General features: G+C 40.8%; 1 protein-coding gene across 1 annotated transcript; it reads right to left on the bottom strand.

Annotated features, from left to right (window-relative positions):
• Positions 1–13,930: 13,930 nt before the first annotated feature.
• Positions 13,931–54,391, bottom strand: zgc:63863 (uncharacterized protein LOC393372 homolog). Its single transcript, XM_062990817.1, has 8 exons — positions 54,322–54,391; positions 52,540–52,722; positions 52,366–52,446; positions 51,361–51,547; positions 46,939–47,040; positions 40,028–40,169; positions 35,766–35,950; positions 13,931–15,845 (listed from the first exon to the last, which is right to left on the bottom strand). The coding sequence occupies exons 1-8, from the start codon at positions 54,389–54,391 to the stop codon at positions 15,584–15,586; spliced, it is 1,212 nt and encodes a 403-aa protein (XP_062846887.1). The 3' UTR covers positions 13,931–15,583.
• Between the last annotated feature and the right edge of the window lie 4,987 nt (positions 54,392–59,378).

Below are 59,378 nucleotides of genomic sequence, written 5' to 3' on the forward strand. Positions count from 1 at the left end.
ATTCTGAGAAAGGTGAGGTCAGCCCAGAATTACACGGGAGGAGCTTGTCAATGATCTCAAGGGAGCTGGGAGCACAGTCACCAAGAAAACCATTAGTAACACACTTCGCCGTAATGGATTGAGATCCTGCAGTGCCCGCAAAGTCCCTCTGCTCAAGAAGGCTCGTGTACAGGCCCGTCTGAAGTTTGCCAATGAACACCTGAATGATTCAGAGAAAGCTTGGGAGAATGTGATATGGTCAGATGAGATCAAAATTGAGCTCTTTGGCATCAACTCCACTCGCCGTGTTTGGAGGCAAAGAAATGCCCGGTGGGGATGGTGTTCTTGGGGTCATATCCAGCATTTTTCTGCTCCCAGCTCCCTTGAGATCATTGACAAGCTCCTCCCGTGTAATTCTGGGCTGACCTCACCTTTCTCAGAATCATTCTTAGCCCACCAGGTGAGATCTTGCATGGAGCTCCAGAGTGAGGGTGATTGACTGTGATCTTGTATTTCTTCCATTTTCGAATGATCGCACCAACAGTGGTCTCTTTCTCACCAAGCTTCTTGCTGATGGTCTTGTAGCCCATTCCAGCCTTGTGCAGGTCTACAATCTTGTCCCTGACGTCCTTTGATAGCTCTTTGGTCTTGCCCATGGTGGTCGAGAGATTTGAACGGAAGAAACTGATTCTGTGACAGGAGACTTTTATACAGGGACAGGACTAATTTGTGTGCCTCATGGGCACATAACCAGTCTGTGGGGGTCAGAATTCTTGCTGGTTGGTAGGGGATCAAATACTTATTTCCCTTAATTAAATACAAATTAATTTATAACTTTTATTTAATGTTTTTTTTCTGGATTTTTTGTTGATATTCTGTCTCTCTCTGTTAAAATAAACCTTCCATAAAAATTATAGACTGTTCAAGTCTTTGTAAGGGGGTAAACTTACAAAATCAGCAGAGGATTAAATACTTATTTCCCCCACTGTATATATATACAGTGTATCACAAAAGTGAGTACACCCCTCACAATTCTGCAGATATTTAAGTATATTTTTTCATGGGACAACACTGACAAAATGACACTTTGACACAATGAAAAGTAGTCTGTGTGCAGCTTATATAACAGTGTAAATTTATTCTTCCCTCAAAATAACTCAATATACAGCCATTAATGTCTAAACCACCGGCAACAAAAGTGAGTACACCCCTAAGAGACTACACACCTAAATGTCCAAATTGAGCACTGCTTGTCATTTTCCCTCCAAAATGTCATGTGACTTGTTAGTGTTACTAGGTCTCAGGTGTGCATAGGGAGCAGGTGTGTTCAATTTAGTAGTACAGCTCTCACACTCTCTCATACTGGTCACTGAAAGTTCCAACATGGCACCTCATGGCAAAGAACTCTCTGAGGATCTTAAAAGACGAATTGTTGCGCTACATGAAGATGGCCAAGGCTACAAGAAGATTGCCAACACCCTGAAACTGAGCTGCAGCACAGTGGCCAAGATCATCCAGCGTTTTAAAAGAGCAGGGTCCACTCAGAACAGACCTCGCGTTGGTCGTCCAAAGAAGCTGAGTGCACGTGCTCAGCGTCACATCCAACTGCTGTCTTTGAAAGATAGGCGCAGGAGTGCTGTCAGCATTGCTGCAGAGATTGAAAAGGTGGGGGGTCAGCCTGTCAGTGCTCAGACCATACGCCGCACACTACATCAAATTGGTCTGCATGGCTGTCACCCCAGAAGGAAGCCTCTTCTGAAGTCTCTACACAAGAAAGCCCGCAAACAGTTTGCTGAAGACATGTCAACAAAGGACATGGATTACTGGAACCATGTCCTATGGTCTGATGAGACCAAGATTAATTTGTTTGGTCCAGATGGTCTCAAGCATGTGTGGCGGAAATCAGGTGAGGAGTACAAAGATAAGTGTGTCATGCCTACAGTCAAGCATGGTGGTTGGAATGCCATGGTCTGGAGCTGCATGAGTGCAGCAGGTGTTGGGGAGTTACATTTCATTGAGGGACACATGAACTCCAATATGTACTGTGAAATACTGAAGCAGAGCATGATCCCCTCCCTCCGGAAACTGGGTCGCAGGGCAGTATTCCAGCATGATAATGACCCCAAACACACCTCTAAGACGACCACTGCTTTATTGAAGAGGCTGAGGGTAAAGGTGTTGGACTGGCCAAGCATGTCTCCAGACCTAAACCCAATAGAACATCTTTGGGGCATCCTTAAGCGGAAGGTGGAGGAGCGCAAAGTCTCGAACATCCGCCAGCTCCGTGATGTCGTCATGGAGGAGTGGAAAAGCATTCCAGTGGCAACCTGTGAAGCTCTGGTAAACTCCATGCCCAGGAGAGTTAAGGCAGTTCTGGGAAATAATGGTGGCCACACAAAATATTGACACTTCAGGAACTTTCACTAAGGGGTGTACTCACTTTTGTTGCCGGTGGTTTAGACATTAATGGCTGTATATTGAGTTATTTTGAGGGAAGAATAAATTTACACTGTTATATAAGCTGCACACAGACTACTTTTCATTGTGTCAAAGTGTCATTTTGTCAGTGTTGTCCCATGAAAAGATATACTTAAATATCTGCAGAAATGTGAGGGGTCTACTCACTTTTGTGATACACTGTATATATATATATATATATATATATATATAAATAAACATTTTGACCACCTCCTTGTTTCTACACTCACTGTCCATTTTATTAGCTCCACTTACCATATAGAAGCACTTTGTCACTTTGTAGTTCTACAATTACTGACTGTAGTCCATCTGTCCATCTCTGCATGCTTTGTTAGCCCCCTTTCGTGCTGTTCTTCAATGGTCAGGACTGTCACTGGACCACCACAAAGTAGGTATTATTTGGGTGGTGGATCATTTTTAGCACTGCAGTGACACTGACATGGTGGTGGTGTGTTAGTGTGTGTTGTGCTGGTATGAGTGGATAAGACACAGCAGCGCTGATGGAGTTATTAAACACCTCACTGTCACTGCTGGACTGAGAATAGTCCACCAACATAGAATATCCAGCCAACAGCACCCCGTAGGCAGCGTTCTGTGACCACTGATGAAGGTCTAGAAGATGACCAACTCAAAACAGCAGCAATAGATGAGCGATCGTCTCTGACTTTACATCTACAAGGTGGACCAGCTAGGTAGGAGTGTCTAATAGAGTGGACAGTGAGTGGACAGTGAGGTGTTTAAAAACTCCATCAGCGCTGCTGTATCTGATCCACTCATACCAGCACAACACACACTAACACATCACCACCATGTCAGTGTCACTGCAGTGCTGAGAATGATCAACCAACTAAATAATACTTGTAATACTTTATACTAAATAAAACCCACAGTTCCTGTTGTCACCCATTTGCTTATTTATCTTTAGCATTAAACTTACTAAAACAGAGGTGCTAACTATTAGCAACGTACTGACTGAGATTTTATACCACATTTTCCACATTTTTTTTTTTGATGAAATTCAAAATTAACGGTGTAATATAATGTAAAATCACTTCACAATCTCCAAAAATGTTTGCAAAATATATCCCTGACAAGAATTAAATACATCCTATTCATTAATCTGTATCAGCATTTTTAAAACTGACAAAACAAAGCTAGTTTTAGGAATTAGCAAGCTGCAAATTAGGTATATTGTTGCTGAAATGCTAATCACAGACAGAATTTGAATTGGCAAACCATTTTTGGACCAGTCCCAGCCTCACTACAAATGCTTTACACACCAATGTGAACAGCAAGTTTCTGGTTTTGCTTCTTTTGATTTTGATTTAGCATTTAGAAGTAGCAACATCATTTGTTTGAAGTAGTTTGCTCTAAAGTGATTAAAAACAATACACTGTCTGCCTCCGGCCACATCCGGCAGGCAGGGCAGCTACACTAAGAACGATTGGCTGTTGTTCATACAGGGTGGGAACCAGAGCCTCTGCTGGTTGACTGATGGAGTCGAGGAATAATACGTTGATTAGGGTGTGTCTCTCCATACACAAGGCTGATCCGCATATGAACTGCAGTCGGCTACTGTGCATGTGTCGGAGGGGGCGTGTCAGTCTCGGCTCTCCCCAATCAAGAATGGAGATCAGCATCAGTAGAGAGAAAGCGTAATGCAGTCGGGTAATTGGATACGACTAGATTGGGAGGAAAATTGGGAAAAGTCATTATTTGATTGTTTTACCACCGCTTTATCTGATTCAGGGTCATGATGGGTACAATTCACTGGGCGAAACTACCCTGGACAAGTCGCCAGTCCATCATAGGGCAAACACACTAACACATACACACACCCCTAGTGCAATTTAGTATCCCCAGTTAACCTGAGTGCATGTCTTTGGGCTGTGGGAGGAAACCGGTGCACCCTGAGGAAACCTGAGAAACTCCACCTGGGAATTGAACCCAGAACCAGAGGCAACAGTGCTACCCACCGAGCCACCTCAATACACTAATATGACACCCCAAATTGAGAATTATAACCAACTTTAAGCTTTCAGATAAACTCTTTTACTTTTTTTTGTAGCAGGTAAGTTCTTTGGGCATTTGCATTGCAGCTGCCCAGACACACTGAGGTACAACAGAGCTGCGTCTCAGGTCCATTACCTTTCTGAAATGTTCTGCTCTTTTAAAGAAGCTTCTCTGTAGGCATTAAATACAAATGTATGAACTGAAGGTTGTCATGCAAGACTAAAGGAATCGAATCACATGTTGCGCTCACTTCAGGGGTCATGCCTAAAGGCGTAAAACAGTCAAGGACATGTTTTAAAAACAGAAGATCTGCGATCCACTTAACCATGATGCTATGCATAAAACATGGTATGGTCAGAGATGACATGCAAATGGTTCGCTGCATGACTTGCTGCACCATGTGGTTTTTATAATCCGGGGTAAGCACGGCGTGTTGAGCTTCCTCTACCGATTCGGATATCCATCCTGTCATCCTTCCACTAGTCTTGCTGCTGCATTTTTCTCACTTTTCACCTTTTAGGGGTTACCTGACTCTCTACTGCCACTTACCAAGCCTATAAAGGTTAGCAACTCACTGCTATCTCTTAGCAACAGTATGTCTATCTCGCTCCCTGCCTCTCTTGCATTCCTGCCATCGCTGTGACTTCCTGAGCTCTCGGTGACCTTCCTGTGTGAAGATTGTGCAGAGAGAGCTACTGGGAAAAGAAGACACACAGCTAGCAATACAGCTCCTGTCACCAGTGTCACAACCTCATCTTCCTCGGTCACACACACACACACTTATAAATGGCTCCATTTTTAGTTCCCGTGGGCCACAGCTATTTTCCAGTGCTAAGCTGTGAGCTGAATGGTGGAAAGCTTAGCAACTGGATCAGACAGATGTTAGAGGTTCTTCTCAGTGGTTAAAGGGTTGCAAGGTAACATTAGAGGGTCAAAAACAAATATCCCAGATATATAAAAACATGAAACTTTTATAAGAACTTGAGAGAGGGGTCAGGATTAGCACTTTTTCATGTAAATAGGGTTAGCTCAGTGGTGCACTGTACTCCAAGAAGCATATGTGTCTTTGTTTAATAGGACATGCTTTGAAGTAATACACTATATGGTTAAAATTAAGTGGACAACTGGGCGCTCAGGTGGCACAGTGACAAAACACGCTAGCACACCAGTGAGTTCGAATCTCAGCTCTGCTACCGGCAGGCTGGGCGCCTACACAGACAATGATTGGCTCATCTGTTGGATTAGATTCCGGGAGGGATTCCTCACAACTAATGCAGTTGCGACCTCTGCTGGCTGACTGATGGCGCCTGATTTAGAGATGTGACTCTTCATGCGCTAGACTGAGCCCCATATGAACTAATCTCGTGCAGGTGAAAAGATGCAGTCAGCTACTGCACATGTGTCGGAGGGGGCGTGTCTTAGTCACGCCTCTCCTCAGCCAGGAGTGGAGGTCAGCAGCAGTAGAGACGAAGCATAATGCAATTGAGTAATGATGACAGTGTAAGTATGTGGACACCTGACCATGAGCTTGTTGAATACAGCTACTTAAAAGTGAATACACAGCAACGCATTGAGTGGGTTTGGCAGGGTAATTAATAGTATCAAATCTTATATATATATATATATACTGTATATATATACAGTGTATCACAAAAGTGAGTACACCCCTCACATTTCTGCAAATATTTTATTATATCTTTTCATGGGACAACACTATAGACATGAAACTTGGATATAACTTAGAGTAGTCAGTGTACAACTTGTATAGCAGTGTAGATTTACTGTCTTCTGAAAATAACTCAACACACAGCCATTAATGTCTAAATGGCTGGCAACATAAGTGAGTACACCCCACAGTGAACATGTCCAAATTGTGCCCAAAGTGTCAATATTTTGTGTGACCACCATTATTATCCAGCACTGCCTTAACTCTCCTGGGCATGGAATTCACCAGAGCTGCACAGGTTGCTACTGGAATCCTCTTCCACTCCTCCATGATGACATCACGGAGCTGGTGGATGTTAGACACCTTGAACTCCTCCACCTTCCACTTGAGGATGCGCCACAGGTGCTCAATTGGGTTTAGTCCATCACCTTTACCTTCAGCTTCCTCAGCAAGGCAGTTGTCATCTTGGAGGTTGTGTTTGGGGTCGTTTTTATATACAGTATATATATATATATATATATATATATATATACAAAAGGAATATATAAAGATGCACAGAGATTTTCAGTTCTAGTGGTTACAAGGTACAGTTGTGTTCAAAATAATAGCACTGTGTTTAAAAAAGTGAATAAAGCTCAGAATTCTTATAATAGCTTTTATTTTCATACACACAAATGCATTGACAACACTGCACATTCTTTTCCAAATCAAAACATGAATTAAAATTGATCAAATGTGTTATTACTTTACAGAAAGTAAAGAAAAGGGAATATTAGGCTGTTCAAAAAAATTGCAGTGTCTGCATTTTTCTTTACAAACTCAAACATTTACTGTTTAAACTGAAAAATGCTTCAATATTTAGCTTTCCTGTAAACCACTAAACTAATAATCAGTTGTATAACCACTGTTTCTGAGAATTGCTTCACATCTGTTTCATGGAGTCAACCAACTTCTGGCACCTGTGAACAGGTATTCCAGCCCAGGACGATTGGACCACATTCCACAATTCCTCTGCATTTCTTGGTTTTGCCTCAGAAACAGCATTTTTGATGTCACCCCACAAGTTTTCTATTGGTTTAAGGTCCGGAGATTGGGCTGGCCAGTCCATAACATTAATCTTGTTGGTCTGAAACCAAGATGTTGCATGCTTACTGGTGTGTTTGGGGTCATTGTCTTGTTGAAACATCCATTTCAAGGGCATTTCCTCTTTGGCATGAGGCAACATGACCTCTTCAAGTATTTGGATGTATTCAAACTGATCCATGATCCCTGGTATGCCATAAATAGGCCCGACACCATAGTATGAGAAACATCCCCATATCATGATGCTTGCGCCACCATGCTTCACTGTCTTCACAGTGTACTGTGGCTTGAATTCAGTGTTCGGGGGTCGTCTGACAAACTGTCTGCGGCCACTAGACCCAAAAAGAACAATCTTGCTTTCATCAGTCCACAAAATGTTGCGCCATTTTTCTTTAGGCCAGTGAATGTGTTCTTTGGCAAATTGTAACCTCTTCAGCACATGTCGTTTTTGCAACAATGGGACTTTGCGGGGGCTTCTTGCCGATAGCTTGGCTTCACACAGGCGTCTTCTAACTGTCACAGTACTCTTAGGTAACTTTAGACTTTCTTTGATCTCCCTGGAGCTGATCATTGGCTGAGTCTTTGCCATTTTGGCTATTCTTCAATCCATCCGAATGGTAGTTTTCCATTTTCTTCCACGTCTTTCTGGTTTTGGTTGCCATTTTAAAGCATTTGAAATCATTTTAGCTGAGCAGCGTATAATTTTCTGCACTTTTTTATGTTTTTCCCTCTCCAATCGACTTTTTAATCAAAGTACGCTGTTCTTCTGAACAATGTCTGGAACGACCCATTTCACTCTGTTTTTTAGAGAGAAATGCACCATAACCAGCATGTACAACATCTGCTACTTTTATACTTTAATAAGGGCCACCTGTTTGACACCCATTTTTTCACAGAATGAATGACCTCACTAATTGAACTTTACACTGCTATTATTTTGAACACGCCCCTTTTAGTTACTTATTCAATTACACAGAATCAGCAACATGCATGTCATGATGGTTGGGTCTGTTGGTTTTTTATTACTCTACTACACCTACTAGTAAGTTTTTTGCCATGTATAAATATAATTTCTACCAAAAACAGTGATTGATCTGGTTAGTGATGTTGGACTGCTATTATTTTGAACACAACTGTAAATCTAATTGTGTTTTCCTCATCACAGTAATATGAACCCATTTAAAAAAGAAGTCTGACTTGTTTTCTTCTCTATTTATTTATGCATTTTTCTCCCGAATTAGCGTAGTCAATATGCCTTCCGCTGCTGGGGATCCCTGATTGCATTCGAGGAAGGTATTTTTCCTGCTCACGCCTCCTCCAAGTGCGCAGTCCTAGCGGACCCCTTCTTTCCGCCCATGCATTTTGCACAGGCACCTCTATCTGGTAATCAGGGTCCTTGTATATATAAATATATACACTGATCAGCCATAACATTAAAACCACCTCCTTGTTTCTACACTCACTGTCCATTTTATCAGCTCCACTTACCATATAGGATCACTTTTAAGTTCTACAATTATTGACTGTAGTCCATCTGTTTCTCTACGTACTTTTTTAACCTGCTTTCACCCTGTTCTTCAGTGGTCAGGACCACCACAGGACTACCACAGAGTAAGTATTATTTAGGTGGTGGATGATTCTCAGCACTGCAGTGACAATGACATGGTGGTGGTGTGTTAGTGTGTGTTGTGCTGGTATAAGTGGATCAGACACAGCAGGGCTGCTGGAGTTTTTAAATACTGTGTCCACTCTATTAGACACTTCTACCTAGTTGGTCCGCCTTGTAGATGTCAAGTCAGAGAGTGAGGTATTTAAAAACTCCATCAGCGCTGCTGTGTCTGATCCACTCATACCAGCACAACACACACTAACACACCACCACCATGTCATTGTCACTGCAGTGCTGAGAATGATCCAGCACCTAAACAATACCTGCTCTGTGGTGGTCCTGACCATTGAAGAACAGGGTGAAATTACTGCTCACTGCTGTGTCTGGGTCTAAAAACAAGTTGGTGGTTTTAATATTATGGCTGATCGGTGGTATATAAGCTTTCTGAGATTAATTTCATGTAAGGTTTTAAACCTCTGCTAGACTGCATGCAGACATGGGCTCAATAACCACCCTACATCAATATAACAGACGTGCTGTGAAAATAATAGATGTTATAGTTTTTTCAAATATAAATAATGACCATTGTGAATGTTTTCTGGGCATCGTAAAGTCTGTTCCTCCAGTCTGTTACTATCGACTTAAAACAACCCAATAAAATATCCCCCAAAGTGACGTTTTAACTGTAAGAAACGTCCAGACCTAAAGCTAACATTAGAGGAGTGTTAAAACATTAGCACTGTTTTGGCATATATTTTTATTTTCTTCAAAAAATATTACAGTAATTTGCAAACATTACGAGGTACAATACACTCAGTCTGTGTGCATCCTAACATCCCGGAGTATACATCAGTATACATAAATGTAATCTTGTTTTACCTCAAACATTTGGACTGTTAAATATATTACCTGGAATAACTATGAATATCGAAATGTCAAAGATAAACAACAAACAAATTCCAAAAACGAATTTAGGGGTCTTTTCCTATTGCGCAATACATAAACAGAATCTGGCCCAAATGGAACCTGGGACTTTAGTTCTAGCTGATTTTCCATTAGCCAGGTTGTGTTAGGTTCTGGCTATAAAAATAGTTCCATTCATTTTCTTGTACTTATCTTTAATAACCCTTTTTGTCTATTTTATTTATGCATTTTCTCCCATTTTAGCATTGTTAATTTGTCTTCCGCTGCTGGGGGATCCCTGATTGCAGTCGAGGTGGGTATATTGCTGCTCACGCCTCCTCCGACCCGCGCCCAGCCCTTAGTGGAACCCATTTTTACCTATGCATTCTGCACAGGCACCTCTCTATCTGCTAATCAGGGTCCTTACACAGCGTTTAAAGACCCCACCCACATAGACCGGTCATCCCGCCCTAACAGGACCATGTCTGCTGCATGTACTGCCAATTATGCCCGCTAGATGGTGCCCAGCCGACCGGTGGCAACGCCGAGTTTCGAGCCGAGGAGCTTAGAATCTCGGCGCTGGTGTGCTAGTGGAATATCCCGCTAGGCGCTTTAATAACCCTTTTATCCGAGTCAGGATCACAGTGGGTCTGAAGCCTGTTAATGGGTCTGAAGGATTTTTAATGGAAACTTGATGGCACAACCGAAAAAGTGGGTGCCACACAGAAACATGAGTTCTGGTGTCCTGGGTTTTACTCCTTTCGGTTTGCAAATTTTTTTCCTGTGAGATTTGCATTGGTTTCCTCTGGATACTCCAGTTTGGTTTTACCTTCCAATAACATGCAAACTGTAGATTAATTGCTCAAAACAGATTGTGTTGAAATGAATTTCTTGCACCCAGTTTTTTTTTCCCAGGCGATTTTCAACAGGCAATATTTAGTCATTCCTTTTCAGTAATGATTTATTCTTACCTGGAAACTGGAAACACTGGTCATGCTGTGGAAGCACACTCTGCAGAGGCTGTCAGTGTATCTCAAGGCATCACATGCTTACTTATTTAAAGTTAAGTCAGTCCACCTACTTGCATGTATTTTAGATGCTGGAGGAAACCAGAAATCCTAGAGGAGTATCAAACCTTAGTTCATTGAGCTAAAAAATACAGTTGTAATTATTATGCAGTATCTAGTGAATTAAACACCCTTTAGTGGACTGGTTTTTGTGTTATAGTGGTCAGCTCTACATTATTTTACATTTACATTTTCGGCATTTAGTTAGACGCCTTTATCCAAAGTGACTTACAGTACTGTGATAGTATACAGTCTAAACAATTGAGGGTTAAGGGCCTTGCTCAACGACCCAACAGCAGCAACCTGGCAGTGGTGGAACTTGAACCAGTGACCTTATAATTACTAGTCCAGTACATTTACCGCTAGCCTTTAACATCCCATATTAATATTATTTGTAACACTAATTAGCATAAATGGCTACCAAAAATGGTGTTGTGGAATACACAATCACTCTATAGTCTGCACCTTACAAATTCATATATCTCAGCTGTTTGTGGCTGGAAGCTGATTGGCCAAGTTCTCTGTGAGGAATAGCATTACTTTCTCCCCCATCAGTTGAGCAGCGCCAGCCAATCCTTGGCATCATACCCAGGTGTCTGTGAGCCTGTAAGTTGATCTGCATAACAATATTGTATGAGCTGCAACTTGGCTGGATGCACATGTTTAGGAGGAAGCAAGTGATAGCCATTTAATATTATTATTAATAATAAAATTATTTGCATTTTCCATAATGTCCCAACTTTTCCTGATCTGGGGTTGTAAAAAACCCACTTGCCTTAAAAAAGGGGGTCGTAATAGTAACAGCTAAGATGCTGGTTAAAACAATGCCTGAGTTTCGGGGGTTAAGAACATGGGCTGGGCTCACAAACACAGAAGGCACATAGTGGTACATGAACCTAGCCATTGGGAGGCACCCACATCAAGCCCAGATAAATAGGGGGACTGTGTCAGAAAGGGCATCCAGCATGAAAACTGTGCCAAATCAAGTATGAGGATAAATGATCCACTGTGGCAACCTCCAACAGAAGCAGCCGAAGAGAATCATCACTGGTCTAAAATGCTGTGGAATATGGATTTTTTTGCAGTTCTGCATTGGAGAAACAGCTCAGAGAGACTCACACCCTTCTGACTGTAAGCAGAAAGATTAAGTAACTAAGTAACTAAACTGGTCCCTCAAAGACCTTGCCCCATGTGAGGATGATGCAGTTGGCTACTGCACATAAATCGGAGGGGGCATGTGTCAGTCACATTATAATTAGAAATAATTAGAAGATAAATAATCCATATTCACAGGTGAATACTTCAGACATTAGTCCACGATTCTTTCTGCAACACACACCTACACATATTACACACAAAAATAGACCAACATTTCCAATACAATTCACCTGCCAGTCATGCTAAAGACAACCGTCCGCTCCTGATTACATGCAGTACATCATGATCTACATTGAACATTTATCCACTAATTAGCAAAATATAAACAGTAAAAAAACACAATCTGTGCATCTTCACGATGAGTTCCTGTACACCTGCAATAATCTTAAAATTGATTGCGTGTTCATTGCTTGATTACCACCTGCGATGCATCCAAACGTTCAGTTTGTTTTCCATCTGAGGTTTGCACAGTTCTACAGGTGCACTTTCTTTGCTTAAGGCACATCCTGCTATTCATATTTCATCCATTTCTTACTCAGACATTTGGCAGAAAAAAAGATGCACACTTGTAAACCGGTATTAGCACCGGCCCAAAGCCTTGCCAACAGCCAAAGGGGCTGAATTAAATTCACATTAAATGAAGACGGCTCGGGCATTTGTAGCTGGGCGTATAATTAACCAAATTCAAAGAAAGAAGAAACTAAGCTGAACATGTTTCCAGAATGAAACTTTTCTCATTGATGTTTTTTTTTTGGCGGTGTCATTTACAGGACGAGCTTCTCATAGAGCGGTGTGGTAGATAAACAGCTGCTTTACAGCTCTCTCACCATGGCACTAATAGAGAAGAGAAGAGCATCCGGTGCTCCAGGCAGCATTCAGCAATGTAATTCAGTCTTGGCTCGTGGAGTCTTCGCCTCGGTCTGTTTATGACAAAGACAATAAAGTATGAGGACAGGGCCAGGGAAAGGCAAGATGCTTAATCTCTTTGGACGGATTTATATTCTACTGTAAGTAAGTGTGCGCTGGAAACGTCTCGTTAAAATCTCAGGGAAGCCGAGGGGACTAAAGGCAGGTAATCGGCTGAAAAGATCAGTCTGTGCAGCAGATTTGAGGAAAGATTGTAGTACATCATTTCTGTAAGTAGGGTATGTATTTAGATTAACAAGCTTTGAACCAATCCTTGTCATCTGACATCAGCAGTGTGGCTGCTTCCATTTTTATAAGCCTTTAAAATGAAGCTTAACACTGAGCTTCCCATATTAAAACTAGCAGCATTTTCTGATAGAATGCTTTGTACGAGTCACTGTTTAGGAGGAAGCATGTGATAGCCATTTACCTTCCAGACTGGTGGCTGTCATGTGATTGGGAAAACTATTTGCTATTTTATAGCAACTTTATGACATGCCATAATTTCATTAGCTTAGATTTGTATTTCCTTTTATTTATTTATGCATTTTTCTCCGTCTTCCGCTGCTGGGGGATCCCTGATTGCATTTGAGGAGGGTATATTGCTGCTCACGCCTCGTCCGACCCGTGAGCAGCAATATACCCCACCCACACAGTCCAGTCATCCCGCCCCTAGCAGATACAGTGGCCAATCAGTGTCTGCTGCAGGCACTGCTAATTATGCCCGCCGACCGGTGGCAACACCGAGTTTCGAACTGAGTTCAGAATCTTGGCGCTGGTGTGCTAGCGGCTTATCCCACTGTGCCACCTAGGCGCCAGCTTAGATTTTTTAATAAAAACTGGCTACATGAACAGCTATACAAACTTATTTTTAAATAAGAAACCCACTTGCCTTAAAAAAAGTTTGTTCCGGGGGTTAAAATCCTGGGCTAGGTTCACAAATACAGAAGGCACATAGCAGTACATGAACCTAGCCATTAAGAAGCACACATATCAGTGCACCCATAGTGCTGGTCCCAAGCCCAGGGACAAGCAGACAAATAAACAAATAAACAGACGTCGCACTTTGTCTGTTTATTTTATTAAAATAATTCTTTTTCCACTGATGTCCAGAAACTACACTACCATCAAGTTTAATATACGCCAGCTGCTCTCCCCCATTATCATACCTCCACTGTACACACAACATAAGCACTCAATAGTGGCAGTGAAGTACTACAAATCAGAGATGTTCCTGTAAATCACATGATCGCAAAGAACAAAGCTGCACAAGGACCACACCCACTTTTTAAAAGCCCTAGTCCTGGACGTTTTGCTAACCGCCTAGTTAGCAAATTAGCCAGGCTACAACAATGGAAATCAAAAGTAACCAAACTGATATGATAAATTACTATATTCACACAAATTCTGCTACGTAATAATTACAGGTACTTAAAACATCAAAAAGCACCTTGACATCTGTGCCATAGCAAGAAGGTCCTGGGTTTGATCCCCAGGTGGGGTGGGCCGGGTCCTTTTCTTGTGGAGTTTGCATGTTCTCCAGATATTTTGGATGGTAGTAATACACCAACCAGGCATAACATTATAAGCACTGACATGTGAAGTGAATAACACTGATTATCTTTTCATCACGGCACCTGTTAGTGGGTGGGATATATTAGGCAGCAAGTGAACATTTTATCCTCAAAGTTGATGTGTTAGAAGCAGGAAAAATGGGTGAGCGTAAGGATTTGAGCGAGTTTGACGAGGGCCAAATTGTGATGGCTAGACTGGGTCAGAGCATCTCCAAAACTTCAGCTCTTGTGGGGTGTTCCAGATCTGCAGTGGTCAGTATTTATCAAAGGTGGTCCAAGGAAGTAACAGTGGTAAACCGGCGACAGGGTCATGGGCGGCTGGCCTGTGTGGTCCGATTCAACAGATGAGCTACTGTAGCTTGACTTGCTGAAGAAGTTAATGCTGGTTCTGATAGAAAGGTGTCCGACTCCATGCCTCGATGGGTCAGGGCTGTTTTGGCAGCAAAAAGGGGACCAACAGAGTATTAGTAAGGTGGTCATAATGTTATGCCTGATCGGTGTATATTAAAGAAATGTACTTTTTGGTAGAAAATTAAAGAATGTCAACGCAGAAGTGTTAAAAGATCCTCTCCTCAAAGCTTCCAGACTAGTGTTTACTTTGTAAAAATAAGAGATCATTTGCTTCTATTTCATTTGTGACCATTCTTCAAATACACAAGATGAATGTGTGAGAGTGTGTGTGGGTGTTTCTTTGTTTTTGTTTTTTTGCTCGAGTGTAAACGTGCAGGCTTCGAAGTGTTGCGTTCACTGATGGACGAGTTGTTTATCCTGTGCAGACTGAGGAAACCCACCTGCTTGTTCTCATCTCTTATCATCTGAATGAGCTGTTTCTTTTACTCTGAGAGGTTAAAAAAAAGCTGTTTAATAATTTGTGCGTCTGTTGCTGTACAGAATCCACTACGGCGCACTTTTTTCCTGACGTTTTGCTGATGGGATGGTGTTCAGAAATGCTTATCAGTACAAAACCTGTCCACTTTAGCTTTCATATTTCCAATATTAGCTTGGGAGATGTAGAGGTATAAACAGGGGGTGAGGCTAAATCATTTTGTGTTTTTTTTCCTACATTTCATTTTCTTTAGGGTTTTTTTATGCAAATCAGATGACATAATTACTAGTCCTAGTTTGGCATGTGACACACACTTAAAGGTCAGAACAGATGTAGAAGAAAATCAGGTGCCCAGTCCATGGCGCTCTGTGCGACTGCTAGTGCGGCTGCCCCGAGAGTGGCTGAAATCCCCCACACGGCCATTTTCATGAGCTGCTGGGCGCCGCTGGGTTGGACGCTAGGGGGGTGCGCCGGGACGAGGCAGGGATCATGATGCTGGTGGACCTGCTGCTGGCGCAGGACAGAGTCAGGCCGCTGCTGTTGAATGGAGGTCTGGAAGTCCTGAAAGGAATTGATAGCCAAGCTGAGGAGAAGAAAACAAGGCATGAGGAATAATACTTATTACTAAAACCCTACCTAATTCACGGCCGTAAAAATCACGTCACGGACCATGACATGAGCCGTTCCCGTTGTAATATGCAATCTGCTGTGAAATTCAAAATTTAAGGTGTTTAGTGATTTTGTCCCAATGGGGATTCCATATTTAATGGAAAAGTGTGCTTCTCTACACACGTGATCGTCTCTCTGAAGTCTGTGCTGCGCCTCAAAAGAACAAGTCAATAGTTTGCCTCTGTACATTTGATTTATTTCTTTAGTACGCTATAATAAACCCTATCAAGCATTTAAGGGGCAGTCGAAGGAAAACACCACGTATTCAGTAACTTCACAACATGCTCTTGTGAGATTAAGTTCTTAAATTCATGTATATATGTTGAATACACCGATCAGCCATAACATTAAAACCACCTCCTGGTTTCTGTACTCACTGTCCATTTTATCAGCTCCACTTACCATATAGAAGCACTTTGTAGTTCTACACAGCAGCACTGCTGGAGTTTTAAACACCTCACTGTCACTGCTGGACATCCAGCCAACAGCGCCCCGTGGGCAGCGTCCTTTGACCACTGCTGAAGGTCTAGAAGATGACCAACTCAAACAGCAGCAATAGATGAACGATCGTCTCTGACTTTACATCTACAAGGTGGACCAACTAGGTAAAAGTGTCTAATAGAGTGGACAGTAAGTGGACACGGTTTTTAAAAACTCCAGCAGCACTGCTGTGTCTGATCCACTCATACCAGCACAACCACCATCATGTCAGTGTCACGGCATTGCTAAGAATGATCCACCACCTAAATGATACCTGCTCTGTGGTGGTCCTGTGGGTGTCCTGATTATTGAAGAACAGAGTAAAAACAGGCTAAAAAGGTATGTAGAGAAACAGATGGACTACAGTTAGTAATTGTAGAACTAAAAGGTGCTTCTATATGGTAAGTGGAGCTGATAAAATGGACAGTGAGTGTATAAACAAGGAGGTGGTTTTAATGTTATGGCTGATCAGTGTATATCAGTGGTTCTCAACCAGAGGGCGAGCCTAGAGAGGGGTCCTGTTGTGTTTAATTGAGATGAGTAAAAAGTATCACAGGATAAAATTGGCTATGAGAGATTTCTTGTGACGTCACAGAAATGTATTTTGAACTGCCTACAGCCTACGTTGGGTCAACGAACGGCAACTATAAAAGATTCTGATTCAGTTGTTGATACATATCCCGCTAAAGTAGACCAAATGAGGAAGCTCCCACCACCAGTTCACCAGAAGTAAACCCACTACATCATAATATAACTTCATTGTGAATTCATTGATTCTCCCATGAGCAAGAACACAATACCTTTTGTCATTCTAGCTGAAAGCATAAGAATAATATCATAACCCACTTTAAAGGGTTTTTTTTAACACAGGGGTCTAGGAGATAAAAAGGTTAAGAACCGCTGGATTATCCCAAGGTCCTGTCTTTTTGCTTTGAGTGGACTGTCTCATTATTTGCTTATAACCAAATAAAACAGCCAGTTCAGACTACTTACTATTGGTTATTACCAGTAGTAATCCATTTCCTTCTACATTCTCCCTCAGGTCTACAGTATGAACTGAGTAAATCTGCTGTGACAAAAATGACCGAACTCAATACGTAACGTTAGTGCAGAATTACAAGGAAAAGTGACTGACTGATTGATTACTACATAAGAACAACGATAAAGTGTGAGTGACAAAACAGTAAAAAGAAATGAACACAGAAAGAATGGAAGGGTACAGCGTTATGCCCTCTAGTCTGCTCGCAAAGACGGTACTCTTAATTTCAGCGGTAATGTGTTCCAATTACAGCAGTGAGGCGACGTTACATGGCTCGCGCTGAGGGCTAAAGTACACACGGTTCCTTTAACAGTTTGCAGGAAAACATCATTAAAAAAATCATAAAATATTCAATTCCATTTCATTATTGTCCCTCTGGTGGAACGCTAACTGCGAACGCTGGTCTCTCATGACTATAAAACACCCAGAAAATAAAGACCCCGTGCTCAAGCACTTTAAAAAAGCACCGTTGAGAGAAAAGGACCGTGGATGTGAAGTAAAAGCACTCGATATCTAAAACACTTTCTGTTTCTCCTTTTTTCCTGTCCCTTCCCTTTATCCCTCGCATTCTGTAGCTCTCATTAAGATCTGCAGCTAATACGGCGCAGCTGAAAATAGCTGACAGGTAGAAGCAGAGCAATTAACTTTTAAACTCTCACTTTAAGGTTGAAAGACCCGAGAGAGAGTCAAATCAGGCGCTGATGAAACCACAGCCTTATCTGCGACCCCAGTTCACGCAAGCGCTGTCAATCAACTACAGTAAAAATTAAAACGACTCCTCTTCAGCATGTTTGTTACAGTTTAATTACAACCCCAAATCAGAAAAAGTTGGGACAGCATAGAAAATGCAAATAATAAAAAACACAGTGTTCCTTACATTTACTTTGACTTTTATTTGATTGCAGACAGGATGAACCTGAGATATTTCATGTTTTATCTGCTCAACTTTATTTCATTTATTAATAAACATCCATTCCTGCATTTCAGGTCTGCAACACATTCCAAAAAAAGTTGGGACAGTAAAGCATTTACCACTTTGTAATGTTGCTATTCCTTCTCACCACACTTAAAAGACGTTTTGGCACAAAGGAGACCAAGTGATTTAGTGTTTCAGCTTTTATTTTGTCCCATTCTTCCTGCAAACACGTCTTAAGATGTGCAACATCGTCACATTTTTTTCTCATCACACATTCTCTACTGGGGACAGGTCAGGACTGCAGGCAGGTCAGTTCAGTACCTGTACCCTCTTCTTCCACAGCCTTGTCTTTGTAATGTGTGCAGCATGTGGTTTGTTGAAAAATGCATGGACGTCACTGACAAAAATGACGTCTTGAAGGCAGCATATGTTGCTCTAAGATCTCAATGTACTTTTCTGCATTAATGCTGCCATCACAGAAGTGTTAATGACCTTTGACAATGGCACTGACACACCCCATACCATGACAGACCCTGGCTTTTGGATTTGTTGCTGATAACAGTCTGGATGGTCCTTTTTATCTTTGGTGCGGCGCACACGGCGTCCATTTTTTTCAAAAATGCTGAATAATCTGACCACAATACACGTTTCCACTGTGTGATGGTCCATCCTAGATACCTCCGAGCCCAGAGAAGTCGACGCCGCTTCTGGACATGCACAGTAAAGTTTAAAGTGGCATTTGTGCATGTAACTCTGTATTGTAGTGCTTGACAAAGGTTTGCCAAAGTAATCCCTCACCCATGTGGTTATATCAGCTATTGTTGAGTGGTGGTTCTTGATGCAGTGCTGTCTGAGGGATCGAAGATCACGAGCGTTCAGCTTAAGCTTTAAGCCATGGCCTTCACGCACTGAAATTTCTCCCTTTTTCTTGAATGGTTTAATGCTATTATGCACTGTAGAGGAAGAAATATGCAAATCCCTTCCAATCGTTCTTTGAGGTTCATTGTTTTTAAACAGATCCTCTGGTCATCTTTACTCATCAAAGACTCAGCCTTTCCTGGATGCTGCTTTTGTACCAAACCATGATTACAATCACCTGTTGACATCACCTGTTTAAAATCACATAATTTTTTAGTTTTTTTATGTCATTACTAGCCCTAAATTGCCCCCGTCCCAACTTTTTTTTAAAAAGTGTTGCAGGCCTGAAATGCAAAAGTGGATGTTTATTAAAAAATGAAATGAAGTTGAGCAGATAAAACATGAAATATCTCAGGTTCATCCTGTCTGCAATCAAATAAAAGTCAAAGTAAAAGTAAGGAACACTGCATTTTTATTTGCATTTTCCATACTGTCCCAACTTTTTCTGATTTGGGGTTGTACATCACAAACCAGAAGCTTATGCAGCAGCATCACCACCACTGTAGAAAGCAAACATTTATTTCCTGTTTTTCTTTCTTTCTACTCATTTCCTTTTCCAGATTGCAACTTCTTAGCATCATGCACCATTCCCAGTCAAACCAAGTAGAGCCGCAGACTAGCACACGTTCCTCCCAAAATGAGTGCTGTCACAAGTCACTTCTTTTCCCTTTCCAGAGATGTACTCTCACAGAAAGCTACGTACCATGTACTGAGAGTCATGCTCCGCTACTGTAGGCAACTCAAGCAGCCATTGCAACGGCAATAAAAAACACCATCAACCCTCCCTCAGGCACAGCCAACTGTGTCAGTTAGACACCAGGCCGGGTTGATAGCATCAGCTCTCAGCAGTGATGGGCTAGCAAATTAAGACTATTGTGCCACCCGAGTGCCCGCAGGCAATGTTTTAAATGTGCTTTATAGGGCAGCACAATGGCTTGGTGAGTAGCATTGTCGCCTCACAGTAAGATGGTCCTGGGTTCGATTCCCAGGTGGAGCGGTCCGAGTCTTTTTCTGTAAAGCTCTCCCTGTGTCTGTGTGGGTTTCCTCTGAGTGGCTCCAGTCTCTACCCCGACCCCCCCTGAAAAAGACACTTTAATTAGAATACAAATGGTTTGAAAAGCCATCTGAGGATATGGACTATATCAAGAGAATGGGTGTAGAGGAAAAAAGTAAAAAAGACTATGTACTAAACCCACTGTGACTCCATTTGAGAGTTAGCATAGAGCAGATGTGGATTCCCTAGTGAGACCATCCCCTCCAGGCAAGAAGCAATCCACCACCAAGCTAAACCAGAGTTTTTTAGACTGAAGAGTTTGTACAGGAGGGTCTTGTAGTTTACTGTATCACAGGTGAAGTGAATAACACTGATTATCTCTTCATCACGGCACCTGTTAGTGGGTGGGATATATTAGGCAGCAAGTGAACATTTTATCCTCAAAGTTGATGTGTTAGAAGCAGGAAAAATGGGTGAGCGTAAGGATTTGAGCGAGTTTGACAAGGGCCAAATTTTTATGGCTAGACGACTGGGTCAGAACCAAAACTGCAGCTCTTATGGGGTGTTCCCAGTCTGCAGTGGTCAGTATCTATCAAAAGGGGTCCAAGAAAACAACCGGAGTAAACCGGCGACAGGGTCATGGGCGACTGAAGAGTTTGGACAGGAGGGTCTTGTGGTTTACTGTATCAAAGGTCAAAGATGGGTATATCAGAAGTAATAGAGAAGAATTTGGCCAATCTGTAATTAAGTGTGATGTTTGAAACCAGACTGGTTCAAGAACATTACAGTCATTCAGTCTGTGTAGGGGGTTGGATGGAGTGATAACATGTTTAATGATGGTTTTTATATTTTTATATAAACTACTGAGTACTCAGGAGGAGCTTTTATGTCTCAGGAGTGCATGACAGTATACAGTTTGGGAACCGCTGCATTGATCATAGACAATCATTACAAGGTCTAGACACTAAAGCTCAAACTATATGTTGCAAGCTATGCAGCACAACAACGTTATGTAACCTGAGACCCCGAGCCAGCCTGCACATCACTTACTGCACATTACTTACAATATAAGCACTTAAGCGGCATTGTGGGGGAATCCCACCCCATACACAACAATGAGCCATGCGGGTCTACTTTAAACACCATCAGATTGTGTATGATGTGGAGTACACAGTGGTGATGCAACACACTACAATGACTGGCTATGACAAACATTTGGAGGCTGACATTGTTGCCAAAAGCAGTGCAACTAAGTATAAAGGAAGGGTGCCTTTAATTAGTGCGTATTTGTTCATGACCATGACAGGTCAACTTTTTGTTAGATGTATTTGAACATGCTATTAAAATATTCCAATAATACAGTTGGTACATATCCAATTAGTTCTGGAGACTTTGGCTTTGTATGCTATACAATCAAGGCTGCCAATAACGTTCGTTGACCACAACTGTATAAGCATATACACTGATCAGCCATAACATTAAAACCACCTTCTTGTTTCTACACTCACTGTCCATTTTATCAGCTCCACTTACCATATAGAAGCTCCTTGTAGTTCTACAATTACTAACTGTAGTCCATCTGTTTCTCTGCATGCTTTGTTAGCCCCCATTCATGCTGTTCTTCAGTGGTCATGACCCCAACAAGACCAACACAAAGTAGGTATTATTTGGGTGGTGGGTCATTCTCAGCACTGCAGTTACACTGACATGGTGGTGGTGTGTTAGTGTGTGTTGAGCTGGTATGAGTGGATCAGACACAGCAGTACTGCTGGAGTTTTTAAATACCTCACTGTTACTGCTGGACTGAGAATGGTCCACCGACCAAAAATATCCAGCCAACAGCGCCCCGTGGGCAGCATCCTGAGACCACTAATGAAGGTCTAGAAGATGACCGACTCAAACAGCAGCAATAGATGAGTGATCATCTCTGACTTTACATCTACAAGGTGGACCAACTAGGTAGGAGTGTCTAATAGACACTAAATAATACCTGCTCCGTGGTGGTCCTGTGGGGGTCCTGACCATTAAAGAACAGAGTGAAAGCACACTAAAAATGTATGTAGAGAAGTAGATGGACTACTCAATTGTAGAACAACAAAGGTGCTTCTATATGGTAAGTGGAGCTGATAAAATGGACAGTGAGTGTAGAAACTTGGAGGTGGTTTTAATGTTCTGGCTGATCAATGTACTTTGCAAAGTGTGAACATATATAAAAGGAGCTGTATTTACCATTTATTCTGAAACAAATCATACACATAACAGTCCAATAGAAATACCAAATCCATATGGGCATTACTTAAAAGTTCATATGCTTATGGTTTCCTTTTATAATGTCAAGTCAACTTTATTTATATAGCGCTTTTTACAATAGACATTGTCTCAAAGCAACTTTACAAAATCCAGGACCAACAGATACAAAAACCCCTGTTGAGCAAGCCGAGGGCGACTGTGGCAAGGAAAAACTCCCTGAAAATTACAGGTAGAAACCTTGAGAGGAACCAGACTCAGCAGGGCCCATCCTTCTTGGGTGGTCTGGAGGAAACTTTAAATAAGTAGGATTTACACAAATCATACAAACACAAAATTAAATTAACTAAAAGTTATAACTGGCAATAAATAAAGAAATAAATAATAATAGAGTTATTATAATGTTCGATCATTCATATCGAACACAAGAATCTAACTGTAATTTTAGGATTGCGTTTACCCCGTATTTCTAATTACATTCAATTATATATCTAATTATATTGAATTCCCCAATTGCAACTCTACTGGCCAAAGAGAGCTGACACCATCACACACCACCTCTAATAAACACGCAGTCGTCCACCACATCTTTTCACCTGCCAGTCTCACAAGATGCCATACCTTAAATACCACACCACCAGTGCAGACACCTGGTTCAGACATCAGAATTGACGAATGTACAGCCCTAACAAAGCAATTAAGCTCAGGCATGGCCAACTGTGCCTGTTTGGACGACCGGGCAGGCTACTAGCACTTTCTGGGTTTATACCTTGAAAACTCCAGAACTCAGTGTTGTTGGGATAATGGGTCAATATATAATGACTTTCACTGGGACAAAAAGTGGACACAGAGCCTATGGTACCTATTAAAGATAGATTCTTGCATATTTGTCATGCACAATTACACAAGTACTGTTTTATTTGCACAGCCCACAATTGCACACCATAATGTTTATAAACTGCACCTTTTAGACTAACTACTTCAGTTGTTTTTTTTATCTTATGTTCTTTAAATTCTAATATTTGTACATATTTTATATATCTTATATTTACATTACATTACATTTTAATGTTATCTTCTTTGACATGTTTTGTGTGATGTTTGTGATACTTGTTTGTTTGTTTATTAGGATTTTAACGTCATGTTTTACACTTTGGTTACATTTACATTTTCAGCATTTAGCAGATGCTTTTATCCAAAGCGACTTACACAATGAGCTGAACACAATGAGCAATTGAGGGTTAAGGGCCTTGCTCAAGGACCCTACAGTGGCAACTTGGTGGTGGCTGGGCTTGAACCGGCAACCTTTTGTTTACTAGTCCAGTACCTTAACCACTGAGCTATCACTGGTTACATTCATGACAGGAACGGTAGTTACTCATTTCACAAGATTCATCAGTTCACAAGATTATATCAAACACAGTCCTGGATAATTTTGTATCTCCAATTCACCTCACTTGCATGTCTTTGGACTGTGGGAGGAAACCGGAGCTCCCGGAGGAAACCCATGCAGACACAGGGAGAACATGAAAACTCCGAACCCAGGACCTTCTTGCTGTGAGGCAACAGTGCTACCCACTGAGCCACCGTGCCGCCCCTTGTGATGCTTGTGAATTGCTGCTGTAACACTGTAATTTCCCTCTGGGGATCAATCAATCAATCATAATGCATTAGACTGCTGCACCACCCAAGCAACCTAAAATTTTGTATTATGCAGTTTTATATTAAAATGTTTGTCAAGCAAAGAATTTAAGAAGTTAATCATAACCACTAATAACAATTAGGAGGCCAAGCACCAAATACATTACATAACAGATCTTACTACACCATAAAAAGAATAATCTAAGTGGAACAGCTAAACAGTCTTTTAAATATTCCTAAACTGACATGTCACACAGGTAGCTCACAACTGTTATTCTTAACTGTATTTTAACATTTCAAATTTTTTTTTTCTTTTTTTTCTTTTTAAAAAACAGTACTTTTATTCTTGCTACAGGAATGCCCAATAAATGGAGTATGAAATCGTTTAGCTCACATGTACACCAGAAAGTCAGGGCGCATGTGGCTCGAAGGCCAGTATGAATCAGCAGCTCCACTGTCCTGCTGTCCTTGTGACCCATATTGCTTTTTGTGTGTTAGAGTGAGCTGCTGCCTGACATGCTACAAATCCCAGTTCTACAGACCAGCTTCCTATCATTATAGTTTGTTAAAGTTATTTTTAAAGGATTTTCTGGGGGAAAACAGCCAAAAAAAGAACTAGTGATGTTACTGTCTTCTACCAAGATGAAGTGAATCCTAGTTAATATAAGGTACACTATAAAAATATTAGACAGTTCTTTTTATATACAGTGGGGAAAATAATTATTTGATCCCCTGCTGATTTTGTAAGTTTACCCCCTTACAAAGACTTGAACAGTCTATAATTTTTATGGAAGGTTTATTTTAACAGAGAGAGACAGAATATCAACAAAAAATCCAGAAAAAAAACATTAAATAAAGGTTATAAATTAATTTGTATTTGATTAGGTGAAATAAGTATTTGATCCCCTAGCAAAACGTGACTTGGTGGAGAAACCCTTGTTGGCAAGCACAGAGGTCAGACGTTTCTTGTAGTTGGTCACCAGGTTTGTGCACATCTCAGGGGGGATTTTGGCCCACTACACTTTACAGAATCTCTCCAAATCCTGAAGGTTTCGAGGCTGTCGCTTGGAAACTCGAAGTTTGAGCTCCCTCCACAGATTTTCTAGGGGATTAAGGTCTGGAGACTGGCTAGGCCACTCTAGGATCTTAATGTGCTTCTTCTTAAGCCAGTCCTTTGTTGCCTTGGCCGTATGTTTTGGGTCATTGTCATGCTGGAAGACCCATCCACGACCCATCTTCAGTGTTCTGGCTGAGGCCAGGAGGTTCTCATTCAAGATTCTATGGTACATGGCCCCGTTCATCAGCCCCTCAATGCGGTGAAGTCTTCCTGTACCCTTAGCAGAGAAACAGCCCCAAAGCAGAATGTTTCCACCTCCATGTTTGACAGTGGGGATGGTGTTCTTGGGGTCATATCCAGCATTTCTCTGCCTCCAAACACGGCGAGTGGAGTTGATGCCAAAGAGCTCAATTTTGGTCTCATCTGACCATATCACATTCTCCCAAGCTTTCTCTGAATCATTCAGGTGTTCATTGGCAAACTTCAGACGGGCCTGTACATGAGCCTTCTTGAGCAAAGGGACTTTGCGGGCACTGCAGGATCTCAATCCATTACGGCGAAGTGTGTTACTAAAGGTTTTCTTGGTGACTGTGCTCCCAGCTCCCTTGAGATCATTGACAAGCTCCTCCCGTGTAATTCTGGACTGACCTCACCTTTCTCAGAATCATTCTTACCCCACCAGGTGAGATCTTGCATGGAGCTCCAGAGTGAGGGCGATTGACTGTGATCTTGTATTTCTTCCATTTTCGAATGATCGCACCAACAGTGGTCTCTTTCTCACCAAGCTTCTTGCTGATGGTCTTGTAGCCCATTCCAGCCTTGTGCAGGTCTACAATCTTGTCCCTGACGTCCTTTGATAGCTCTTTGGTCTTGCCCATGGTGGTCGAGAGATTTGAATGGAAGAAACTGATTCTGTGACACTGAGAAACTGAGTCTTTTATACAGGGACAGGACTAATTTGTGTGCCTCATGGGCACATAACCGGTCTGTGGAGGTCAGAATTCTTGCTGGAAAATACTTATTTCACCTAATCAAATACAAATTAATTTATAACCTTTATTTAATGTTTTTTTCTGGATGGATTTTTTGTTGATATTCTGTCTCTCTCTGTTAAAATAAACCTTCCATAAAAATTATAGACTGTTCAAGTCTTTGTAAGGGGGTAAACTTACAAAATCAGCAGAGGATCAAATAATTATTTTCCCCACTGTATATAAAAACAGAAATTTGCACGCATTGCACTGCTTTTTGTTAATAAAACAGCTAAATGTGACTATTTATTTATTAGGATTTTAACGTCATATTAACGTGCTGCCCCAGCCGACACGATAGCCAATTAGTGTCAGCTGCAGGCACTGCTAATTATGCCCGCTAGATGGCGCCCAGCCGACCAGTGGCAACCGAGTTTTGAACCGCCGGTGTGCTAGTGGAATGTCCTGCTGCGCCACCTGGGCATCAGTTCAAGTTTTAATGTCAAACACAGTCATGGACAATTTTGTATCTCTAATTTACCTCACTTGCATGTCTTTGGACTGTCTGAGAAAACCGGACCTTCCAGAGGAAACCCACACGGACATGGAGAGAACATGCAAACTACACACAGAAAGGACCTGGACTGCTGAGCCTGGGAATCAAACCCAGGACCTTCTTGCTGTGAGGCGACAGTGCTATCCACGGTGCCAAAGTGCCACCCTGTACAAAGATGAAGTATCCTACAGATACACATAAGTGACATTAATGTAACTCCTGGTTCATAGAAGATACACTACAAAAATAATAGTTTTCTTTTTTTCAAATATAGAAAAATTAGGCTCTTGCATTACACTGCTTTAAAAAAAAAAAAAAAAAAAAAAAAGCTAAATATGACTTTGTCTTCTTTTTTCAGCTGCAACCGTTAGGGGTCACCACAACGCATCATTCTTCTCTATCTTGCCCTGTCCTGAACATCTGCTCTGTCCCACCAACCAACTTACCGCATCCATAAACCTCCTCCTGGTGGCTCCATCCTCAGCACCATTCTCTTCTATATAAGAACTAAACTCAACTTAACGCCCCTTTAATCACATAGAACACAATATGAGCACAGCTTTGTTTGTATGTAAAGCTCGATTTAATCTTTGTATTTGTGAGATTAATGCGAGTGCATATGTTGATCCAGCAGCCTCACAGCACTCGTTCCTTTTCTTTCAGTGTGTGGATAAATGCGATGGAGAGACTGAATCTCTGGAGTTGTCATGGCAATGAAATGGCACTGGCCCAAAGGTATTGATGTTACTGGTTTCTGGTTCTAAATGATGCCTAAAACGAACCAACTCTACTGCGGTGAAAAAATCATGGAACAGTTCAAGGGAAGCATCTTGTAATGGGAAAGGGCTACAGGGTTTGGAAAAGCATTATTTCATCACTTCACCAAGTACCTCAAGTTAGTCCCACCCCATGTGCGTCTGCACAATCAATATGCAACATTTTCAGACTATTGTTACATTTACGTTTATGGCATTTAGCAGACGCTTTTATCCAAAGCGATTTACAGTACTGTGTCTAAGCAATTGAGGTCAAGGGCACAACAGTGAAAACCTGGCAGTGGTAGGGCTTAAACCAGCAACCTTTTGATCACTAGTCCGGTACATTAACCACTACAACTGCTACAACTGCCCTTGTTGGTACATGTAATAGCAATGCATGAACAGAAGTAATACATACACTAATCAGCCACAACATTAAAACCACCTCCTTGTTTCTACACTCACTGTCCACTTTATCAGCTCCACTTACCATATAGAAGCACTTTGTAGTTCTACAATTACTGACTGTAGTCCATCTATTTCTCTGCATGCTTTTTTTTAGCCTGCCTTCACCCTGTTCTTTAATTGTCAGGACCCCCACAGAGCAGGTATTATTTAGGTGGTGGATGATTCTTAGCACTGCAGTGACAATGACATGGTGGTGGTGTGTTAGTGTGTGTTGTGCTGGTATGAGTGGATCAGACACAGCACTGGTGCTGGAGTTTTTAAATACCGTGTCCACCCTATTAGACACTCCTACCTAGTTGGTCCACCTTGTAGATGTAAAGTCAGAGATGATCGCTCATCTATTGCTGCTGTTTGAGTTGGTCATCTTCTAGACCTTCATTAGTGGTCACAGGACGCTGCCCATGTGGAGCTGTTGGCTGAATATTTTTGGTTGGTGGACTATTGTCAGTCCAGCAGTGACAGTGAGGTGTTTAAAAACTCCATCAGCGCTGCTGTGTCTTATCCACTAATACCAGCACAACACACACTAACACACCACCACCATGTCAGTGTCACTGCAGTGCTGAGAATGATCCACCACCCAAATAATACCTGCTCTGTAGTGGTCCTGTAAAAGTCCTCCTGACCATTGAAGAACAGGATGATACCGGCTAAAAAAAAAGCATGCAGAGAAACAGAAGGACTACAGTCAGTAATTGTAGAACTACAAAGAGCTTCCATATGGTAAGTGGAGCTGATAAAATGGACAGTGAGTGTAAAAACAAGGAGGTGGTTTTAATGTTATGGCTGATCAGTGTACATGGTAATCACCTGTGCAGAAGGAACAGATGCTCCTCTCCGTTTGCCTTTACCTGGTCGTTTTCTAGAATGTTTATTTATACACAGTGTAGGGTTTTTTCCTTCATAAATTCCATAAACTCACTGTGTAATTTTTGGCATTTGAAAGTAGGTAACAAAGGTGAGAGGTTCAAAACAAAGTCATGGTGGCATGGCGTGAAGTGTTTTACATGATTGGGTGCATTCTAACGGCACGACGGCTTAGTGCTGAGTTTACTAAACGGTAAACACTTCAATAATGTCAGGCACCGCACTTTTAAAAACCACCCCAAGTACAGAAAGTGAGAGAGACATTAGAGCCCCCGCTGTTGGATTAAAGAAGTGCCTGAGGTGACACTATACTCAGACACTGTAGCATCACTACAGCAACAGAACTGGGGTATATACTCTCCCTCTATCTCTATATCTCTCTCTCACACACACACTCAAACACTCTCACACACACATACACACACTCTTCTAACACAACTGGTTACACAGACATTGTGTGTACTTTAAAATACGAACTACTTTAAAGCAAGCCTAAACATTAACATGGGCAAATACATTTACATTTTCGGCATTTAGCAGACGTTATTAGTTTGGCGAGGCACAGGGACCAAGGTTAGGCACAATGCATCCGCTAGATATGCAATATAAAGATAGAAATCAAAAACTAGAAAGTCTACAACCCCTGGCAAAAATTATGGAATCACCACTCTTGGAAGATGTTCTGTCAATTGTTTAATTTTGTAGAAAAAAAAAAAATCACAGACATGCCACAAAACTATCATTTTTCAAAATGTCAACCATCTGGCATTAAGAAACAATAAAAAAAAGAAACAAATATAATAGTTGTGGTCAGTCACAATTGCTTTTTTTAGATCAAGTAGAGGAAAAAAATATGGAATCACTCAAATCTGAGGAAAAAATTATGGAATCACTCTGTAATTTGCAGTTTAAAAACAAAACATCTGCAGCAGATTAGATTTGCTAATTATTCTTCAGTTTAAAAAGAGTGCTTACACCTCGGAGAGCTGTTGCACAAAGCAGATTGTCATGAATCATGGTTCCAACACAAGATATGTCAGTTGAAACAAATGAGAGGATTATAAAACTCCTTCAAGAAGATAAATCATTGTGGAATGTCGCAAAAGATGTTGGTTGTTCCCAGTAAGCTGTGTTTAAAATCTGGACCAAGTACAAACAAAATGGGAAGGTTGTAAAAGGGAAGCATACTGGTAGACCAAGTAAGACATCAAAGCATCAAGATAGAAAACTTAAAGCAATATGTCTTGAAAACAGAAAATGCACAACAAAACAAATGAGAAACAAGTGGCCGGAAAGTGGAGTCAATGTCTGTGACTGAACTGTAAGAAATCACCTAAAAGAAATGGGATTTACATACAGAAAAGCCAAACAAAATCCATCATTAACACCTAAAAAGAAAAGAACAAGGTTAAAGTAGTCTAAAGAAAAGCAATCGTGGACTGTGGGTGACTGGATAAAAGTGATCTTCAGTGATGAATCGCGAATCTGCATTGGGCAAGGTGATGATGCTGGAACTTTTGTTTGGTGTCTGTCCAATGAAATTTATGAAGATAACTGCCTAAAGAAAACATGTTAATTTCCACAGTTGTTGATGATATGGGCCTGCATGTCGGGTAAATGCACAGGGGAGATGGTCTTCAATAAATGCCAAAGTCCACATTGAAATTTTGGACGCTTTTCTTATTCCATCAGTTGAAAGGATGTTTGGTGATGATGACTTCATTTTTCAAGATGATAATGCATCTTGCCATAGGGCAAAGGACGTGAAAACTTTCCTTCAAGAAAACATATAATGTCAATGGCATGGCCTGCAAATAGTCCGGATCTCAATCCATTTGAAAATCTCTGGTGGAAATTGAAGAAAATGGTCAATGACAAGGTTCCAACCTGCAAAGCTGATCTGGCAACAGCAATAAGAGACAGTTGAAGGCAGATTGATGAAGAATACAGTTTGTCATTAGTTAACTCCATGCCTCAGAGAGTTTAAACCATTATAAAAGACAGAGGTGGTGCAACAAAGTAATAATGGTGCAGTGTTTTCTGATGATTCCACAATTTTTTCCTCAGATTTGAGTGATTCCATATTTTTTTCCTCTACTTGATCTAAAAAAAAGATCTTATCTAAAGATTTTATTGTTTCTTAATGCCAGAGGGTTGACAGTTTGAGAAATGATAGTTTTGTGGCATGTCTGTGATTTATTTTTTTTCTACAAAATTAAACAATTGAAAGAACATCTTCCAAGAGTGGTGATTCCATAATTTTTGCCAGGGGTTGTAGAAAACAAAGCCTGAAAAGTTTATTACGGGCTGCACAATTAATAATTTTTCCTACTTTTTCCCCCCAATTTTCTCTCCTAATCTAGTCGTGTCCAATTACCCTGATTGCGTCCTCTATACTGATTCGACCCTTCACCGCTGACTGAGGACGCCTCTCAACTGACATACGCCCCCTCCGGCACGTACAGACAGTACGGACTGCATTTTTCACCTGCACAAGTCGAGTTCATACACCGACAGGCACTGTGTACGGAGGGTCACACCCTCATCAGCATTATTCCTCAGCCCTGTGCAGGTGCCATCAGTCAGCCAGCAGGGGCCGCAGTTGCACCAGTTATGAGGACCTATGATCCGACTTTCTACCCCTAACCCTATAAACAACAGCCAATCGTTGTTCATGCAGCCTCCCAGCCCAGTCGGAAGGCAGAGCTGAGATTCGATTCGATTCGATGTATTCAAAACCCCAACTCTGATGTGCTAGCGTACTTGAGCGGCGGCTGCACACTTTTGTGTATTATTATTCTAAACTTGCAGTTTCATTGCTTTTGCACAGCTGTGTACTTGTTTCCTATGAAGCGAGGCGGTGTAGTTTGCCTTGTTGCTGTGCTACCTTGAGCGTTGGGCATAATGCAGGTTTGCCGCTTTGCGCTGCGCTAAAAGTTCAATCAGACTTGCCGCTGACCTTTTGCAGCCAATTTGACAAATTGTTTATATGAATTAAACAGATGCGAAACACAGACATGGCGGGCAGAAACTGATTCCCGCTGTTCCACAAAAGCCCTAAACTGTTCAATTTCACTTCAATTAGAACCATGACATTGTGAGAAAAATACAGCCTGGCGACTAGTGAGCTGTGAAATAGGGAGACCGGGTTTGCATTTTAGATAGCAATCCTGCATTTAGTAATCCTGAAATCGCTTGTTGTGTCCTCGTGGCTCTTTAATAAGATTGAATGCGCCCTTTGATTGAAGCAATAAAGTTTCATGAACCAATTTTCCCTTTTTTATCTTCTCACGTCTCCAAACGACGAGCGCTGGCAGAGCTTTCTTGTTTTAAACTAAGATACATTTCATGTGAAACTGCATGTAGTAGAAGTGTGACTAGGCTGGAATGGACCTCGCTGCTGAGAGCGTGAGGCAGATCCCCAAACACCTGCAAAAATACAATACCCAATTTGAAAATATTATAACCTCGATAATATAACCTCGATTTAACGGACCTCCATTTAACGGATTTTGGATTTAACAAACAAAATCTGGAAAACCAAATGTCTGGTCTGATCATTAAAAATTCCTACAAGAAGCATATCAAAACCAGTGGTACAGTAATTGTCCGCCAGCCGGCGCACGTCTCTCTGTTTACATCAATGATAGGCTGTGTTTTGCCGGGAGGCTCGCTTTGTTCTCATTACATTTACATTTTCAGCATTTAGCAGACGCTTTTATCCAAAGCAACTTACAGTACTGCGACATTATACTGTCTGAGCAATTGAGGGTTAAGGGACTTGCTCAAGGGTCCAACAGTGGCAATCTGGCAGTGGTAGGGCTTGAACCAGCAACCTTTCAATTACTAGTCTTGTACCTTAACGCTAGACTACAACTGCCCTTGTTCTCATCTTTTTCTTCCTTTCTTCTCTGTGTTTTATGCTTAATATTTGCAAGTTCTAGTGCTTAGTTATGGACCAGATCATGGAAAATCTGAATAATTAAGAGGGTTATCTAGATCATTTTTGCCCTATGACCAGTTAAAAGTGCCTTTCCTATTAACCTCATTCCCCTCCATGTTTTAGGTTCTGCAACAGGCTGTGGCACCTCATGCAAGATTAAGAAGTCCAAGGTCCTTCTTGCACTTTGTACGATGGCTTAAAGAATTTACGACTGAATACAAATCACATTGCCTGAACAAAGCACTGTGTAATGGGGTCCTCACACATTTGTGAATGAGTGTAACACAAAGGGGGAAGGGGGATTAGCAAAGAACATTTAGGGGTCATGCCATTGGGAGCGATGTACTACACAGCTCATTACTACAAACTGCAGGGTCAACCGGCACAATACAGAGCGGGGGCTAGGGGGCACAGCCTGGGATTGTGCTCATTTCGACACCTTAAAAAAAAAAAAAACATGCAGCTGCACACAGCTCCCCCACTTTCCAGAAAGGCCACAGATGCTAGATGGGGTGGGGTTCTGAAAAACAAGACGAGAACGTAATTATGCCCAGACTGGGGTTTATGTATGGGGGGCTGCCCTGTATTCTGCAAAAATAAAAATATAATAAAAATACACACACAGTGTGTTGCTTTCTTCCTCTTTTTCTCTTCATTGAAACCACCGGAGCCAACACTAGTTGACATTAATCCAGGCACATTTCCGCTTGGTAAAAGCTTGTTAGCTAGAACCATAGAAGTATCAGTTACCTTCTACCATAGACAATGATAGCATCACACACTGGCTCCACCTGTGAGAGGCATCAGCTACATAACACAGTACATAATCAGCCAGAACTGACAAGAGGAAGACTGAGGTGCAGACAGCACTGCGTTAACCATCCCTAATGTGCTTTACAGAGAGTGCTAATGTCATTTTACACTTCATAGCTCCACCTGCTGGACATGTTGCACTTTTCAATACATCTAACAAGCCACAGGTTGAGAACCCCTGATTGAGAATGCTTTTTGGAATCTCTGATGAGAATTTAGCTTATTTTACTGGAACATATTAATGTCTGATATATTGAAACAGAAAAAATTAAAAAACCTGTATATCTGACACACTGAATGGTCTCAAGTACTCAAGTATTTTTGCAATAAAACAAAAAATAAGAGAAAGGAAAAATTAACCAGTTTTTAAATAATCATGAGTTGTTATAAAAAAAAAAAAAAAAAAAAAAAAAACATGCCAACACATAGTACTCATGTAAAAATTAATTGCCCCTCTAAACTTAAATGGGCAGAGGTTGCCCGATGGTTAATGTACTTTACGAGTAAACAGAACGTCACTGGTTTACACCAACACTAAATTGCCATTGTTTGCCTTAAATAAGACCATTGTACTCAATTATACACCGACCAGGTATAACATTATGACAGGTGACGTGAATAACACTGATTATCTCTTCATCATGGCACATGTTAGTGGGGGGATATATTTGACAGCAAGTGAACATTTTATCCTCAAAGTTGATGTGTTAGAAGCAGGAAAAATGGGCGAGCGTAAGGATTTGAGTGAGTTTGACAGGGCCAAATTGTGATGGCTAGACGACTGGGTCAGAGCATCTCCAAAACTGCAGCTCTTGTGGGGTGTTCCCGATCTGCAGTGGTCAGTATCTATCAAAAGTGGTCCAAGGAAGGAACAGTGGTGAACTGGCAACAGGGTCATGGGCGGCCAAGGCTCATTGATGCACGTGGGGAGCGAAGGCGATCCAACAGGCGAGCTACTGTAGCTCAAATTGCTGAAGAGGTTAATGCTGGTTCTGATAAAAAGGTGTCAGAATACACAGTGCATCACAGTGTGTTACGTATGGGGCAGCAAAAAGGGGACCAACACAATATTAGGAAGGTGGTCATAATGTTATGCCTCATCGATGTAAGTCCGTTTGAGTAATGGAAAAAAACATGAGGTCTGTCTTTTATATTAATGTTTGGGAATAAATAGTTTTTATTAAATGTCTCACTTTTCTGTCTTTATGCACAAATTAATATAGGTAAAGCAAAAAAAAGAGAACAGAGCTGTTCTAAGAATGGCACAAGGCATATTATAAAATATAAAGTTATGACTATTCCCATATGATTTTCTATCCAGTCCCACATATAGTTCTATATATAAGAAAGCTGAAGCACTACCGAAATCAGCCACATTAATTTGTAGATAAAGTGAAGATTTATCTTGTTTTAGAATTAATAATCTTAGATTTGCAGCTATTCCTAAAATAAAATTATGTATGTTTCTAGAAAAATATCTTTTTAGGGATTGTAAGGCTAACATACAGGATGAACTGCACCAAATGACATGTTCGACTTCTTTTGTTATATATTTATTTATTAATTTATTAGTATTTTAACGTCATGTTTTACACAATTTGGTTACATTCATGACAGGACAGGTAATTACTGGTTACACAAGATTCATCAGTTCAAATATTTTAATGTAAAACACAGTCATGGACAATTTGGTATCTCCAATTCACCTCACTTGCATGTCTTTGGACTGTGGGAGGAAACCGGAGTTTTGGGAAAACCCACACAGACACGGGGAAAACATGCAAACTCCACACAGAAAGAACCCAGATCGCTCCACCTGGGGATTGAACCCAGGACCTTCTTGCTGTGAGGTGACAGTGCTAGCCACTGGGCCACCATGCCACCCACCTTTTTTGTTATAACAACTATAAACACCTATAAAACCTCCCATAAAAACAATAGGCATGGAATTGTAAATGAGCTATACACATATAGCTCACATTACATACATACTGTTTATTAAATTAAATTGTTGACTTTTCTGGTTCCAGATTTCGTGCTCTGGGGAATTTTATACACAGGTCTTTTAGATCTCTTTGGAATTCTGTCAGTTTTGTTCAATCTTGTCTTATGCTAACTGTCAGAGCACTTACAGAGCTGATTAACAGCCAGTCTAACAGGACTTACCTGGTGCTAGACTGTAGTGTGGCAGAGCAGGCAAGCTGAGAAGGTGGGTACTCTGTGAAGAGGTTCTGTGCGCAAGTGATCAGCTGCTCATATGGCAAGTTCTGAGGAATCTGAGAAAGCAGATGATGCACACTGGCCATGTCGCACTCTGTGCTCTTCACCTCCCGTTCCCGATGCAGCACAATCTAAACCAGTGAGGGCAGAAAGATGAACGTGTGAAAGAAAGAAATCCTGAAATATAATTCAAACAAAGGCTAACTGGTGGTCTGAGAACCAGATCTGACCATTAAGTACAGTTTGTTTCTTGGTTTAACGTCATGTAAACACACTGGTTACATTCATGGCAGGAAGATTGAATATTTTCTTTTTTTTTTTTAATGAATAAAAGATCAAGTCAAAGTCTTCAGTATTTTATCTTTATATGTGTATTTTCAGTTTTACATTCATGAAGAGTTTGAGTATTGTTCCAGCATTAACTTTGTTGAATATTAGGGAAAAGCGAGTCCAGGCGGCGCAGTTGCACCAGTTATGAGGACCTATGATCCGACTTTTTACCCTCTAACCCTGAACAACAGCCAATCATTGTTCATGCAGCCGCCCAGCCAAGTCGGAAAGGCAGAGCTGAGATTCGATACAATGTATTCGAAATCCCAACTCTGGTGCCCTAGCGTACTTTACCGCTGCGCCACCTGAGCGGCTCACACTGTCCATTTTATCAGCTTCACTTACCATATAGGAGAACTTCCCCCCCACAGGACCATAGAACTTCCCCCCATAGAAGGACCCCCACAGGACAACTACAGAGCAGGTATTATTTATTGTCACTGCAGTGACACTGACATGGTGGTGATGTGTTAGTGAGTGTTGTGCTGGTATGAGTGGATCAGAGACAGCAGTGCTGCTGGAGTTTTTAAACACCTCACTGTCCCCCTGGATTGAGAATAGTCCACCAACCAAAATATATCCAGCCAACAGCCCCCCTGAGCAGCGTCCTGTGACCACTGATGAAGATCTAGAAGATGACCAACTCAAACAGCAGCAATAGATGAGCGATCGTCTCTGACTTTACATCTACAAGGTGGACAAACTAGGTAGGAGTGTCTAATAGAGTGGACAGTAAGTGGACACGGTATTTAAAAACTCCAGCAGCGCTGCCGTGTCTGATCCACTCATACCAGCACAACACACACTAACATACCACCACCATGTCAGTGTCACTGCAGTGCTGAGAATGATCCACCACCTAAATAATACCTGCTCTGTGGTGGTCCTGACCATTGACGAACAGGGTGAAAGGAGGTTTAAAAAGTATGTAGGGAAACAGATGGACTACAATCAGTAATTGTAGAGCTACAAAGTGCTTCTATATTGTAAGTGGAGCTGATAAAATGGACAGTAAGTGTAGAAACAAGGAGGTGGTTTTAATGTTGTGACTGATCCGTGTATTTACTCAAGCTTTTGATTAGTCTGGTGCTCTCATGTTATGAGATTATAGGCCTTGGATTAATGTGATATGTTGGGTCATCCCTAGGGGGGTTCATGGTCATAGAAATTTGTGGTGATTAGAAAAGTTGGGTTGCTGCCGTTCTGCCTCTCACATTCGACACTGACTGCACTCAGAATATCCAGAAACTTAATATAAGACTTTATTTTCTCACTGAACTTAAGGATGATGTACTCTTATTACTTTAATAATGCTCTTTATTTGAATTGTATTTTTGCCTCCATAGAATCTTTTTATTTAATCCAATTGTAATGTATCAGGATGAGCCCCTGTTGAGTCTGGTTTCTCTCAAAGTTTATTTCTTGTGATATTTAGTAAGTTCTTCCTTGCCCCAGTTGCCCTCAGCTCAGGGGATTGTATAAAATTGCTTTGAGACAGTGTTAGTCTTAAAAAGTGCTATACAGAGACATTTGACTCGACTCAAAACAGACCATTATATATCTGCTGCTGCCTTCAGCACATTTGGCTATCATGAGTGAGTTCTACACACACACACACACACACACACACACACACACACACACACACACACACACACACACACACACACACACACACACACTAGTTAAACCTACACATATATAAACAGGTGCATTATCTGTTACCACCATACACATTTAAATCCATTTGTTATAGATTTTCATCCTCATTTATGAAATTGCTTGGTCAGTGGCTCAACAGCCGTCTCCGGTCCGCAGTGGAGGTCAATGGAGAGTGCACTTAGTCTGCGCGGTCTAGTCAGAGAGGCTCCCGCCGAAGACGGGCCGGTTTTGCCGACGGCCCAAAGGGAGTTAAAGCAACCTGAAAAGGCAGGATGAACTACATTTCCTGCTCGCTTTGTTATCCACACTTCAAAAGGCCCTGGCCCCCTTTTGGCTCTTATTCTGCTCCCTGGCAAGGGAGAGGCTTATAGAGACAAGAAAGAGGGCCAGCTGAAGCAATCGAGCAGAAACACAGCCAGCCGCTTCCCACAAACCTCTGGTGAGTTCATTAGAGATGTTTAATTAACTCATCTCGCAACAACAAAGTGCCCTGGATTCAAGCAGAAGAAAATGAACACACACATGCACATGCTAGCCATCGTTCTTCTTATTTGTGTTTCAAGAAGACAGCTGGCCACGGAAAAAATACAAACGCAAACAAACAATACAAAGATGCAAGAACATGTATTCACATTGATGCACTTGGCTGACAGTTTTCTTTACTTAATGTTACTTACAATGAATAAAAAGACTCTGTACACCACTGATAAACACCTTTATAATCTATACAATTCAACTGAAAAAACGAAATCTTTTTAGGGGGAGGGGACTTAGATCTTGTGATTTTAAGACAGCACTCAATCTTACATTCAGTGGATATATTCAGTTGTGCTACCACAGTGCTGGAAGGAATCAATACATAAGAAAATTATTAACAATTAAAAAACAACTAATAAAAAGTCCTGGTTCAACCAGTTGCCCTCTTTAGTCAGATAATTAGTTGAACACAAGATCTTGATACACCTGACATTATCATGAAGATAAAGAAGCTATCCAGAGCAGAGTCTTGGAAAACAACTAATCAGGGTTTGGTTTAGGGCTGGGCGGTATATCACAAATATCGATATATTGGACATTATTTTTTACACAATGTTGAAAATATATCGAGTATGCATAGGATACACAGGTTACCGTTTGAGAACATTTAAAACAGAGCACAAAAGCAGTGTTCAGCACGCTTTCTTTTGCCCATGAGCGAGTGGGTGTGCACACACCAACATCTGTTGATGCATGCTCAATAATCCAGGTACACAAATCCAAAAAGTTGAATCAGTTCATCTGGACACAAGTTTGTTGTAGAGATACGTTTCGTCAGTCAATCCGAATGACTTCTTCAGTCTTCTACACACCAACATGCAAACTGAATCACTAAAACGAGTCAGAAACTACTCTTTTCAAACGAATCAGGGAATTGAATCAGGGAGCTGTGCTCTTATCTATGGTAAAGATTCATTCGTTATGCTCACTCTATTTTATTATGATGTCGTGTGTAAACAACTTCATGAATCAGTTCATTTGTTAAAGAGATTCATTCGTAGTCCAGGCCTTTAAAAAATAGCTGTAAACCAATCAGAGCTTCCGAATTCAGATTTTGGGTGGAATTTCAATCTCTCTCTTTATTGGTTGTAGATGTATAAGTGACAGTTTAGTGAATAAATGATCTAAGACGGTTTTCATTAGTTAGGTGGACAAACCTAACTAGTGGTACTTTACACCACTTTCAGTAGTTTCTCCTGACCAAATTCGTCAAACCATAGCTTTATGGACCTTGCTTTGTGCAGAAATAGCAAATAGCTTTCCCCAAACTGTTGCTACAAAATTGGAAGTATCTATTTTTTTATAATTAATACTGCACACCTCATACGGACTTTATATACAATAGCTGGCTGAAACACAAGAAATTAAACAAGGCTTTTTAAACCATTGTTACAATAAAAAACAAGTTTGCACAATAGTGTTTGTTAAGTCTATTTAAATTCCAAGTTTTATCAATACAAATGTAGAAACATTCAAGTGGGATAAATACTTAATCAGCACACTGTTTTGTCAGTCATTTTACACAACCTAATGGAGCAACACTATTTCTGTTCATTATGTCTAGAAAATGCTTCAATGACCTCATCAGTTAAAGCAATCAGCAAATCACATGCATCTTGTTCAACATGCAGAGACTAGAACCAAAAAAGAGAAGAAACCAAACCAGAAACAGTTCTTACCACAGCAGCAAAGTAAATGGCCATGAGCGGGTGGGAAGCCAGGAAGAAATCGTATAGCCGCAGGACATGCCGAAAGTCTGACAGGACGTGCCCGTACCAGGTGATCAACCAACTAAGTGCAAAGATCGTACCAACCTCAGCCCTGAAGCACATACAGAAAATAGGAGGTAAATATACAAACATTCACTGACTCACATATTATATTAAGCAATTAGAAGAAGAGTGCCTTTATTTGTCATATACACAGATACACACATTTTTTCTGCATATCCCAGTTTGTCTGGAAGCTGAGGTCAGAGTGCAGTGTCAGCCATTGTAAGGCGCCCCTGGAGCAGACAGGGTTAAGAGCCTTACTCAAGGGCCCAACAGTGGCTACATAGCAGAGGCTGGATTTGATTTACAAGGAATTTTCAAGAAATCTTCTAAAAACCTTTAAAAAGCAGATTCATTATGTTCATTCAAGATCAAACCCACACAACATTAAAGTGTGCTAAATAGTCAAGAAGTTTGAATACTTTCTGAATACACTGTTAAAAAAAAAACTTCTGCAATTGTGTCCAAATAAATTTGAATCTGATGTGTGGAGCAGTACATTTCTGTTGTGTTTTTGATTTACAATACTTGACTACTACACTGCATGTAGCTAAGGACGCATGTAAGCATGACCAGTGTGCATGAAAATTGTTCATTGCTCTCAACATGCATGGCAACAGCAATGTGACTGATGTAACAGAAACGGCATCTCTAAGTGTAAGCACTCCTGCTTATTCATGGTTCAGCACTCCGGCCTGCAGCTGCCCAAACGTCTATGCAGTTAGTAGGCACGACCGTTTACAGAGAGCATTTCCTATGGGGTAGCTGTAAACCAGTCCCCAAATTAAACGAGAAGGGTGTAAGCATGAAAGCCCAAAAAGAGCTTCAATCAAATTTTACTGTTACACAGTGAAGTGGAAACATGAGAGCTGCTTTTACCAAATCAAAGGAAAGCTGACAAGAGAAAGCTTTTTCAGTCGAATGCCTGTTGAGAGTGGACTGAGAGTGTCTCTACGTCATGCACTGCAGAAATTCTTGGCTAAAAACTAAACTCCAATGAGGAAAAAAGTAAGCACAACGTTTGGGGGGTTGAACAGTCTAGCCGCTGGGAGGCTTGTATGTCAGCACGTTATTAGTGTAGGTCCCAAGCCCAGATAAAAATAAGGAGGGTAGCTTCAGAAAGGGCATCAGGTGTAAAAACTGTGCCAAGTCAGGGATGCATTCTGGTCTGAAGCTACCCTCCTTATTTTTATCTGGGCTTATTTTTACCTGCTGAGGCAACCTCCAAATACAGGAGCAGCAAAATGAAAAATGCAAAAAAAGAACAAATGTTTCATCATGCATTTAACTTAAATTGCATATATCCACTTCAAATTTGTCTCCTCATTTTGTACATTTTGTAAAAATATCATCTAAAGATTTAAAAAAAAGATTTAAAAAAAACAAATCAACAACAAAAAATGTATTTAAAAACCACAAATTATAATCTTAGCATTTTGTTGGCAATTACAACAGACATTTACAAAACAAGTTTATATGCTTTTTGCAGCACTGTGATTCAATTTTGACTAAAATTTAAAAATGTAGTATTTGTATGTAATTTTTTTAATAAAGTAACTAAAATCATCCTCCATATAAATGTATATAAAACACACCCACATAACATATTGTTTATACATTTATACACACCGATCAGGCATAGCATTATGACCACCTTCCTAACTCACTGGTCTGCGGCTATGCAGCCCCATATGCAACAAACTGCAATACACTGTGTATTCTGACACCTTTCTATCAGAAGCAGCATTAAACTCTTCAGCAATTTGAGCTACAGTACCTCGTCTGTTGGACTGAACCACACAGGCCAGCCTTCGCTCCCCACGTTCATAAATGAGCCTCGGCCACCCATGACCCTGTCGCCGGTTTACCACTGTTCCTTCCTTGGACCACTTTTGACAGATACTGACCACTGCAGACCAGGAACACCCCACAAGAGCTGCAGTTTTAAAGATGCTCTGACCCAGTCATCTATCCATCACAATTTGGCCCTTGTCAAACTCGCTCAAATCCTTACGCTTGTCCATTTTTCCTGCTTCTAACACATCAAGTTTGAGGATAAAATGTTCACTTGCTGCCTAATATATCCCACCCACTAACATGTGCCGTGATAAAGTAATAATCAGTGTTATTCACTTCACCTGTTAATGGTCATAATCAGGGCCAGCGCTAGGGGGGGGCTGAGGGGGGCATTGCCCCCCCAAATTGTGTCTTTGTCCCCCCAAGCACAATGCAAGCAACGGCTATTTTTAAAATTATCTCTGAACCAATCACAAAAATGCATTTTGTTTTACAGTGTGAAGATATTTCCTTGCTTATTCCTGATTGGCTCTTTGAGTCATATAAAAATCGGCAGACTGCCCCAAACAGTTCAGTTCGGCAGTTTATGTTCTGTTAGTGTGAGCGAGAGGCAGGTATACTGGTAAACCCTTTTTTTTTACAGAATTAGTATTCTTTTGTTTTCTTTATATTTTAATTTCCCAATAATATAAATATTCTCACTCATTTCTATTTCCACGTTTGAATATTCTCAGTCTGTGTGTAGGTACATTTGTCAGCTTTGACTTAAATTTGTATTAAAGCCTTTCAAGAAATAGAGTTGTTCTATTAGTAATGGCAATTTAATTAAGGGGGCGTATTAAAATGAAATACAATTAGATAATCTTTTTTCTCCATTTACATAATCAACATGTATTTTTTAATCATTGGGTTTTAAGTTTAAGTTCGAAAACATGCATTTTTATTTCTTTACCTCATACATCACTTTAAGCCAGTATCAATAGCTTGGCTGTCATCATTCATGCACAAATCAAGCCTTGAATATATTTCTGGCTTCAAAAACATGACTATCAACATGCCCCCTCATTAGGTTTTACTGCCCCCCCAAGCAAAGCAGTCCAGAACCGGGGCTGGTCATAATGCTATACCTGGTCGGTGTATTCATATCATGATACCTCTTTGTCTAGATTTAGTTCAACATTTTAGTACATTAGCTACCACACAATGTCTGACTTGTGAATGCATTGACAGGAATGAAGATCAATACTTGAAACAGAAGACTTCCAAGCTTTAGTTGAAGATTTTGTCTAATTTAAACCTGTTAGGTTGAAAAGAGCCCACAGCAACAGTACCTGTACATAGTCCGCCATTAAACCTGTGGAACAGCAGTTCCTAGACCGAGCTCCCAGGATGCACGCATACAATATTTATCGAGTCCTTATTCGCTCCGTTTTAAGAGACACGCCATTAAAAAGAACATCCCTTTATATATGGAGCTGGAAAACAAGCACACGAGTCCTCTTTCAGCTGAGTCTGACCTCAGGTTTATGCTTGAGCAGATACACACAGACACACAGGCTCCACAAAACATGCTGCATTATGTATAAGAAATCAACCAGTAGGACTGCATCATATACAGCCCAGTGGTTTAAAATCTACACTGACTATGATGAAGCAAATAAGAATTTTGATACTAGGCCTGGTAGGGAAATTTGCATGGTGGTTAATTCATACAAATAATAATTAACAATGAACATTATAATAGAACGACTTGTTCTATATGTACAGTACAATAAAATTCTTTTTCTGCATAAAACAAACAAGCTGGGGTCAGAGCACAGGGTCAGCCATTGTACAGCATTCCTGGAGCAGACAGGGTTAAGGGCCTTGTTCAAGGGCCCAAGAGTGGCAGTATGGCCCACTAGGTTACTACTGTCCCTGTGTAACATTCTACCAAATGTCCCTGTGTGTCTCTGTCCCACCCTAATAATAAATAATAATAATTTATTTTTACCAACTGGTCAATCCTGGGCCTCTAAAAACTTTAAAACTATAGGTGCAAGTCAGACAAAAATGCACCCTGGGCAAGGCACTAGACCGGGACAGCGCAATCCCTTCACTGACACCTAGGACCCATTATAGCAGCCACACTACCTACTGGCTACCAGTAGTCAGTAAATCCAGTCAAACTTCAGTGGGCGTCCCATTTTCAGCAAAACATGGCTAGCTTGCACACTGCTTTAAAACCCTTGATGCTCAAGTGCTCAAAGTAAAAGAATGACTTTCAGATTGAGAGGTGCATGGCCGTATGACTGCAATTTAAAGTGGATGTTCAAGGTGTGTAATGCCAAGCTTCAAAGCGATACAGAGCATCATTGCTTCATCGCTTTTGCACAGATTTGAAGTGCTGAGAGACTATGAGAGAGCTTATAGTCCAGAATTAGCGGCATCTGATTTCCACCTTTTTGGGCCGCTCGAAGAAGCTTTAAGGAAAAAAAAGATTTTCATCTGATGATAATGTGAATGGAAAAAAAACAACTGTTTTTTGCATTGCTGGTGCGAAATGAAAGAAGTGCCACAATGTACAAGGTCTGTAGGAACTATGTGAATATATAAGGAGTTTACATGGATATTATTCTAACAAACAAACTATTTAAACGATTACCCACCTTGTTTAATCGGATAGAAACAGTATTCGAAATGGCCTCAGTAGGACTAGTCTACTCCGGCTGAGGTGTACACATGGATTTATTCTCTTCGATTAAACTACTAGTCTAATTGTTAATGGATTATCAGACTGCATGTAAATACTGCTATTGATGCACATGTACAGCCCATTATCTAAAAAAACCATGACTGTGTTTTCTAGACAAACACACAGGCAAAACCATAAATAACACTTTAGAAACCAGTTAAACGTTCTATAATACAGATGAGACTGACCACGAAACTGACAGTTGTTTAACTAACAGAGTATGAGATGTTTCTTATTTCTTTGCTAGTCATGCATCCACCAGATGACACAGAAAACAGGAAATCTATTGCTCATCTGGCCACTTCCAGCTTCTCTGGTTCAAACCTGATCAATAGTGCTGGCTGAGACAGTCTGTGTGATGGTGGAGGTTGCAGAACAGAACAGGAGAAGTTCGCTGTAAGACTAAAACAAAAGTAACATTCTGCTGCCCCCAGGAGGAGAGTTTCCACACTGCGCTAGATTTTGCCAAACTGCAATTCACAAGCTGGAATCTGCCCGCTAGTCACTTTTAAGGGCCCTTGAGGTCAAGATTTGTCAGCATTTTTTACTTTCTGCTAGATTAGGCACAAACACAATATTAGTCTAATTCAACTGAGAATTGCTGTGTGTTTTATTTTCGAAGCCAGGGTACATCGCTGCAAATACACAGGTGGAAGAACCAGCCTGTTCAATAAAAGGTGTGCCGAAGAATAAACCTGTCACACATTAATTGTTTCACAAATCATTGTGATTACAGATATCATGGGATTTCCTGAAGATTTCCTCAAACTAACACTAAATGGACAAAACTATGTGGACACCCCACTACTGATTAATAAGCTTAGGTGTATTAGCCCTAGTTACTGTTCAACTAAAACCTTCAACTGATTTTGCAGCAGTAGCATGGAATATTGGTCATGCTTAAGGCCCTACCTAATTCACAGCCGTGAAAATCGCGTCACGGACAGTGAAATGAACCGTTTCCCATGTAATATGCAATGTTCTGTGAAATTCAAAATTTTAGGTTTGTGTTCAGCGATTTACCGTTTTTCATTCGTTTAGCATTCAAGTGCCTTACATATACTGGTTAATTTGCACTATGAGGCGGTCCTAGCAATTGTACGGCTTGTGTGTCATAATGCTAAAAGCCACGCTTTTGGTAACAGCAGTGCCAGTGTTCAGGAGGTTCAAATTACAGGCGGGGCTCACAAATACAGAAGGCGCATGAACTTAGCTACTGGGGGGACTTTTAGTGCTTGGGGGACTTTTAGCTACAGTGCACATTTGTTTGTTTTATTAGGATTTTAACGTCATGTTTTACACTTTGGTTACATTCATGACAGGAACGGTAGTTACTCATTACACAAGATTCATCAGTTCACAAGGTTATATCAAACACAGTCCTGGACAATTTAGTGTCGCCAATTCACCTCACTTGCATGTCTTTGGACTGTGGGAGGAAACCGGAGCACCTGGAGGAAACCCATGCGAACAAGCTGATCACAGAGTACTTACAGCAAAACTTTAACAGCATGATGACATCTTAGCTAAAAGTAATAATGCACTTCAGAAATGCACTCCAGCTAGTCACATATTTTTTTATTTCTTATTCGATTTTCATTGACTGCTTTATCAAGGTTGCGGCAGGTCAGGTTCCACTAAATCCATTGCAAAGTTTCGGCTTTTCCCCTACCTTCAGACACAGCCAATCACGACTGTATAGATGACCATCCATCCGACAGATTCGAATCCGGATCTCAGCAGTGCAGGGCTAGCACAATAGTGGTGTGCTACGCCACTCAAGCGCCTTGCAAATCACATACATTATGCATATTATTACAGGATGACAAGAGCCTCTGAGTTGTCTACACATGATTAATGTGGTCTAAGCTAATTAGGCATCTAGTTAGCTATGGGATAGTGATGGCTACGTACAATTGCGCTTAATGATTCGATATAATGATGGGGGGAGAGGGTGGCTAGGGGCCATGATTTATTGGCATCCTACCCAGGTTGTGTTGCTGCATTGCGCCCAGTGATTGACGGGGAAATGGACCCACCAGAACCTTGACCAGGTTAAAAGAAGTGGTAAAGGAAAAAAACATGAAAATTAAATTAAATGATGAAAACGATTAGTGGATAAAGTCATAATTTTGACAATCCTACCAAAGAAAAATTATTCTATAAAGGTTGGAGCTAAATGTGGATTTACAATCATAGCAATCAGGGGTGGGTGGAGACTTTTAAGACTTTTAGTTGTTTTAACACAAACCTAAATCACATCTCAATACCGCTAAAACAGGCTTACCTAAGCATGAAGTCGTGGAGCTCAGGGTCGACCCGCTCCAGGATGGGCATCAGGTAGTTCAGGATATGTTTGGTGCTGTCCATAGTTGGATCCATAAAATCCCTGTAAACACACACACACACACACACACACACACACACACACACACACACAGAGCAAATAATTAACACTGCTATTTAGAGATAAATACACAGGAAACTATTCACAGCAGCTTAGAGTGTAATTATTATAATTAGTTTTTCTACCAACAGGGGGCTTGACAAAATAGTCATATCTCATCAAAAATTGCACAACAATCCCCCCCAAAAAACAAACGTTATTATGTAGATGATTTATGCCTATTATTTAAGTAGCATTGTGTCTATAATACTGGCCCATATTACAGAACCTTTGCACTTGCAAGTATAAGAAACAGAATAATGCCTGTATTTGTCATTTATACCTATACACAAATACAGTACAATGAAATTCTAATATCCAAGCTTGCGTTTCTGGAAGCTGGGGTCAGAGCACAGGGTCAGCCATTGTACGGAGCCCCTGGAGCAGACAGGGTTAAAGGTCTTGCTCAATAGCTCAACAGTGGCTGCAAAGCAGAGCCTGGACTACCACTGTCCCAATCAATCGTTTGTCCCAACCACATTCGTGTTTCTATTGATAGGACCCGTACTCGATTCCTAATGCTGTAATAGCTGTAAGTGCCAAGCTAAGCTAAAGCTTAACAAAATAAGAAGAGATGGCGATCTAAATGCACATATACACCGATCAGCCATAACTTTAAAACCACCTCCTTGTTTCTACACTCACTGTCCATTATCAGCTCCACTTACAATATAGAAGCACTTTGTAGTTCTACAATTACTGACTGTAGTCCATCTGTTTCTCTGCATGCTTTGTTAGCCCCCTTTCATGCTGTTCTTCAATGGTCAGGACTCTCCCAGGACCCCTACAGAGCAGGTATAATTTAGATGGTGGATCATTCTTAGCACTGCAGTGACACTGACATGGTGGTGGTGTGTTAGTGTGTGTTGTGCTGGTATGAGTGGATAAGACACAGCAGTGCTGCTGGAGTTTTTAAACACCTCACTGTCACTGCTGGACTGAGAATAGTCCACTAACCAAAAATAACAGCTCCCCGTGGGCAGCGTCCTGTGACCACTGATGAAGGTCTAGAAGATGACCAACTCAAACAGCAGCAATAGATGAGCGATCGTCTCATTACATCATGACATTACATCTACAAGGTGGACCAACTAGGTAGGAGTGTCTAACAGAGTGGACAGTGTGTGGACACTACATTTAAAAACTCCAGCAGCGCTGCTGTGTCTGATCCACTCATACCAGCACAACACACTAACACACCACCACCATGTCACTGTCACTGCAGTGCTGAGAATGATCCATCACCCAAATAATACCTGCCCTGTAGTGGTCCTGTGGGGGTCCTGACCATTGAAGAACAGGGTGAAAACAGGCAAAAAAAAGCATGCAGAGAAACAGATGGACTACAGTCAGTAATTGTAGAACTACAAAGTGCTTCTACATGGCAAGTGGAGCAGATAAAATGGACATGGAGTGTAGAAACAAGGAGGTGGTTTTAATGATATGGCTGATCAGTGTATTGCCTTAGCCAAACAAACCATGCTAGGGTTACTATATACAAACACTGCTGCGTTCACGAGGAATATTTGGCATCAAACACAAAACACACAGAGGTGTGGCTGGTGATTTTTCCACCGTTTTTCTGCTTGTTTGTTTTGTTGATCTACAGGTGGCAGTGCCTATTCCTATCAATGTAATACACATATTTAAGTCAAGTCTTGTTAGATCTCATAATGATAAAAAAAACAAGTCAAACACTCTCCTGATTCTTGCTAGCTCACTGCTGTCTATGTGTTGGTGTTTGTGCTGGTCCCATGTCACCATGCTTACTTATCACCAGTTACAACCCTTCCCTCCTCTGGTCTTCTGTGTTAACATCCCTCCCCTCTGCTGTGTATGTGTTGATGTGTATGCTAAGGTGGGTGCACAGACATGGCAGTCTCAGCATCATCAGGGCCAGCACCTCTCTTTCCTTCACACACTCAGAGACACACTGTTAGAGAAACTCAGACGCAGTCGCTCATTTGGTGACCTGGCTGCACTGCGGCCTCGTCCCAGGTCCAGTCTGGAAGACAACGTGAGTCAGGTCTCTGTACTCAACTACTTCTAGTGTGTGTGGTGTTTCTACTGGCCTTGCAAATCTGATGTATTTCCTCTGCACGGACTTTCTGTGTGCTCTTACTGATGTGTGTTTCTACTGAGCTTCTAGAAAGAATGTGAATGAAGAATACATTTCCTAAATGAGTCTGGTTTGTGTTTTCACCACACTGTAGGAACAGCATAGAACATGTACAGTATATCTCACTGCAGGAACTAAAAGGTTTTTGGCACTGCAGCTCAAAAGTAAAATCAGCTCTGTTTCTTCTTGTGAAAACTCACAAAGTAAAGATTCTAAAAAAATCATGTGGTGGAAACAAAGACAAAGAGTGGGGCCTATATACACCGACCAGACATAACATTATGACCACTGACAGACAGGTGACGTGAATAACACCGATTATCTCTTCATCACAGCACCTGTTAGTGGGTGGGATATACTAGGCAGCAAGTAAACATTTTATACTCAAAGTTGATGTGTTAGAAGCAGGAAAAATGGGCGAGCGTAAGGATTTGAGTGAGTTTGACAAGGGCCAAATTGTGGTGGCTAGACGACTGGGTCAGAGCATCTCCAAAACTGCAGCTCTTGTGGGGTGTTCCCGGTCTGCAGTGGTCAGTATCTATCAAAAGTGGTCCAAGGAAGGAACAGTGGTAAACTGGCACAGTGGTAAACCATGACAGGGTCATGGGCGGCCAAGGCTCATTGATGCACGTGGGGAGCGAAGGCTGGCCTGTGTGGTCCGATCCAACAGATGAACTACTTTTTTATCTAAAAGCACATGGCAACAGTAACCACACCTGTAGTGGTGCAAAAGGAAAATGTTTCAGATGTACAGAACAACTCTTCTTGTACCATTCGAGCCGAAAATTCCAAAAACTGTAAACAACTTTACTTTCCCTGTTGCCTTACTTAATGTAAACAAACACACTCGTGCTGCAAACATGGCTAATTTGCAGCATGTTGTGACATCCCTTCCCAAACCCCATTTGTTTAGAATGATAAGATGTACAAGGAAAACAGATTCCAAACTGCTGGATTAAGCCATTTTGGATAAGAGCAGACAGCTGTGATCAGTTGCTTCTTTATCTTCTTTTTTTAACATGATGAAAAAAATAAAATGACTGAAGTCCTGTTCCAGAATGGTATGTGTGCGTGGCTTCTGTTAGCACATGATTCTCATTTAAAAGAAAGGAATCAGTGTATCTTTGACAAATGCTGAAAGTAGCCTTGTGAACACTGTCGTACAACATTTTTTATCCCTGGATAGGTTTTGGTTTCATCTGACCACATGATATTCTCCCAATCCTCTTCTGGATCATCCATATGCTCTCTGGCAAACTTCAGACGGGCCTGGACATGTACTGGCTTAAGCAGGGGGACACGCCTGGCACTGCAGGATTTGAGTCCCTCTCGGTGTAGTGTGTTACTGATGGTAGCCTTTGTTACTTTGGTCCCAGCTCTCTGCAGGTCATTCATCAGGTCCCTCCGTGTAGTCCTGGGATTTTTGCTCACCGTTCTCATAATCATTTTGACCACACGGGATGAGATCTTGACCCCAAGGGAGATTATCAATGGTCTTGTATGTCTTCCATTTTCTTACAATTGCTCCCACGGTTGATTTATTCACACCAACCTGCTTGCCTATTGTAGATTTACTCTTCCCAGCCTGGTGCAGGTCTACAATTTTCTTCCTGGTGTCCTTCGACAGCTCTTTGGTCTTGGCCATGGTTGAGTTTGGAGTCTGATTGTTTGAGGCTGTGGACAGGTGTCTTTTATACAGATAACGAGGTCAAACCGGTGCCATTAATACAGGTAACGAGTGGAGGACAGAAGAGCTTCATAAAGAAGAAGTTACAGGTCTGTGAGAGCCAGAAATCTTGCTTGTTTGTTATTGATCAAATACTTATTTTCCACCATAATTTACAGATAAATTCTTTAAAAATCCTACAATGTGATTTCCTGGATTTTTTTTTCTCATTTTGTCTCTCATAGTTGAAGTGTACCTATGATGAAAATTACAGACCTCTCTCATCTTTCTAAGTAGGAGAACTTGCACAATCAGTGGCTGACTAAATACTTTTTGACCCCACTGTAGGTACAAAATAAAAATGCTAATGAAGAAAAAAACAGGAGTTATACTTTGTATAACAATTTGCAAACACTGTTCAGATAATTCAAGAATAAAAAATGACATACTGAAAAAGGAGGACTTTTTATTTTCAAACCTGAGATGGTGATTGGACAGCTTCTCGACCATTGCTGTAGCCATCCGCTCACCCACCACCAGCAGGAAAGTAACCACTATGTCATGGTAGCCCTGGTAGTAATGGAGCTGTGGGTTCCTTCTCAAAACATCCAGAATGATGTCGATCAGCTGCTCCTGTAACACTTCTCTCTCGTCTACTCGCATTCCTTAGAGAAATACAAAGCTTAGTAAATTGCAGGACTGACTCAAATTTTAAGAAAGAAAAAAAAACACTAAGAAGCAGTCAGCTGGTGCGGTGGTCTATTACGCTAGCGCACTGCTGGTGAGATCCGGGTTTAAATCTCAGCAGTGCTAACAGCTGGCCGGGAGTTTGCACAGACATGATTGGCTATGTCTACGGGAGAGATGGCTGAAGCCCTGCAATTTGTGATAAACAGTAAAATGAACAATGTAAATATGTAATGTAAAACTACTACATTTCACTGCATACGCCTTTAGTTTTTCTTTAGACCTACGTAGATCACTCACTGTCTGTTTCACTGTCTGTTTCACATCATATTCCTCACATACTTGAGCTACAGAAACACTGCTTTTCACTTTTTTAAAGTTCAAACTTTTCAGCAATACTTAGATGCACCCTCTTTTGCTTACTACTTCCCTTGTCTTTTGAAGCCATAACTAGGCACTAAAACATGCAAAAATGAAGCATAAAACAGAGAAAAATGCGAGAACAAAGCGAGGCTCCTGGCAAAACAAAGCCTATCACTTTGCACAGGCTTTCGGACATTCGGCTTTTCAGAATTTGTCTGTGAAATCCAAAAATTCGTTACATGGAGATCCGTTAAATCGAGGTTCCTCTGTATAACTTATTTTATTCAGACCTAGAATTCGACCCAATGCTGTTCCCAAATGTGCCAATTTTAGATGCACAGCCTACAACATGTCAGAAGCTTTGCTAAAGTTATCACATGCAATCATGAGAGGGGTGAGGTGTGAAAGCGTCTCATCAGCAGGAGAACTTTACCTTTTGGGAAACGTCGCATTGAGCGCCTTACATCCAGAAGCACCTGGTTGTAGTCTTTGTGGTTCTCCCTGATATTTTTAGCTAGTAAACAGTAGGACAAAAAATAATATTTGAGACATTTTAATGACACTAAACAATGTCAAAAGAAATGTGACTTTTTCAACATATACTTACAAGGTTTGGCAGGAAGGTCAAACACATTGACACTAAGAAGCTTTGGCCAGACTTTCCTTCGCACATCGTCCGTTAATAAGCCTCCCTCGCTTAGAGCTGCACAGCGCAGGACCTCGATGTCCACAGGGTCGCTGTTTAAGGCCCGTTGAATGTCCGCAAACTTTTGCTTTTTCCAGGACGTATCTGTCAAAAAAGACAAAAAATTACACATAAATAATGCACTTAATAGGAAAGGGGAAGTACTGTATTGTAATTTCTGTATTTTTCACAACAAGTGGAGTATTTTAATTTCAGTTTATTGGACTGCTTTATTGTGATCAGCGGCAGGGTGGATCCGGTAGCAATAGAAGCAAGCACGAACAGGGAACTGGTCCATTGCCACTAATTACACACTTTTTAGTCCCAGTTCCTTATACCTACCATCAGTTTCACATCATTTGAAAAGTTTTTGAGAAGCATGAGAAAAGTTGCTGGAAAACCCCACATCAAAGCTTTTCTAGCAGTAACTAGAACTCAGGATTAAACCCAGAAGCTGTAAATAACCAACACCTGTCACAACTGCTGCATCAACATGCTGCCGAGTGGTTTACTGTGTGTGTCTATATATTTTATGTCATGGAATAAAACAAATATGTACAATCCACGTTTTTGGGGAAAAAAAAGAAATAAGTTAAATAGAAAATTTTAGGCATGTTAGGTCAGCACTTTGGCACATGGTCAAACGATTTGGAGGGAATATATATATATAAAAGGAAAAAATTGATAACATTTTTAATTGGCATCCGTAGCATCTGTATTGCACAATTACCACAATTATTTGAAACATTTTCTGTATGGATGAAAAGTATTTTAAAATGTCCTAATAATAATAAACCATTAAAGCCATTTCATCAATTGGGCACAGAGGTGAGTAGAGCTATTGACCGGTTGGGTGTCTACACAGAGCTGATGGAAGTGTCTGAGGAAGGGAAGGTGGCCAAAAGTGTAGCCAGTGGGATGTGCACTTGTCAGTGCAGTGATAAAATGAGGGTAACAACAAGCATAGTTGGACCAAGAATTCACTGACTATTTTACAAGCTACACGTAGTGTACGGATAAGCTTTGTAGGTATGCAATTACTGACTGTAGTCCATCTGTTACTCTACACACTTCTGTACACCCCCTCCCCCCCCCTGTACCCTATTCATTAATCAAAAGGACCCTCACTGACCAGATGTTATTTGGGTGGTGGATCATTCCGAGCTGTGATATAACGACAAACATAAATGTCTAGTCTGTAACTGCCCACCCACAACCAGTGCCAACAGGGTATGTGTTCCTAACAGAGACCAACAACACTGCTGCACCTAATGCACCGCACCAGTAAACCACACACAACCAGGTCATTATGAATGGAAGTGTCAGTGCAGGGATGAGAATGACCCACCACAAGAAAACAACAGTTGGTCAGTGGATATAGAACTGTGTACATACAAGGTTCATTTGTATGGTAGGTGTAGCATGTAATAACCAATGACTGTACTTCTGTCAAGGTGTACCTAATAAAGTGCTCGGTGAGTGTGTATCGTCTTAAACACAAGTGCTCTACAAAATAAGAGTTTTAAATAAGCTTAAATTTACTCTACTATTTTCAATTGTACTGATATTTTCTCGTTACAGCGAGAAAGTTAGTTTAGTAACCCGGCAAGCTAACATCAATAAAACACTAAACTTTATAACCAGTAATAACATAACCAAGCTGTAAATGATAATATATAACACCCGTTTTCAGAGCACACCTACCTTTATGTTTCTCACTGACTGTTTCTGTACGGGAGCCATTCGGCTCGTGGCGTTTTTTCAACTTTTTCATCTTTTAATTCATGAATTTCTTCTTTACTGAAGGTGAAAACACCAACAAAACAAATAATAATGCCACATTTCAACTAAAACGTACTGGCTTTCGTTTACGACATTCAGTATTTCACCAATGTGTTCCTACAGCTGGAAGTGAATCACAGTAAGAGTTGATTCTCTAATTCACTGGCTTATGAATGAGTCGACTCCAAAGCTGTAGAGTCGATTTGCCGTAGTAAAACTGATTCAGTCGGTTCAGCGCAGTGAGAATTTTGTTCATTATTAGCATTTTAACGTCATGTTTTACACATTTTGGTTACATTTATTACAGAAACGGTAGTTACTCATTATACAAGATTATATCGAACACAGTCATGGACAATTTTGTATCTCCAATTCACCTCACTTGCATGTCTTTGGACTGTGGGAGGAAACCGGAGCACCCGGAGTAAACCAACTCGGACACAGGGAGAACATACAAACTCCACACAGAAAGGACCCAGACTGCCCCATCTGGGGATTGAACCCAAGACCTTCTTGCTGTGAGGCGACAGTGCTACCCACTTAGCCACCGTGCCGCCCGAAGTCAGAATTACATGTAGAAAAGAGCAATTTATTGATTTAAATGTTGTTCACAAATGTAATGTTTGTCTATGTTTAGATCACTTTCTATTTATTTATTTACTTATTTTTACTATTTATTTATTACACACATGCACACTTTGTCAGTTATGCCGCAGTGTGTTTGTTTATTTCTGTCTGATCTCTGGCATTATTTTGAACTATAACTCACATTTTATTATTTTTTTTATTTTTGCTTATGCATTTGCTCGCCTTTATCTCCCAATTTTTAGCGTATCCAATTACCCAATTGCATTAAGCTTCAACTCTACTGATGTGGATCCCCCTCTGATTGAGGAGAGCGAGACTGACACACGCCCCCTCCAACACGTGTGCAGTAGCCAAGGCAAGTTCATATGCAGATCAGCTTTGTGTACAGGGATCTCTCGACTCTGTGCAGGCACCATCAATCAGCCAGCAGAGGTCGTAATTGCCTCAGTTATGACAGAGTCCCTATCCGGCTCCCACGCTGTATGAACAACAGCCAATCATTGCTTATGTAGGCGCCCAGCCCAGCCGGATGGCAGAGCCGAGTTTCAGACCAACGAGTTTGAAATGTCAGCTCTGGTGTGCTAGCGTGTTTTACCGCTGCACGGTAACATTTTATTTTAATGTATTTATTTTTATGTTCTTAATAATTTCTTTTTATATTTGGGTGGTGGAGCAATAAAATACGCTAGCCCACTATTTCTGAGATCTGGGGATACAGGGTTCAAATTTCAGTTTTGCTATTGTCTGGAGGGACATGATTGGCTAATGTTCACAGGGGATGGCGGTAAAAGCCTAGCCATTGGGAGACGGACGCACTTGTCTGTGTGCTCTTAATGCTGGTCCCAAGCCTGGATAGAAACAGGATTGTCGCATCAGAAAGGGCTTCCAGTGTAAAACAGTGCCAAGTCTGGTATGCAGACCAGACCCGCTATGGCAACCCCAATATATGGGAGCAGCTGAAAGGAAAAACATATATATTTCTATAGCCCACCACTGCTGGGATCTGGGTTCAAATGTTAGCAAGGGCTATCAGGTGGGCACCTATACAGACATGATTGGCTGGTGGGGGATGGCTGAAACCCTGCAGTAGATTGACACCCTGTCCAGGATGAATTTTTAACTTATGCCCAGTGTTTCCAGAGAAACAGAATCCATTGCGATGATGTGGTAAAAATAAAAATGAAACAAAATGAAATTAAAGGATTAAATAAAGCTTAACTTTAATGTCATGAAAAGAAAAATAAACACAATCGACAAAACAAACAAACATAATTTAATTTAATAATTATTTTATATATAAATATATATTAATATATATAAAACTTAAAAACAGAGCAGGTGAAAGATTTTATGAAAGATTTTATAAAACAAATACTGCAAATCTAAGTAAATATATAAAGCATTATTAAAATATATATTAATATGTATAATATATATAATGTATATATTAATTATATATTAATAATAATTTTAATAATGTTTTATATATTTATTTAGATTTGCAGTATTTGTTTTATAAAATCTTTCACCTGCTCCGTTTTAAGTTTCCGGAGTCGGCTAGATAATTTTCTCGAATCGACTCTGAATCTGGAACCTGAATCTGAGTCGACTCAGTCATTTCTGAAATCGAACGCACCTATCATTGCAAAAGCCGGCGTGGCAACCAACCCTGATTATAAACGTTTCTTGTACACTTTTACTCCATTGGTTGGCAGCCATCAATAAACAGAATATTATTGGTCCGTTTCCTGTCCAAATTCCCGCGCGAAGCGTAAGAAATAGTTTGCGTGTACTCGGCTTGCGTCCGAAATCACATCATATATTCACAGTAGTGCACTAGGTGCTAACTTTTACCGTTTTATAAATAATTTATTTAATAATTAGGTAGAAATTCAGCGTCTCCTGTAACTTCTCAAAAAAAAATTCATGAAAGAGTGTAGTTATGCCAGACTACTCTAGTGCACTAGTGAAGTTTGTAGGGAATAGGGGTTAATATGCCATTTCGGACGAGGCTTGATCACAATGGTTTTGATTTAATCTGTCATGATTTACTGTAAAATCTGCATACGTTCTGTTTTGACTGCTGTTTAGTTTTATACAAATAATATAATCTTGATTTTTAATCTGTTAAAACAAATCAAGAAGTATTCATCCAGTCTGACAGGGTGCAGTCTAGAGGACAGGGTGGCTGCTAGTTAGGTGTGTTCAAAAGTACCAGCTAGTGTAGAAACGTAGATCAGGCTGTCAGGTTCATTCAGCTTTTGTAACCTTGTGATTTTTAAATAAGTTTATCATAATCTAAGCTGTATTTTATGGTTTTGTGTAGTTGGCGTGTTGAATTTTGTTTATACAGAGAACAACAATAATTATTATGTTATTTGCTATTTAACACAATTGTACAGAACCCCTGAATGGACATGGTGTACTTTTTTTTTTTATTGGTGAGCACCATTTACTATGTGGTGCACACCTGATACTATGTGGTGAGCAACAGATCAAACCAGCACTTTCTTGCACTCGGGTCAGAACCATCTTGCAGTTATACTGTATCTGAATGGATATTGGCGAGTTTATTGAACTTTATTTTCAGCTAGGTCTCAAATATAAAGACAACATTTATTCTTCATGGATATATTATCACTCAGAAACATTTAAAACGCATTTTAAAGGCCGCTCAGGTGGCGCAGCGGTAAAAACACACGCTGGAACCAGAGCTGGGATCTCGAATACATCGTAAAGTGTAGGTGATAAGATGCATGCTGCCCACGTGTCGGAGGCGTGGGTTAGCTTTGTTCTCCTCAATCAGAGCTGGGATCGGCATTGGTGGAGAGGAAGCATGATGCAATGGGGCAATTGGACGCGCTAAAAGGGAGAAAAAGGGGAGAAAATGCATAAAGAAAATATATTTTTTTAAAAACGCATTTTAAAAACGGGTTTATTTTGTTGAAAGATGTCAGCTCTGGTGTGCTAGCGTGTTTTACCACTGTGCTACCTGAGCGCCTCTCACATTTTATTTTAATTTATTTATTTTTATGTTCTTAATTATTTCTTTATATCCTTGGGTGGTATAACAGTAAAATACGCTAGCCCACTATTTCTAAGATCTGGGGATACAGGGTTCAAATTTCAGTTTTGCTATTGTCTGGAGGGACATGATTGGCTAATGTTCAGAGGGGATGGCGGTAAAAGCTTAGCCATTGGGAGACGGACGCACTTGTCTGTGTGCTCTTAATGCTGGTCCCAAGCCTGGATAGAAACATCAGGGTCACATCAGAAAGGGCCTTTGGCCTTTAATTTAAGACACCTTGAATAAAAACAATACCTTGTCCAGTCATCTTGTCTTATGCTTTGCACCTCATTCTTTCTGTTACCAGGCAGTGGTTAAAAACATCAAGACCAAGTATCTGATCCACTGTATATCATAATCAATTGTATGGTTTTCATTTAGAAACATAACCCACTCATGTTTGTGACCAGCAAAGTAATGAACAGTCTCTTTTACTAGTATGGTTTGTAAAACTGTAGTGAATGAAGTTTGTTTGGGTTGAGACTTGGGCTCATGACAATTGATATTAGATGAAACAGACATACAATATCTTGTCAATCCTAGTGTCTTTAAAAGCACAATCTTCCATATTCATTAATCTTTCATTTATTCATTTATTTTTTCTCCTTGTTTTCACGCTGCACATCAGCATGCAAACTTTGATCGCTCGCTACTTGTTGATGTGCATTTTTGGACGTGGTATCACACTTTTTGCGTGTGTTTTCATGACAAAACGTAGTTTGGGAGACCAGAGAAGCTCGTCTGTGATTCCAGTTGGTGATAGATCTTGTAGTGTGAAACCCCCCTATCACCAATCAGTCATGTAGTTTGAAAGCAACACCGACTTGAAAGACTCCCGATTACAAGAGATCCAGTTGTGTATAAGTGTACAGCGACCTGACGACTTGGAAAGTCGTGTAGTGTGAACTTGGTATAACTAGCAGATGGAGTTTCTTCCTGCTACTGCTGCAATATACCCTGCACGAGTGGTGGGGGAGTCACATAGAGCTTAGTGTGACTCTCTGTATGTGATATAACTCACACAAGCAGGTGATAAAAAGTCATTGATCAGATCAGAGTTCACAATACAATTGTAGATGACTAAATTGGGGGGGGGGTTAAAGGTGGAAAATTGCTGCTGAATTTTAAATACAGTGTATCACAAAAGTGAGTACACCCCTCACATTTCTGCAAATATTTTATTATATCTTTTCATGGGACAACACTATAGACATGAAACTTGGATATAACTTAGAGTAGTCAGTGTACAGCTTGTATAGCAGTGTAGATTTACTGTCTTCTGAAAATAACTCAACACACAGCCATTAATGTCTAAATAGCTGGC

Source organism: Trichomycterus rosablanca, chromosome 2, assembly GCF_030014385.1.
Source record: "Trichomycterus rosablanca isolate fTriRos1 chromosome 2, fTriRos1.hap1, whole genome shotgun sequence".
Lineage (NCBI taxonomy): Eukaryota > Metazoa > Chordata > Actinopteri > Siluriformes > Trichomycteridae > Trichomycterus > Trichomycterus rosablanca.

Excerpts from the sequence above, each read along its gene's own strand:
- zgc:63863 (XM_062990817.1), bottom strand. The coding sequence starts at position 54,391 with ATGAAAAAGTTGAAAAAACGCCACGAGCCGAATGGCTCCCGTACAGAA. Across the intron at positions 47,041-51,360 it reads CTGTCCAATCACCATCTCAG|GGATTTTATGGATCCAACTA; the intron begins GTTTGAAAATAA and ends GTGTGTTTACAG. Across the intron at positions 35,951-40,027 it reads CCATTTACTTTGCTGCTGTG|ATTGTGCTGCATCGGGAACG; the intron begins GTAAGAACTGTT and ends TCACTGGTTTAG.